The sequence below is a fragment of the Callorhinus ursinus genome, unplaced genomic scaffold, assembly GCF_003265705.2.
Source record: "Callorhinus ursinus isolate GAN/ISIS: 27379988/994484 unplaced genomic scaffold, GSC_fseal_2.0 scaffold10, whole genome shotgun sequence".
Taxonomy (NCBI): domain Eukaryota; kingdom Metazoa; phylum Chordata; class Mammalia; order Carnivora; family Otariidae; genus Callorhinus; species Callorhinus ursinus.
Genome location: NW_027397072.1, coordinates 61,084,473 through 61,156,561, shown reverse-complemented (window position 1 = coordinate 61,156,561; position 72,089 = coordinate 61,084,473). Strand labels below are relative to the sequence as shown.

General features: G+C 39.6%; 1 protein-coding gene across 3 annotated transcripts; it reads left to right on the top strand.

Moving 5' to 3' along the window:
* Positions 1-19,857: 19,857 nt before the first annotated feature.
* On the top strand, positions 19,858-52,279 carry PAPOLG (poly(A) polymerase gamma). 3 transcript variants are annotated; one of them, XM_025868663.2, is made up of 22 exons: positions 19,858-20,102; positions 23,175-23,336; positions 25,019-25,085; positions 28,730-28,811; positions 29,050-29,159; positions 30,415-30,468; positions 32,225-32,336; positions 34,508-34,597; positions 37,006-37,144; positions 37,986-38,058; positions 38,826-38,946; positions 39,277-39,361; positions 39,757-39,810; positions 41,757-41,876; positions 42,257-42,366; positions 44,255-44,376; positions 44,625-44,800; positions 45,167-45,255; positions 45,333-45,547; positions 46,081-46,146; positions 46,538-46,594; positions 48,259-52,279. In XM_025868663.2, exons 1-22 carry the CDS (start codon positions 20,086-20,088, stop codon positions 48,355-48,357), a joined length of 2,220 nt encoding a protein of 739 aa, XP_025724448.1. In that variant the 5' UTR covers positions 19,858-20,085; the 3' UTR covers positions 48,358-52,279. The 3 variants fall into 3 exon arrangements, with proteins under 3 accessions (XP_025724448.1, XP_025724449.1, XP_025724450.1); XM_025868664.2 differs by lacking the exon at positions 39,757-39,810; XM_025868665.2 differs by lacking the exons at positions 44,255-44,376; positions 44,625-44,800; positions 45,167-45,255; ... (2 more) ...; positions 46,538-46,594; positions 48,259-52,279 and adding an exon at positions 43,135-43,298.
* The last annotated feature ends 19,810 nt before the right edge of the window (positions 52,280-72,089 follow it).

The following is a 72,089-nucleotide window of genomic DNA, read 5'->3' as shown; positions in this document are numbered from 1 at the left end:
ACAATCAACCAACAGAATCTAATATACAACACCCAACAACAGCAGAATACACATTTTTGTCAAATACCTACAGAACATTCACCAAGAGAAACCAGATCCCTGGCCATAAAACAAATCTCAACAAACTTAAGAGTTAAAAACATACAGAGCATGTTCTCTTACCATATGAAGTCAAACTAGAAATCAATACCAAGAAAATCTCCAAACATTTTAGAAATTAAACAACACACTTCTAAATAATGTGTGGGTAAAATAGAAGATCTCAAGCCAAAAACACATAATTGAATGAAAATGAAAATATATCAAAATTTGTGGAATTCGGCTAAAGCAATGCTGAAATCAGGAAATTTCATAACATTAAATGCTGCATAGGAAAAAAGAAAAGGTTTCTAATCAAATCAATAATCTAAGTTCCTACACCAAGAAATTAGAAAGAAGGGGCGCCTGGGTAACTCAGTTGTTAAGCGTCTGCCTTCAGCTCAGGTCAAGATCTCAGGGTCCTGGGATTAAGCCCCTCATTGGGCTCCCTGCTCAGCGGGGGGCCTGCTTCTCCCTCTCCCACTCCCCCTGCTTGTGTTCCCTCTCTCACTGTGTCTCTCTCTGTCAAATACATAAATAAAATCTTTAAAAAAAAAATAGAGAAGAGGAAAAAAAACCCCAAAGCATGCAGAAGAAAGAAAATAATAAAGATAAGAGCACAAATTGGCAAATTTGAAACAGAAAAAGAATGGAGAAAATTAATGAACAAAAAAAGCTGGAACTTTGAAAAAAAATCAATAAAGTTGATAAATCTTTAGCAAGACTAACAAGGAAAAGGGAAGAAAAAATGAATTACCAATATTAAGAATGGAACAGGGAATATCACTACAGATTCTGCAACTACTAAATGGGTGATAAATACTATAATTTTACTTTTATAAGATTGAAAACTCAGAAAAAAAGGGGATAAATTGCTTAAACACCACAAACTACCAAAATTCAATCAAGAAAAAACAGACAACTTGAGTAGTCTTGTAGCCATTAAAGAAATTCAATTTGTAATTTAAAAGCTCACCACCCACCCTCACCCCCTCCCCCTCCCCCACCCCCACCACACACACACAAATCTTTGATTCTAGATGGTCCCATTAAAGAATTCAACAGAACATTTAAAGAATTAACACCAATTTGGGGCACCTGGGTGGCTCAGTCGGCTAATCGTCTGCCTTCAGCTCAGATCATGATGATCTCAGGGTCCTGGGATTCAGCCCCACGTTGGGCTTCCTGCTCAGCAGAGAGTCTGCATTTCCCTCTGCCTCTGCCCCTCCCCATCCCTGCTTGTTCTCTCTCTCAAATAAATAAAATCTAAAAAAAAAAGAAACAACCCACCAATTTTACGTAGTCTCTTCCAGAAAATAGAAGAGGAGGGAACATATCTCAACTTATTTATGAGGCAAGTTTACCCTGATACCAAAACCAAAGACAGTACAAAAATAGGAAACTACAGACCAATATCCCACAATATCTCATTTAGATACAAAAATCCCCCACAAAATATTAACAAACCTAATCCAGCAACATGTAAAAAAAATTGTACACCATAGCCAAGTGGGATTTATTCCAGGTATAGAAGGCTGGTTCAACATGCTTAAAAACAGTCAGTGCAGGGGTGCCTGGGTGGCTCAGTTGGTTGAGCGACCAGCTCTTGGATTCAGCTTGGGTCATGGTCTCAGGGTCATGGGGTCGTGGGGTCAAGCCCCACATCAGGCTCCATGCTTAGCGGGGAGTCTGCTCGGGATTCTCTTCTTCTCCCTCTGCCCCTTCCCCTACTCTCTCTCTCACTCTTTCTCTGAAATGAATAAATCTTAAAAAAAAAAAAACAGTGCAATCCACCATATCAACAAACTAAAGTCATATGATCATATCAACTGATAGAACAAAAGCACTTAACACAATCCAACACTCATTAAAAACAAAAACAAAAAAACCTCTCAGCAAACTGGAATAGAATGATGTTCCCCAAATTGAAAAAGCATTTACAAAAAAACCTACAACTGACATCATACTTAATGGTAAAATACTGAATGCCTTCCCTCCAAGACAGGGAGGTTCTCTCATTACTTTCATTCAACATAGTACTGAAAGTTGTAGTCAGTGCAATGAGTCAAAAAAAAAAAAAAAAAAAAGGAAGGAAGGAAGAAGGAAAGAAAGAGACAAAAGGCAGACTAGAAAGTAAAAAAATAAAACTGTCCCAATTTGCAGATGACATTACTATCTAAGTAGAAAATCCCAAAGAAGCTACAAAACACAAACAAAAACAACACACACACAAACAAAACCTCCCAGAAACAGTAAGTTCAGAAAGGTCACAGGATACAAAATCAATACACGAAGATTGATTGAATGTCTATATGCTAGCAACAAACATGTGGAAAATGAAACTTAATACTATTTACAATCACTCCAAAGAAAATGAAATACTGAGATATAAATTTACAAAACATGTACAGGATCTGTATGCTGAAAAGTACAAAATGCTGATGAAAGAAAAAAAAACTAAATAAATGGAGAAACATATCATGTCATGCACTAGAAACTCAATATAGCAAACATGTGAACACTCCCTAAATTTACCCATGCAATTTCTATAAGAATCCTAGCAAAGCTTTTTGAAGACATAGATAAATTTATTCTAAAATTTATCTGGAAAGAGGCCCCAGAACAGTTCAAGCAATCTTAAAAAGTAAGAATCAACTGAGAAGAATCACTGTATCCAATATTAAGGTCTACTATTTAGCCAGTGATCTACAGAGTGAGGTAATGGTGGAGGAATAGTCATGTAGATCAACTGAACAGAATAGAGAACCCCAAAGTAGACCCACACAAGTATGACCAACTGATTTTTGATGAAGGTATAAAAGCTATTCAGTGGAGGATGGATAGCCTTTTCAACAAATAATGCTGGAGCAATTGGACATCCATACGGGGGAAAAAAATTAACCTACCTAAACCTCACACCTTCTACCAAATTTAACACAAAATGGACCCTGGACTTAAATGTAAAATATAAAACTTTTAGAAAAAAAAGAAAGTTTGGGGGATCTCAGGCTAGGGAAAGAGTTCTTAGACTTGAGAGAGACTAGACACCCAAAAGTATGATCTATAAAAAGAAAAATTGATAAATTGGACCTCATCAAAATAATTTTGCTCTAAAAAGACTCTGTTAAGAGGATGAAGAAACAAACTATAGACTGGATGAAAATATCTCCAAGCCTTTAATCTGACAAAGGACTAGTATCTGGAATATGTAAAGCATACTCAAGGCTCAACAGTAAAAATATAAACAATCCAATTAGAATGTGAGACAGGGGGCACCTGGTGGCTCAGTTGGTTAAGCATCTGTCTTTAGCTCAAATCATGATCCTGGGGTCCTAGGATAGAGTCCTGCATTGGGCTCCTCACTCAGTGGGGAGGCTGCTTCTCCCTCTCCCTTTGCCCCCTCCCCCTGCTGTCCTCTCTCTCTCTCTCAAATAAATAAAATCTTAAAAAAAACATGAGACAGGAGTGACATGAGAGAGGCAGGAGTCAAGAATGATACCCAAGTTTCTAGCTTAGGTGAATAGGGGTTACCAGCTGAGACTGAGAATATAAGGTTTCACATCTTAAAGTATATGTTAAATGTGATTTCATAAATGTAATGTGAAAGAGGACTGCATAGATCAGAACGTGGGCACAAGACATGAACAGACATTTCATCAAAGAGAATATTCAGAAGACAAATAAGTACATGAATAGAGGTTCAACATCACTGGCCATTAAAGAAATGCAAACTGAAACCACAATGAGATGTCACTACACACCTATTAGAATAACCAAAATGCAATATAGTGACAGCACCAAATGCTGGCAAGTGTGTGGAGAAACTGGATCACTCGTACATTGATTGTGGGATTATAAAATGATAACAGCCACTCTGGAAAACAGTTTGGCAGTTTCTTATAAAATTAAACATGCAACTACCGTTCAATCCAGCAACTGCGCTCCTAGACTTTTATCCCAGAGAAAGGAAAACTAATGTTCACACAAAAACCTATACATAAATGTTATAGCAGCTTTATTTACAATAGCCAAAACCTAGAAAAATCCAGGTGTCTTTCAACAGGCAAACCAATTATGGCACATGGAATTCTACTCAGGAATGAGAAGGAATCAGCTATGGGTGCACACAACAACTTGAACGCATCTCCAGGGGTGTTATGGGGCGTTAGAGCACCATGTCAGCAATTTACACTCAAATTGTTCAAGAAAAAACCATCTTTGCCCTATTCTTGCAAACCTGAAATTATTTCAAAAGAAAAAAAAAGTAACTGACGGAACTTCAAGCTTAACTGGACATAAGAAAGGCAGGAGTCAAGAAAGACGCCCAGGTTTCTAGCTTAAGCGACGGGGGTTAGTAGCTGAGACTGATTTTGTAAGGTTTCATAGCTTAGTGACAGTATATATTAAATAGCATTTCATAAACTGAACATAAAAGAGGATTGCATAGATTGGAGATTCTCTTTTACTATCGCATATTCATTTATTAAGGTTATCCTGACAAATTCCCATATCCTCAGCTAATTTCTAGGAGTTGTCTGTGGTCAGATGGCTCAGTGCAAGAACAGACCCAGAAAACCTAAGCCTCATTCCTGGCTCTAATTCTACACAGAGCATTAAATTTCTTCAATGCTTGCTTTTTCATTTATGAAGTGGAACTAATAATTCTAGTCTGCAAAGTACTTTCCTCAGGAGGGTCATAATTTGAGTGCAATTAACTGCTTCTAATTTTCAAAAAATAAAATTCTACCTAATAGTGGAGACACAATATCCCAAACTAATTGTTTCTACAAGGGATTATTTTTTTAAAGCCATCAATTCATTTTGTGGTAATTTTATGAAATGGAGATTAAATTTGAACTAACTCATATAAAAATAATATCCTTTAATATTAGCCATAACAACAGCTTGATATTATCTTAATGGGAAAGTTGTGCAACACAAGGAGGGCAGAGGAAGAGATAAAAACAACAAAAAGTCTATTCCTACATAAAACTCCAATTTTAATAATCATTGGTATCCACACCTTCTGTAAGTTTTCTCAGAAAGCAGAGGACAGAATTTCAGGTAGTCCCAGCATGAAACTAATGAACTCAACATGAACAATACCACTAGACGTGATAAGGGATTCTGGCTTGGGGTATTATTGTCAGACTTTAATCCTGAAGACCAAACTCAAGGCCATACCTTAATCTAAAGGGATGGGTCCAAAGAAGATGCTTTTGTTTGCTCAATGTTAAGTCCCTACCCCCACCTCTTCAGAGTGCTTTCAGGTTGTTCTTTAGAAGAAAAGACCAGGAAAGCTGAGAGAGAAAAAACAGTTCATGCATTCATCATTTCTCCTCACAGAGAAGCAATGATTTTTATAGTACTGTACAGTAGTTTTAATAGGAAGGTTCCCCCTTCCTATTTTAATGTGAGTCTTTTGTTTAAATAGACAGATTCATAACATGATAATAGTCATAAAATCATGAAATATGCCTATAATAGCAGAAATAGAAGAAACTAGTGCTTAGAATATGTCTGAATAAGATTCTAGTCACTATGCAGGATTTGAGGGACCATAGGTCAAAGAACCATTAAATTTTTAAAAGTTTTTATTTAAGTATAACAAACATACAGAGAAGTGCATAAATTCTAAGTGTACAGATTGATGAATAATAAAAAGTGACCACATCTATGTAATCAACAATCAGGTCAAGAAATAGCAATATGTGAAAAACTAGTTCTTGGTACAAATAGGTCAGAATAGTGGTTAATGGTGGAAGTTGTCATCTGGGTGAAGGATATGCCTGCTGAGGTATTGGAAATGTTCTATATCTTGATCTGGGTGATAGTTATCATAGTGCTTACTAATGTAAAAATTATCCTCTACATTTAAGATTCGTGCATTTTCTCTAAAGTTATAATTCAGTAAAAAGTAAAAAAAAATGTTAAAGGATTAGTTTTGCCTGTTTTTGAGAAGTATGTAAATAAAATCATACCACACATGTTCTTTTGTATCTTGTGAAACATTATGTTTGTATGGAAATTCATCCATGTGGTTGAATATAGTTGCAGTTCATTCATTTTTGTCAATAGTGTTCAATTGTATGAATATGCCACAGTTGATTTCTCAATTCTACTTTTGGGTTGTGTCCAGTTTGGGGCTAAGATGAATACTATTTCTGTACATGTCTTTTGGTGTGTTTTTGTACACATTCCTGCAGGGCATATATTTAGGAGTAACATTGCTGGATCTTATGGTGTGTGTATATTCAATTGGCTATATTACCAAAGAGTTTTCCAGCGTGGTCATCCAATTTACATCCCCACCATCAACCTATGAGAGTTCCCACTAGACCCACATCCTTGCCAGTAGTTAATATTGTCAGTTTTTGTAATTTTAGTCATTCTGATAGAAGTGTGCAGTGCTTTTTATTGTTTTCATTTTAATTTCATTGATTGCTAATGAGTTTCAGTATTTTCATGTATCAGTAGTCATTTTGTGTAATCTGTTCAAACATTTATCCCTTTTAAAGTAGCTTGTCTGTATTTTGTCTTACTGATGTGAAAAAAAAATTTTTTTTTAACTTTTTTAAGTAAACTCTACCCTCAACTCGGGGCTCAAACTCACGACCCTGAGATCAAGAGTCACATGCTCTATTGACTGAGCCAGCCAGGTGCCTCTGAAAGAGTTCTCTATATATTCTGGATATAAATCCTTTGGCTTGCCTTTTCACCTTCTTAATGGCATCTTTAGTGAATGGATGTTATTAGTATAGTTCGGTCCATCTTATCAATCTTTTCTTTCATGATTAGTGCACTTTTTGTGTCCTATTTAAGAAATCTTTTTCGGGAGAGAGTCCAAGATGGTGGAGGAGTAGGAGACCTTAGTTTTGTCTGGTCCCAGGAATTCAGGTCAATGGCTATCGAATCATTCTGAACACCTGTGTACTCAACCAGAGATCTAAGAGAAGAATTGCTGCAATTCTACAAATAGAAAAGCGACCACTTTCTGCAAGGTAGGTGTGGAGAAGTGAATCCGGGGTGATATATGGGAAGATAAGCCACGGGGGAAGGGAAACTCTGTAAGCCGGCTACTGGAAAGTGATACAGCAGGGGAGTGTAAGATCGGAACTTTCAGAAATCTGCTCGGTGAAGGATGTCCCTGCCTGAAAGGTGCTCAGTGGGTGAAGCAGGGTGGAATCCTAGGTGGAACAGTGTGGTCTTGGGATCCTCGGAGTCACAGAAAGACCAGGGTGCCTGAGAGCAGCAGAGCTCCCAGGCATCAGAGCAGGGAAACCGGCTCCAGGGCTAGGGATTGGGAGGCCGCCGTTTTCATTCTCGTCCTCTAAAGCTGTGCAAGAAAGCCTTCAGGGAACAAAAGCTACCGGGAGCAAACCCGAGCAGATTGCTCAGCCTTGACCTGGCAAGGACGGGGCAATTCCGCCTCCGGCAAAGACACTTGATCTGCCTCACACAAAGACACTTAAGAATCAACACAACAGGCCCCTCCCCCAGAAGATCAGCGAGAACATCCGGCCAAGACCAAGTCTACCAATCATTGAGAACTACAAAACTCTAGCGCTAGGGGAAAATAGTATATAGAATTCATGGGTTTTTTTTCTCATGATTCTTTAGTCTTTTAATTTTAATTTTTTTCTCTTTCCTTTTCAACCAATTTATTTTATCTACTCTTTTTTAAAGTCTTCTTTAATGTTCATTTTTACAGTTACATTCTATCCTTTCAATGTATTTAATTTTATTTTTGTATATATATAAGTTTTTCTTTCTTTACAATTCTGAGGTGTAGTTTCCTCTAACAAACAAACCAAAATACACCCAGGATCCAGTGTATTGCTCTGTTCTGTCCACCTGTCTGATTATATTATTTTTATTTTATTTTATTTTATTTATTTATTTATTTAATTTGGTTTGGGGTCTCTTCTGATTTGTTTAGTGTATATTTCTCTGGGGTCATTGTTGCCATTTTAGTATTTCATTCTCTCATTCATCTATTCCTCTCTGGATAGAATGACAAGATGGAAAAACTCACCTCAAAAAAGAGAACATGGGGGCGCGCCTGGGTGGCTCAGTCGTTAAGTGTCTGCCTTTGGCTCAGGTCATGGTCCTGGGATCGAGCCCTGTGTCGGGCTCCCTGCTCCACGGGAAGCCTGCTTCTCCCTCTCCCACTCCCCCTGCTTATGTTCCCTCTCTCACTTTGTCTCTCTCTGTCAAATAAATAAATAAAGTCTTTAAAAAAAAAAAGGAGAGAACATGGGTCAGTATTGACTGCCAGGGACCTAATGAGTATGGATATAAGTAAGATGTCAGAACTAGAGTTCAGAATAACGATTATAAAGATACTAGCTGGGCTTGAATAAAGCATAGAAGACACTAGAGAATCCCTTTCTGGAGAAATAAAAGAACTAAAATCTAATCAGGTTGAAATGAAAAAACGGTATTACGGAAGATGCAATCAAAACTGGAGGCTCTAACTGCTAGGATAATGAGGCAGGAGAGAATCAGTGATATAGAATATATATCTCCATATAAAATTATGGAGAATAAAGAAACTGAGGAAAAGAGAGATAAACAACTACTGGAGCACAAGGGGAGGATTCAAGAGATTACAAATACCATAAAGTGAAACAATATTAGAATAATTGGGGCCCCAGATGACAAAAGTCGGGGGAGAGGGTATATTTGAGCAAATTATAACCGAGAACTTCCCTAATCTGGGGAAGGAAACAAACATTCAAGTCCAGGAGGCACAGAGAATCCTCCTCAAAAATCAATAAAAATAAGTCAACACCTAGACATATAATAGCAAAGCTTGCAAATTTCAGAGACAAAGAGAAAATCCTGAAAGCAGCTTGGAACAAGAGGTCCTCAACAGAGAACCTCATATTTCTACAGAGGTAGAAATATAAGGCTGGCAACAGACCTATTCACAGAGACCTGGCAGACCAGAAAGGACTGGCATGATATCCTCAGGGTACCAAATGAGAAAAATATACAGCCAAGAATACTTTATCCAGCAAGGCTGTCATTAAGAATAGGAGAGATAGGGGCTCCTGGGTGGCTCAGTTGGTTAAGAGACTGCCTTCGGCTCAGGTCATGATCCTGGAGTCCCAGGATTGAGTCCCGCATTGGGCTCCCTGCTCAGCAGGGAGTCTGCTTCTCCCTCAGACCCTCCCCGCTCTTGTGCTCTCTCTCTCTCACTCTCTTTCTCAAATAAATAAAATCTTTAAAAAAAAAAATTATAGGAGAGATAAAGAGCTTCCAGGACAAACAGAAACTAAAAGAATTTTTGATCACTAAACCAGCCCTGCAAGAAACATTTAAGGGGATCCTTTGAGTGAAGAGAGAGCCCAAAAGTAACAGAGACCAGAAAGGAACAGAGACAATATACAAAAACAGTGACTTTACAGGTAATACAATGGCACTAAATTAATATCTTTCAATAATTACTCTGAATGTAAATGGGCTAAATCCTCCAATCAAAAGACACAGGTTATCAGATTGGATTAAAAAAGCAAGACCCATCAATATGCTGTCTACAAGAGATTCATTTTAGACCCAAAGAAGCCTCCAGATTGAAAGTGAGGGAGTGGGGAACCATTTATCATGCTAATGGTAAGCTGGCGTAGCCATCCTTACATCAGACAAATTAAATTTTAAACCATAGACTCTAATAAGAGATGAAGAGGGACAATGTATCATACTTAAAGGGTCTATCCAAAAAGATCTAACAATTGTAAATATTTATGCCTCTAACATGAGAGCAGCTAATTATATAAACCAATTCATAACAAAATTAAAGAAACACATTGATAATAATACAGTAATAGTAGGGGACTTTAACACCCCACCCACAGCAATGAACAGATCATCTAAGCAGAAGATCAACAAGGAAACAAGGGCTTTGAATGACACACTGGACCAGATGGACTTCACAGATATATTCAGAGCATTCCATCTTAAACCAACAGAATACACATTCTTCTCGAGTGCATATGGACCATTCTCCAGAATAGATCACATACTGGGTCACAAACCAGGTCTCAACTGGTACCAAAAGACTGGAATTATTCCCTGCATATTTTCATACCACAGTGCTTTAAAACTTGAACTGAGTCATAAGAGGAAATTTGGAAGGAAAACAAATGCATGGAGGTTAAAAAAAAATTCCTACTAAAGAATAAATGGATCAACCAGGAAATTAAAGAAGATTGTAAAAAAATTCATGGAAACAAATGCAAACGAAAACACAACTGTTCAAAACCTTTGGGATGCAGCAAAGGCAGTCCTAAGAGGGAAGTATATAGCAATACAAGCCTTTCTCAAGAAACAAGAAAGGTCTCAAATACACAACCTAACCTTACACCTAAAGGAGCTGGAGGAAGAACACAAATAAAGCCTAAGCCAGGCAGGAGAAAGAATTAATAAAGATTAGAGCAGAAATCAATGATATAGAAATAAAAAAACAAAAAACAGGGGAACAAATCAAGGCAACTAGGAACAGTTCTTTGAAAGAATAAGATCGATAAAACCCTGACTAGACTTACCAAAAAGAAAAGAGAAAGGACCCAAATTAATAAAATCATGAATGAAAGAGAGATCACAACACTGAAGAAATACAAACAATTATAAGAACATATTATGAGCAACTATATGCCAACAAATAAGGCAATCTGGAAGAAATGGATGCATTCCGAGAAACGTATAAACTACCAAAACTGAAACAGGAAGAAATAGAAAACCTGAACGGACCCATATCCAGCAAGGAAATTGAAGCAGTAATCAAAAATCTCCCACAAACAAGAGGCCAGGGCTGGGTGGCTTCCCAGGGGAATTCTACCAAACATTTAAAGAAGAATTAATACCTATATATTTCTGAAGCTGTTTCAAAAAATAGAAATGGAAGGAAAACTTCCAAACTCATTTCATGAAGCCAGCATTACCTTGATCCCAAACCCGACAAAGACCCCACCAAAAAGGAGAATTACAGACCTATATCCCTGATGAACATGGATGCAAAAATTCTCACCAAGATACTAGCCAACAGGATCCAACAGTACATTAAAGGGATTATTCACCACGACCGAGTGGGATTTATTCCTGGGTGCAGGGGTGGTTCAACATCTGCATATCAATCAAGGTGATACACTACGTTAATAAAAGAAAGGACAAGAACCATATGAGCCTCTCAATCGATGCAGAAAAAGCATATGACAAAATACAGCATCTTTTCTTGATTAAAATTCTCCACAGTGTAGGGATAGAGGGAACATACCCCTATATCATAAAAGCCATATATGAAAAGCCCACAGCAAATATCATTCTCAATAGAGACAAACTGAGAGCTTTTTTTCCCTAAGCTCAGGAACACGACAGGGATGTCCACTCTCACCACTGTGTTCAACATAGTACTAGTCCTAGCCTCAGCAATCAGACAGCAAAAAGAAATAAAAGGCTCCCAAATAGGCAAAGAAGTCAAAATCTCACTTTTTGCAGATGACATGATACTCTATGTGGAAAAACCAAAAGACTCCACCCCAAAATTGCTAGAACTCATACAGGAATTCAGCAAAGTGGCAGGATATAAATCAATGCACAGAAATCAGTTGCATTTCTATACACTAACAATGAGACAAAAGAAAGAAATTAAGGACTCAATCCCATTTATAATTGCACCAAAACCCAGAAGATACTGAAGAATAAACCTAACCAAAGAGGTAAAGGATCTGTACTTAGAAAACTATAGAACACTCATGAAAGAAATTGAGGAAGACAAAAAGAAATGGCAAAACATTCCATGCTCATGGATTGGAAGAATAAATATCGTTAAAATGTCAGTGTTGCCTAGAGCAATCTATATAGTCAATGCAATTGCTATCAAAATGCCATCAACTTTTTTTCACAGAGCTGGAATAAATAATCCTAAAATTTGTATGGAACCAGAAAAGACCCTGAATAGCCAAAGGAACGTTGAAAAAAAAAGCCAAAGCTGGGGCATCACAATTCCAGACTTTAAGTTATATTACAAAGCTGAAATCATCAAGACAATATGGTACTGGCACAAAAACAGACACATAGATCAGTGGAACAGAATAGAGAGCCCAGAAATGGACCCTCAACTCTATGGTCAACTAATCTTCGACAAAGCAGGAAAGAATATCCAATGGAAAAAAGACAGTCTCTTCAACAAATGGTGTTGGGAAAATTGGACAGCCACATGCAGAAGAATGAAAACGGGCCATTTTCTTACAGCATACACAAAAATAGACTCAAAATGGATAAAAGACCTAAATGTGAGGCAGGAATCCATCAAAATCCTAGAGGAGAACACAGGTAGTAACCTCTTTGACCTCAGCCGCAATAACTTCTGGCTAGACATATTTCCAAAGGCAAGGGAAACAAAGGCAAAAATGAACTCTTGGGACTCCATCAAGATAAAAAGCTTTGCACAGCAAAGGAAACAGTCGACAAAACCAAAAGACATCTGACAGAATGGGAGAAGATATTTGCAAATGTCTTACCAGTTAAAGGGCTAGTATCCAAGATTTATAAAGAACTTATTGAACTCAACTCCCAGAACAAATAATCCAGTCAAGAAATCAGCAGAAGACATGAACAGACATTTCTCCAAAGAAGACATCCAAATGGCCAATAGACACATGAAAAGATGTTCAACATCACTCAGCATCAGGGAAATAAAATCAGAACCACAATGAGATACCACCTCACACCAGTCAGAATGTCCAAAATTAACAAGTCAGGAAATGACAGATGTTGGCAAGGATGTGGAGAAAGGTGAACCCTCTTACAGTGACAGTGGGAATGCAAGCTGATGCAGCCACTCTGGAAAACAGTCTGGAGTTTCCTCAAAAAGTTGAAAATAGAGCCACCCTATGACCCAGCAATTACACTACTAGGTATTTACCCCAAAGATACAAATGTAGTGATCTGAAGGGGTATCTGCACCCCAATGTTTATAGCAGCAATGTCCACAATAGCCAAACTATGAAAAGAGCCCAGATGTCCATTGACAGATGAATGGATAAAAAAGATGTGGTATATATATATACAATGGAATATTATGCAGCCATTGAAACACTGAAATCTTGGGGCGCCTGGGTGGCTCAGTTGGTGAAGCGACTACCTTCAGCTCAGGTCATGATCCTGGAGTCCCAGGATCGAGTCCCACATCGGGCTCCCTGCTCAGCAGGGTGTCTGCTTCTCCCTCTGACCCTCCTCCCTCTCGTGCTCTCTACATCTCATTCTCTCTCAAATAAATAAATAAAATCTTTAAAAAAAACATTTAAAAAAAAGAAACACTGAAATCTTGCCATTTGCAATGACATGGATGGAACTAGAGGGTATTATGCTAAGTGAAATAAGTCAACCAGAGAAAAACAATCATCATATGGTCTCACTCATATATGGAATTTATGAAACAAAACAGAGTATCATAGGGGAAGAGAGGGAAAAATAAAAAAAGATGAAATCAGAGAGGGAGACAAACCAGTAATCATAGGAAACAAACTGAGGGTTGCTGGAGGGGAGGAGAGTGGGGGGATGGGGTAACTGGGTGATGGACATTAAGGAGGGCATGGGATATGATGAGCAGTGGGTGTTATATAAGACTGAGGGATCACTGAACTCTACCTCTGAAACTAATACTACACTATACATTAATTAATTGAATTTAAATAAAAAATAAAATAAAATCTTACCAAAAAAAGCAAGCAAGAAAGATCATTGCTATGTTAAAGCAAAGCTATCCATGGGGCGCCTGGGTGGCTCAGTCGTTAAGCGTCCGCCTTCGGCGCAGGTCATGATCCCAGGGTCCTGGGATGGAGCTGCTCTGGCAGGAAGCCTGCTTCTCCCTCTCCCACTCCCCCTGCTTGTGTTCCCTCTCTTGCTGTCTCTCTGTGTCAAATAAATAAATAAAATCTTTAAAAAAAAAAAAAAGCAAAGCTATCCTTGTCCCTTACTGCCAGGAATGACGCATACCCAATGGCACTGTGTATACAAAACTGCATTACAATGTATTAGACCTGAGGGGGATTTCTTTGATATGAAGCCTCTTTGAGACAGAATCATCAAGGCCCAGCTTGTTTGTGTACATGCCAGAAGCACACTCTGAAGAAAACCTGCAGTGGAATGGATGGAGTCTGTGTTCCTCAGTTCGGAAGACAGAATTAGGAGCTGGGAGTAGCAACAGCCTCATCTAAAGAATTTACTCCAAGATCTGAATTAATTTTCACCATCCCAACAGATAAAGGCTAATTTGGGATTCTGTAGCTATGAAGAATGAGCCTAGCAGCATCCTTTGAAAAAATACTTTGGAAATGTCCCTGATTTATTTAAAATGCCAGGGATGCATTCAGCAACAAAATGCTATGACAAATCATGACAAAGACCCTAAAGAATTTTCACAACAGCCTTTCGTGGCATCCAGAGCAGCACCAGCAGTTCCTGGTAGGACTCTCGTTTGCCACACCATACCCAACACTGGACGAGGAAACGATACACCTGATTAATTCAGGAAATCAAAGTAATAAAACTGCCAGCAACAATGCGGCCAAGTGATTAAAAGAAGGCTGGTTGAAAATTTAAACACCCTTTTTACTCATTAATCTCCAACTGCTAAAGACAAACAAAAAGCAAAATTAACATGATTGTAAACTAAGCACTTGTGTCCTGTGGCTACCGTGTTAGCCTGCTGAGAGGGAATGGGCTGATCAAAGCCGGGGAGTCCACAGAGAACCGTGGGTAAGAGCGGCTTCGGGGAGTGCACAGCCAGGATCCATTACCAGTCCTGGTTCAGAAACAGGTGAGCACCGTAATTAATCTTGCCTTCAATTTGGAGAGAAGCAGGAAACCTACCTGCTCTGTCCACTGAGTTTATATGTTAATCCCCCGAGCTCTGGGAAGAAGATTTAAATTGGTGTAAAGACTTTTCCTGCCCTTCTGAATGTGTAGGGGAGAAACAATTGGGAGGGGTTGCTGAGGTCCCTAACTTCAGGCAGTTAAGCCAGCTCCCAGGAAAGCTGTTGATTGCTACCTTGCTTGGTTTGACGCATCTAAGTCCACAGAGCAAAGTCTCTTCCAATGAAGCTAGCAGGTTTTTTCATGCAAGAAAATACTTGGAGACACATGGGGCCTCACCCCACAAACATAAACCATGAAAATCCAGATACTTGGAATTGGAATTCCTCTTCAGGGTAAACTCATCTATCAATGGACTCTTGAATTGCTTAAAGCATATCTAGGACTTTACATATTATTCTAGATACAGAAAAATGAATAGGCACCTGTTTTGTCCCTTCTCTGCCCTGAATTCATACTATTTTTTTTAAAGATTTTATTTATTTATTTGACAGAGAGAGACACAGCAAGAGAGGGAACACAAGCGGGGGGAGTAGGAGAGGGAGAAGCAGGCCTCCCGCCAAGCAGGGAGCCCGATGTGGGGCTCGATCCCAGGACCCTGAGACTACGACCTGAGCCGAAGACAGACGCTTAACAACTGAGCCACCCAGGAGCCTCTGCACTGAATTCATATTAAAAAAACAAAAACAAAAAACAATAAATTGTACAAACAAGTGGCATGCCTGGGTGGCTCAGTCAGTTAAGCGTCTGCCTCTGGCTCAGGTCAAGATCTCAGGGTCCTGGGATGGAGCCCCGAGTCGGGCTCCCTGGTCTGTTTAGGGAGCCTGCTTCTCCCTCTCCCTCTACCTGCCGCTCCCCCTGCTTGTGCTCTCTCTCTCTTTCTGTTGAATGAATAAAATCTTTTTTAAAAATTGTACAAACAGGGGACGCCTGGGTGGCTCAGTCAGTTAAGTGTCTGCCTCTCTCTCTTTCTGGCAAATGAATGAATAAAATCTTTTTTAAAAAAGTTGTACAAACAGGGACGCCTGGGTGGCTCAGTCGTTAAGCCTCAGCCTTCGGCTCAGGTCATGATCCCAGGGTCCTGGGATCGAGTCCCACATCGGGCTCCCTGCTCAGCAGGAAGCCTGCTTCTCTCTCTCCCACTCCCCCTGCTTGTGTTCCTGCTCTCACTATCTCTCTGTCAAATAAATAAATAAAATCTTAAAAAAAAAAAAGACAGAAGCAAATACTCTCCTGTCTCCTCTTTTAAGGGCGATGGCTCTACTGTCATGATCTAATTGCCTACTGAGGGCTCCATCTCCAGAACTGGAGGGCAGGGTGGGGAATGGAGTCAAACACATACTCTGTAACAGGACCCATATCAATTTCTGACAACTTCCAACTCCTATCTGTTCAAAATCAACTGAGCAGCACTGGACATGAATCCATTGAGAGCAAATTCATCCACATATTTTATTTTTGTTGTTCAGCGTGGGTAGGGAGTCTCTGCGTGGTCACTACCTATCACGCAACAGGGCTTAGGGTGAATTCCACATGGTCATTCAGCTTGAGTTAAGGAACAGGCCTTAATTGGGGGAAATTAGAAGCCAAGAGTCAGAAAGAGAAGATGGCCTAGTCTAGGATCTTCCAGACATCCCAGAGAGAAGGATGCTATGGCTAGGTGCTATGTGTGTTCCAATGGAAGATCATGTCCCCAAGATGGTATCTTCTTAGAGTAAACTTGTGAGAAAGCAGCCTCGTCAGAATGTGGACAAAGAGATTATTCAGAGCCAGGGTGACTGACCTTAGGTGCCAGCTGCCCAACAGCTGGGGATCTCAGGGACCCCTAAGAAGTTGTAGCCCCGGGGCACCTGGGTGGCTCAGTCGTTAAGAGGCTGCCTTCGGCTCAGGTCATGATCCTGGAGTCCTGGGATCGAGCCCCGCATCGGGCTCCCTGCTCAGTGGGAAGCCTGCTTCTCCCTCTCCCACTCCTTCTGCTTATGCTCTCTCACTCTCTCTCTCTTTGTCAAATAAATAAATAAAATCTTAAAAAAAAAGAAGAAGAAGTTGTAGCCCCTTTTGCAATGGGTAGAAAGCCCTCCTGGGAAGCTAAGTGTGAGCACAACTGCTCCTGCTGGTAGAAGGGTAGACCCTAGTTCTTTCTGGCACAATATGTGGGCATCCCCAGCCTCAGTTTCCAAGGTCATTTTTGGATGATCCTACCTGAAATACCATACTCTTCTAGTCATATTTTAAAAGGTGTTAGTCATAACCTGCTAATGACCAGTGTGAGCAATACTCTGCTACAACAATCTGCCAGGTAAAGGAAATGCTTTGAGTTAATAAAGGTGGTTCAGAGATGGAAAGGTTCCAACAGAATACTTACATAACATTCAGACACATCAGAATATTAAGTTAGAGGCAGAAGGCAAAGTGGAAATTGTCTACCAATTAGTGCAAAAAGATGAAGAGATGATGAGATGAGGAAAGACATAAGGGAAAATAATATTGGAAATCAATTCCTTCAACAAATCTTTATTAAACACATGTTAAGTTCTGAGGATGAGCTGGTGAGCAAGACAGATATACCCTACTTGTGCTATAGGCAGCCCAGTAGATATTTAAAAAGCTAAAATAACAATTTAAAAAAATTTTTTCCCTGAATTACTTGCATGAACATTTTAACATTCTCCGAAGTTGCAATTCTGTTTACCTGAACAAACAAACAAAAAAAGAGCTAATTGATGGGTGGAACAGAAGCAATTTTTAAGTAAAAAAAAGGGGGAACTTAATCTGATCTTTTAAAAAGTAGTCAGAAAACATTGTTAATGTTCATTATGTTCCAGACACATTTTAGGAAAAAGACGGCCATACAAAGGCCTATTTGGACAGAATTTTTAGACTTCAAAAATAAGAATTTTACAAGTGTTTAAGACTCACCAGGTAACAATAAAGCACCATCTACCAAGCTTTGAAGGACATGTTTTCAAATATGCCAGAACTAGGAAAATGTACCTCCTTTCTGAATAAGCTATTTCAAGACTCATTCCAGAGCAAGGGATGATCAGAAGGAAAAACTCAAGCAGAGGGAGGTTGCAGCTGAAAGAGACCAGCAGAAAGCCCTGAGAAAATCTCATTTGTAGGGGTGAGTCTGGATCACTGGTATAAAGACAGTTATACTACAAGGAAAATGGACAAAACATTTGAATCCACTGAGTAAGAAATATAAATTGCTAGTGAAATACCACTGATTAGGGATATGTAAAACCACAAAGAAACACCACTTTCCCACCTATCATATTGACTTAAAAAAATTTTTTTAAATACTAGCCAAGGAACCAGCTTGACAGAGGAACCCACTGACCAAAGTTGGGACAATTTTAGCATCAAAAGAACCATGACTGTAATTGATTGAAACATGCTAACTATATTAAAAAATGAGTCCATATGAAACTCAAAATAAGTAAATAAATAAATAAAAGGAATAAAATAATCAAACAAATAAATAAGAACTTCTTTGAAGGTGGCCATTATACCAAGTTCTTAACTCTAGAAGGGAAAGGAATATTTTTCCTTTGCAGTAGGAATCATATTGATATTGCAGAATAACCTAATAGTCCTAGTCAATGAAGAAAAGCTCTTCTTTCCAGAAAAATGCCAGCTATAAATGTAGACAGAATTGGAAAATCACAATTTTCCTCTAAGGAAATAATTAAACCAATACCATCAACAGATGCTGAAACCATTAGGTGAAAGGTTGATGGACAGCTGGATATTCACCTAGTGCCAAAGTTATCACCCCACAGATTACTATTTAGTTCCAAGATGACTGTCAGTACCTAAATCCAGTAGTCAATCTTACTATGACCAATGATGGGACTACCAGAGGTTCATAATGTGACTCCTGGTGTGATGCAGTGTTTAGCCTGAATCTAATCAAGCGTTTAGATCCAACTTCCAATAGGTGGCCCTCTTTAAGCCTCCCTAAATCCCTTGGCCCCCCTGTATTTCAATGATCTCTGTATATATGTTTGTCCTTCTCCACTAGACTGTGAACTCTGAAGGACAGGAATTAAGTATCTCTACTGCCTGACACATAGTAGGTGCTTTTAGTTCTACAATAGAAGAATATCACTTATATTTGATTGTTTCCTCACTAAACTCTGATCTTCATAAGGTTAAAGAATACATCTGGTTTTATGCACCGTTAAGCTGCTAGTGCCTAACAATGCTTGGTTTTCAATAAATATTTTTGAATGAATGAATGAATAATTTTATAAGTAATCACCTCTATTTCCTATGACTCTGAGTCACATTCCGAGAAAAAGCAGCTTCTTGACATCCTTTTCCTTGTAATGATTTAGTTTATTAAATTATTTCTTGTATTTATCCTCCTATTGCAAACTGCTAGCGATTCTCCTTTCAACCCCCCCTCAACTGCCACAATGTCATAAATCAGGGGGAGGTAGAGATGAAGTGAACAGATTAGCCTCCAATTTACAAGTTTGCTTTTCCCTGGGATAATTGTAGTCACACGTTCCTCGGTGTGACCCTATCACGACAAAATCTCGAGTGGATTGATTACGTATGATTATGACTAATTAAAGATGTAGGATAACGGAAGAGTTAAACCAGTATTTGCTAGGCAAGGTTGTGATCTTTTTTAAAAAATATAGTCTTTCATTAGTGAAACAAGGAAAATATGTTCCTAATTACATTCCAAGCGGTTTGCTTGGATTGACAGTCCCACGGACAAAGGAGGGTACAAAACGCTCCTTCCGACCGGCGTTTACAGCCAGAGCCTGTGCCCCCGCCCGTGGGCGGGGCCACCGGAACCTCCCGGGACCAAAAGGAGGAGGGGGCGGGGCCGAGGGCGGGTCCAGGCCTCCAGGGGCGGGGCCGCAGCGGGCGAGGGGCAGGCTGGGAAGCGGCGCCATATTGGCGTCGGCCGCGCTGTATTGTCATAAATAGAGCCGGTTTTGTGGTGTTTTCACTACTCGGTTGGATGCCTCGGCCGTAGTAAGTGAGAAAGTGAGCGAGCAAGCGAGCTACAAGCGACCGGAGGAAAGTCGATAGGAGGAGAAAGGAAGAGCAAGAACTTGACTCCAGAGAGAACGATACTCGCCGGTGAGGGAGACGCAGGAAGCGATGAAAGAGATGTCTGCGTAAGTGGTGGGGGGCGGCGGTTGGGGGCGAAGCGGAGAAGAGTGGGTTTAGGGTGGTCGGCCCGGGACCGGTGTCCGTTCCCTGCCCCTCGCGCCCTGCCTGGAGCTCGCCGGAGTAGTCTCCTTCCCCGTTCCTGGCCGGTCGGCAAGGGCACCTCCCTGCACCCGGAGGCTCACCTGGCCACCCCTGCACAGACTCGGGGACTCCTGGAGCCCCCATCTGCCCTCGCCTGTCCCGCCTCGGAGGACGCCCCCAGACAAGGGAGTGGCGGGAGAGGCGCGGGTGTCCGTGGGGAGAAATTGTCGGTCACTCTCTGCCCCCAGCACTGTCTGAGCTCGTCTCTGCTCCTGTCTGCATTGGCGCAAATACCATCCCCCTACCTCCCCCTCCTCCCTCCCGACCGGCTGTCTCCTGGTCTTCAGGAGTGAATGACCTATCCCAGCCCATGCGTTTCTTTTTAATAAAAGCTATGATCTTTTCGCCCTCCCCCGGCCTCCCCCACCGGCCCACAGTATATCTACCGGTCTATACCTCCTGCTCACACATTGATAAGTCAGAAACGGTTTTCGTGTTTGGCAAGATTTTGTTGTAGCCCCTAACATTTTGGTTTATTAGGAAATAATTTAGACAAAAATGCAGAGAATAACATAAGCATCAATTGTGTAGTCAACATCCATCTCTCCCAAAGCATAACATCCTATATGTGTGTGGGGGTGTGTGTACACATACATATCTCTATTTAAAAGAAATCAAGCATTACAGATATGTCTTAAAGATTCTCTTACCTCCTGTTATTCCATTCACCACCCTCCCCAGAGTTCCTCACAGTCCTGAACTTGATGTTTATTGCTGCGTTCTTAAAAATGCTATTACAACATATGTAAGTGTCCATAATAACGGGCATTGTTTTACTTCTTTTTAAGCTTTTTATAACTAGTATCGGACGTCATTTGGCAACTTCTTTAGGCAACATAGTATCTTTGAACTTTGTCCATGTTAATATTTTCAACTCTTATTAATTCATAATAATTACTGTATTGTATTCCATTGTAGGGATACACCCTATTTTAGTCCTTTTCCTGTTAGTGATTATTTGAGGTTGTTTCTAAGTTTTTAATGTTACAGTGTGGCAGTGAACATCCTTGTACATGTTTCCTTGTACACTTGTACTAGAATTTATCTAGGGTGTTTACTTATAAGTGAAATTGATGAGTTGAAGGGAATGTGGGATTCTTTTGCTTGGCTTCCCCCCCACCCATGAGGGAGGTTCAGAACCATAGATTTGGAATTTTAGTTCTAGTAGGGTAGGAAGCTTTGATAGCCAACTTTTTCAGCATACAGATAAGAAAGGGGGACCCAAGATCATAGTGTCAGAACAAAGGTATTTGTTCAAGGGAGAATGGAGTGGTGGAAAGATCTTGGGATTTGGAGTTCAGATTCTGGCTCTTCCTATCCCTTGGATCTTGGGTACTTACCTATAAAATGGCATTTATTCGGTACCTACCTCTTAGGGTTGTTGTCAAAATTAATTGAATAATCACATATAATCAGTCTGTCCCATCCATTTACCATACATATTTAAACACACACAGACAATACCAAAATAGCTCTCTTAGAGGTAAAAAGCTAAATCTTTAAAAAGAAGTTACTTGAAGTAGCTAATTGAAATTTTGTTCCACAGGAAAATTAATAACAGAAAGAAATTAAAGTTGCTGGTATTGGTGTTTCCCTTTTGTTTCTTTGAATCATTTATGAAGATATATAGGCTATTTTATCTTCGGTTTGATTCTCCCTCCTTACCTAATGAAATCTTTAGCTAAAGAGCATGCCTTCCTCTGAGAACTTAGTGGCAATAAGTCAGTGTTTTGACCAGTTAAAATTCAAAAACAATCACTACTGTATTTTCGTGTTGTTGTTTACAGAGCTAATTTATTCATTTAGAAGACTGTTATTTTTTTTTTAAAGATTTTATTTATTTGAGAGAGAGAGAGAGAATGAGAGATGGAAAGCACGAGAGGGAAGAGGGTCAGAGGGAGAAGCAGACTCCCCACTGAGCAGGAAGCCCGATGCGGGACTCGATCCCGGGACTCCAGGATCATGACCTGAGCCGAAGGCAGTCGCTCAACCAACTGAGCCACCCAGGCGCCCCGACTGTTCTTTTATATTTTGAGATTACATTCTTACTTTTGTTGTTAAGGGTCCTGAACATCGAATGGTGAAGATAGATGGTAGGGTTAGTTGGTTATTGTGTACATTTATTTTTACTTTCTTAGGAAAATAAAAAGTTTTACCGACCCATGTTGGTCCCAAAATTTATTTTGAAATTACTGAAATCCAAACTCAGAAATTCGATTGTACTTTATTCAAGAGTATAATTTCCCGATAGCTAGAATCTTTTGGAGGTTGGCTTGTATTGTGCCGATAAAAGTGTAAAGAATTTGATAGTTATTTAGTGTGAAAATGGTCTGGGTGCCAATCTAAATGTAGAGAACAATTAACTAGAGTCACAAAATGTTAGGACTATAAATTCTGATTTCAGCAAAGGATGTTAATGGAAGTTTCTCAAGGACAAATCTAGTTGTGATTTCTTTTTAAAAGCCAGGATATTTCACAAGGACCTTCTAATGGGATGTTTTTGTTTCTTTCCTGAGGGGGGAAAACATTGTTCTTACTCAGAGCTTTCTTTCAAGTGGCTGACTGCTTTTCAAAGATTGAATATAGATGGTACTTGACTTAAGTCCGCAGGGTGTAGTGGAGGTGGCTCTGGCCCAGCTCCCATTCAGGCTTTTTGCATTTGAGCTAAGTGGTGCTGGCACAGTTGTCCTGATGCCAACACATGCTGCTTTTGGCTTGAAAAGACATCCTAACCATGAAAGCTGGAGGCAGTATGAATAGCCCTTCATCAAAATAAACACAAAATACCCTTCCCCCCCTCCAAAAAGTGCCTGCCCCAACCAAAGTACTAAGTAAACTTTTAAGGTAGCTAAATTAATGAGTGGATTGAGAGATTAAATATATCAGTATGATATGATACTTTAAATTTTTTCTGCTGTTTCATTTTTCTTGAACAGAAACACCATGCTGGACAGCCAGCGTCAACAAAAGCATTATGGAATCACTTCTCCAATTAGTTTGGCATGTCCTAAAGAAATTGATCATATTTACACACAGAAATTAATTGATGCCATGAAACCCTTTGGAGTATTTGAAGATGAGGAAGAACTGAACCACAGGTATGTCATTTAAAAATGCAAAATATTTTACAGTATGTTATTTAATCATTAATTCTGCAAATATAAAGTACCTCCCATGCCCCTGCCTAGGGATACAAAAAATGACAAAATGAAGAGAAATTTTGGCCCTCATGGAGCTTATATTTTAGGTGGAGATTAGGGGAAGAGACTAACAATTAGCCAGATAAATAAAATAAATACAATGTTACAGATGGCAAACGCTGCTGAGAAAAATGAAGCTGGAAGTGGAGGTTATCTGGAAGGCGTTATTGACATTTGAGTGGAATTTTCTTTTTTTTTTTTTTTTTAAGATTTTATTTATTTATTTGACAGAGAACAGCAAGAGAGGGAACACAAGCAGGGAGAGTGGGAGAGGGAGAAGCAGGCTTCCCGCTGAGCAGGGAGCCCGATGCAGGGCTTGATCCCAGTACCCTGGGATCGTGACTTGAGCCAAAGGCAGATGCTCAACGACTGAGCGAAATTTTCAAAGTGAGAGAGGGAACTATGTAGATATTTGCGGGAAGAGCATTCTAGGCAGAAGGTTTGAGGTGGGAGTGTACCTGGTATATTTAAGGAATTACACAGTAAGTAACCTGGGTGTCCAGAGCAGAGTGATTAAGCAGGTGAATATGAGCTTAAAGAACATGAGGTGGGAAGTTGCTTGGAGAGCTAGGTCACTTAGGACCTTTAAGTCACTATAAAAGTTCTGGCTTTTACTCTGAGTCAAATTGGAAGCCATTAGGTTTTTGAGCAGAAGATTGACATGATTTACTCATGTTTTAACACAATCACTCTGGCTGCTATATTGAGAATAGCCTGAAGAGGGATCAAGGGCACAAGTCAGGAGACTGGTTAGGAGGCTATTATAAGGATCCAGGGAGGAAAGGATGGGGGTGTTGAACTAAGGGGGATGTTAGTGGAGGTGATAAGAAGTAGAGTTGTGGATATATTTTAAAGGTAGTGTTGTTTAATGACTGGAATATGTGTGAGAGAGAGAGAGGTTAAGGATGATGCCAAGGTTTTGGGTCTTAGCACCTCAAAGGATGGAATTCCATTACCCAGAGAAGGCTGAGGGAGAAGCAAGTTTGGATATCTCAGGAATTTCATTTTTTATATGTTATCCTTGAGATGTCTAAACTCTACTTTTCTTCTCTCTCTTTTTTTTTAATGTGGATTTACATATGCTATTGGTTGAAAGTTTGGTTTAATATCAAACTGCTGTTATTAAGTGATACTATTTCATAAAAATTAGCCAATATTTAATTTACCCATTTTAATTATCCAAAGATCTATGACTGTAGGTGAGAGAATGCTAACCTCTACCACCACATTGAATTGATTTTATTCCATAGTAAGGCCAAGAAAGTTGATAATTCAGTTGGCCTCTGCAGACTTACTGAAGGTAATTTTGATTTTTTTATTAGGCTTTTTGAACTTTGAGAATAGCTCAAAGACCAAAATACTATCATCACATTTATCATTTCTTTGGAACTCTTAGGGACCTAAGAATGTCAAAGAGATGTGCCATGTATCAATAGATGTGACAGCATTAGCCCATGTATAATGTGCTTTTACTCTTAACACCAACATTAAAGGTTCTGCCTATATGTTTAACTACTTTTTTAAATACTGTTTTTGGGTTTTCTTAGTTTTAATCTAAAGGATTTTTTTTTTTATTATAGACTCGTTGTTCTTGGTAAATTGAACAATTTAGTAAAAGAATGGATTTCTGATGTCAGTGAGAGTAAGGTAAGGCTCTAAACTACATTGAATTCAGTTTCATTATGTCCTCTTCATTAGTCCTGGTAATAGGATGCAGGAGTTGAGAATAATCTGTAATAGGCTTTTGGTATACTTGGTAATGAATTGGTCTAGACAGTTGAGTCTCTAAATAATGATAATGAGATAAATGAGAATTTACCCCAGTATCTAGCTACAATTCTACATAGATTTCCTGCTTGAATTACATGTAGTTTACCAAAATTTAAATATCAAGGGATTTTACTTTAAAAGCCAGATTTCAGACATCTCGTGAAATACCAGATCTGGCAACATTGGGCCTACCTTTGCGCAAGGCAGGAAGAGGCTTGAATGGATTTGGGCTCCTGCCCTCCATTGCCTTGTGGCCCGACCAATGCCTGCTCTCTCTCTGACACAGCACCTGTCATTTATCAGTCAGTTTCTGTGTTTCTTATGTATACCTTACATTTGCATACTTGCCTGACCCCTGAGACATAGCAGTTTGCAAATCCTAATTTATAATTATGCAACTTTTTTCCCCTCCAGTACCTTAACTATTTTTCTTCTAAAAAAAGTTACATTTTTCTTGCTTAGAGTATTTTGAATGTAATTGAATTTTCATATGTCTGAGAATCATCACTGAATATTATTTTACTGGCTGTACTAAATTGAAGTAGGGTGTGTGCAAGTGGGTGACACTGTTTGCCCCTTCCCTGAGTGGCCCAAACTGTTGTATTTTAAGTTTTTGTTTGGTTTTTATAATTTTTATAGTTCTCCTGTCTTTCCCTTAACAATTAGCTGGAAGTTAATATATTACAGCAGTCAGTGTGTCTCTCTGTAAACTCTTTCTGATCTTAATCTGCCTGGATTTAGAAATTAGATAAGCATCTGTTAGAATTCTTTCTATTGTAAATTTTAGTATTTCTTTCTGTACCTATGGTACATGTTTAAAATTGTTTTGTGTTTTTTTTTTCCAACAATGGACTCAGAATAAGGTCATGGGACTCTGCTAAGTCTGCAGTCATTGGGTTTAAATAAATGGTCTTTATGTTGTTTACTTTTGCTGCCAAACAGCTATCTGACTCATTTCTGAACTCTCAGGGTTATCAGTAGTTGAGATTTTCAGATAAGTTGAATTCTGAGCAGGTGAAATGCTAGTCATGAGTAACAAAAAAAAATTCATGTTTGTTTTTCTGCTACTAGGTGATCAGCTCCATAAGAAAAAGACCTATCTTGGTCACCTACATAATCTCAGGACAGAGCTCAGGCATTAAATAAATGTTAAAGGAATCTGTTGTCCCTCTCTGATCAGCCCATAATTATAATGGGTGTGCAAACCAAATACTCAGCTTGCTAGAATTATTTTAAAATCATAGTTACAAGCTTTGACTTACTGTGTGGTGTTTATGTCAAATATTGTGGTTGTGCCAAGTTCTTTGCTTCCATCCCTATTATAGAATGCATTTGAGATAAATCAAGTATTATTATTCACAAAAGAGGCTATATTTGTTGAGAGATGTACCTAATTTTCTTCAAAGTTTCTTCACAGTTAACAGAAAAATCTAATAGTATTCTGTTTCAAGGTCAAAGTTTTTTTTGTTTTTTGCTTTTATTAAATTGTTTTTTCTCCTATTTTACTCACATTAATACTTTAATCTGCAAAAAGCAATCACTGGTTTACATTTAATTTCTAGGCATAAAAATTAAAGACTTTGCCATAATTTGGATTTCTTTTTTTAAGCAAAGTGAATAAAATAGCTCATTATAAAAATTTTTTAATTGGTTTTGACATCTTCCACTGTGTGGATAAAGCGATTTTTTTTTTCATTTTCTGTATCAACTATTCCTTTTATTTATGCATATTTTAGTTCGGAAAATATCAGAAGAATTTGAGTTAGATCAAAGATCATTTGACTATTCCACATACAATTGCGATATTTAAGCTATAAACCATCTAGAACTCAAACAGATCATTTTAGTTAAGTAGTGTGGTTTGTGATGAAAATATTTTACTCTGGTGTATCACTTTCTCATAAATCATGCAAGAATCTAGCTTTTCAAAGTAGGAAAGTAAACTAAAATAGAAAGTAGGAAGGTAAACCAAAAGATCCTATCTTCTCTATCCTTTTGATTCATATTAATAAATTTACAGACTTCTTTCTAGCTCTAAAATCATGTGTGGTAATCTTAAACATTAATATCCATTAAACAGAGGAAGTAACAAACGTAATATCCTGTTGTATAGATAATTTCATTCAAGTTAATCAAGGGATATTATTCTTTGAAACTTGCACTGGGCATTATTAAAAAAATAGAAATAGTAGACACAGTTCTCATTTTCAAGGAATTTAAATATAGTTGAAGAGATAAGACATGTATTCAGGGGAAAAAGTCAGTAATAAATGTAGTATAAAAGAGGTTAAAGATAATAGTGGAGGAGCACAGAGGGGAAAGAGCTTGTTATGCAATGGGGGATCATCAGAGAAGGCTTCATGAAAAAGGTGGAACTTGAACTTTGAAAAAACCGGTGGTATTCAGATACCCAGAGAGGATGGGCAAGCATTTGAGATAGGGAGAATGGCAAGTGCGGTGGAAAGGAGACTGGATTATGTAACATGTTGGCAGTTGGAGCTTCAAAAGGGAAGATGAGGAGACGAGACAAGGCAGGAAAGATCCATGAGAGCATATTGTGGAGATTCTCAGGATCCATGGATCCTTACCTTAGTAGTCAGAGAAGAATAATGCATTAGCAAGTTTTGAGCAGAAGAGTTATATAATAGAGTAAGAACATCAAGTGAATTTTGTACAAAATGGAATAGGAGAAAATAAGGTCAAGAAGGTAGCTTAAGATTCTATTAAAGCGTAGACTTAAGGGCATAGTAGTTGAATAGAAAGGAGGTAACATGTGAGGGATATAAGCTAAGAATTGGTAAGCCAAGAAGAATACAACTACAGGTATAGGTATTAAGGAAAATGAGGAACAGAAAGAAATCAGAAGGGATACCTGGTTTATCATAGGAAGAATATTTTGTTTTAAGCATGAATATTGGAGTGGATCAAAATGTCTGAGTGAAAATACCTGATGGCAAGTTGGAATTGGCTCCAGAGAGAGGTAAAGGGTAGCCTTATAATTCTGGTACAGTCTAAAAAATTTCATTAAAGATGTTAGATTACCTCTCATAAGGAGGTCATGTCAGGATGACCACTTTCTTGGAGAAAGGTTGCAGAAATTCAATCAAGAAATTAAGCATATTTGTCACAAAAAATAATGGGGAAGTGGAATGAGTTAAGTGTATGATACTATAGAGAACTGAAAGTGCATTAGTTTGGTAGTTAAGAGTTCCTTGGTGACTTCAGAATGATGGAGCCAAAGACACGCAATTGGAAGGGGATGAGTAGGGTCAAGAGATAAAAAATGTTTTTCTTAAGAGAGATGTGTCCATGTACAGTAGGCTTGAATTTGTTTTGTCTTCACTCTGGGAATACTCTCATTACTTCAAGGTGCAGCCCAAAGAGCTCTGAAGTATTTCAGAAATCTCAGTTTCCCAAAGTTGACAAATACAGTATATATCAGTAGTATTTAGGCAATTTTTATGCTAAATAATTTCAACAATTGAATGTCATTTGTTTAATTTAATTTAATTTAATTTTAGAATCTCCCACCTTCTGTTGTGGCTACTGTTGGTGGTAAAATTTTCACGTTTGGCTCCTATAGGCTTGGAGTACACACGAAAGGTAACTGCTTTTCTGTGTTCTGATAAGAACTTTCAATAACAAGCTCTTAATTGTTATTCATAATTAGAAGTACAGAAGAAAAAAATACCCATTATCTCACTACTCAGAGCTAATCATTGTTAACATTTTCCTTTATTCATCGTACACATTTTCTTCTGTACATAATGTTTTTATATGTTTTAACAAAAATGTAATACATACTTAATATAGTCTTACTTAGAAATACTTTGATTTGCAGGAGCTGACATTGATGCACTTTGTGTAGCTCCAAGACATGTGGAGAGGTCTGATTTTTTTCAGTCTTTTTTTGAAAAATTGAAACATCAAGATGGCATTAGAAACTTAAGAGTAAGTATCCTCTGGTATGTAATATTTTGAACCCGTTAACAAAAGGTTGGGCTTATGATTGTTGAAATATTTCTTAAGAAGTTGCTATATCTTATTAAAATAACAGATGGTTAAGAACATGGGCTTTATAGTTAATACAGATCTGGGTTTGAATCTAGAATCTACCACATATTAGCTCTTAGATTTTAAGTTACCTATTTTCTTTGAGCCTAGTTTCCTCAAAGCTGTAAGATGGAGATGTAGTGATAACTTTTTATAAGGTTTTTTTGAGGATCAATGAGATAATTGACATAAACATTGACTATAATATTTGATAAGTGGTTGATGCATATCAAATGATAGCTGTTAATATGTCTAAGATTCAGTTAGTCATTCTCTTTGGGCATATCTAGCCATTCATTCAGCAAATGAAATTTCAGCACCAGTGATCTGTCAGATACTGTTCTTAGTTCCACAAATACAATAGTGAACAAGACATAGTTTATGGGAGGGAGGGATTAGGAGAACTAAACAAACATAGCTTTAATGCAATCTGAAGTGCTAGGGTAAGGTGAAGTTGAAAGGATCTGCATTATTTGGGCATCTGGGAATGGAGAAGGAGGTTAAGAATTTGTTAGGTTGGGGGAGTAAGGAAAGCTCAGAAAGATGACATTTCTACTAAGTCCAAATTACATTGATTGTATTTTTTTAATGGATTAATCACAAGTTCTGATTATATTTTAATTTCCAATACTAGAGCTCTTTGTAAATAATCAGTTTTCAATTTAATCTCAACAAATAGTAAGTACCCAGGTAATAGCAGTTCTGCCTGCCAGTTTCTGATATTTTTAGGAGGATAATAAATTAGATAACCACTGTCATGACATTTTCTGTATCTTAACACAATCACAGAGTAGAAGCACTTATTTGGAATGTGAGATCAAGAACATTTTCACTTTTTAGCAAAGGTATTCACATTATTTGCAGTTAGGAAGGATAGAGAAAGGATTATACCTTTAAGGTATTATTTAGGGACGCCTGGGTGGCTCAGTCAGTTAACCGTCTGCATTCAGCTCGGTCATGATCCCCGGGTCCTGGGATGGAGTACCGCATCGGGCTCCTTGCTCAGCAGGAGGTCTGCTTCTCCCTATGCCTGCTCTGCTTGCCGCTCCCCCTGCTTGTGCTCTCTCTCTGACAAATAAATAAATAAAATCTTTTTTAAAAATAAATAAATAAAGGATTATTTATATGTTCTAATTCTTGTCCTCTTTTGTAGGCTGTAGAAGATGCCTTTGTACCTGTTATAAAATTTGAATTTGATGGAATTGAAGTAAGTGTTTAATATTTTTTCTGACTTTGCAACTGAATTAATACATAGGGCTTTTTTCAGTTTTGTTTTTTTTTTTAAATCAGACCTACAAAGACACATATTTTAAAGAATCAAATAGTTTTTAAATAGTTCCTCACCTTTCTTTCTCCTATATCTATTGACTTCTCCCTGTGGAAAATGAACCAACTTCCATCCCTACCCCATGATTTTTATATACACCCTTCTTATTCCTATAATCTAAAATAATTATGTTATCATTTTGATTGGAGCAATATTCAGTGTTTACATTATTATGATCTGATAAAGTTCAAAACTGAGCACAGAGTATACTAAATTATCATTCTTTGTGGCATTTTGTTTCTTGGGAGTTAATAATTGTTTTGCATTTTGTTTGCTTGGTTTTTATACTTAACACTAATTCAAAGTCAGTCTTTGCTAGCTGTCTGAATCTCTTCTAAATAGATTTAGATTTCTCGGGTGTTCTGTCATTATCATCTTAAAAAAATACGTGAGTCTTCTCACATGTTGGATTCCACACCGATTGCTCTCCATGAAGGATAACCAGCTGGCATCCTGGATCTTTCTTTACTATCATCCTGGGATTTCTCTTCTTTTTTGACTTACTGTCACTCATGCACTAGCTTCCTGAGAAAGAGCACATATTTTTGAGATCCTGCATGTTTAAAAATATCTTTATTTGGTTCTCACACCAAAATAATGGTTTGGCTGAGTATAGAGTTCTAGGTGGGAAATGTAGCTCAGAGTTTTGGGCTTTGCTTCATTGTCTTCTACCTTTCATGCTGTGTTGAAAATGTGATGCCATTTTGATTTCTCGTCCTTTGTGATCTGTTTTGTCTCTTTAGACACTTAATATGATCTTTTATTCCTAGGCTTCATAGTTGTAAAATTCATGGTAATGTACTTTGGTATGTGTCTTTTCAACCAAATATGCTAGGCACTCAGTAGTCCTCTTCCACTTTGGAAATTCCTGTCCTTGCATTCGTGGAAATTGTATTGAATTCTATTGGATTTCCTGCCTTTGTTTTCTCTCTTTTTTCTGTATATTGGACCACCACATATTTATATTTTTCTTCTGCTTGTGGGGGTTTTCTCATCTTCCAAGCTTCCTATTGTTTTCCATTTCTGCTGTCATATTTTTAATTTCTAAGAATAACTTTGTTATTTTTCTAAGTGTTCCTTTCTATTTATGTATGTATTTATTTACAGCCTCCTGTCCTTCTTTCCTGTATACAATATTTTTTATCTCTGCTTTCTTAAATCTGCTAAGTCTGTTACCACTTATCCATCTGCTTCCATAGTTTTTGCTGTTGTCTCCTTTTAGTCCCTTCGTCCTAGTGGAATATGCCTTTAAAAACAAAACTAAAACTAAATAAAAAACAGAATGAATTGTTACTGATATTTTAGTGGGGTTTCAAGAGGGAGTGAATGTAAATGTGTGTTGGATCTGCCATCTTTATCTAGAAATTCATTCATAAGATTTTGATGTTCTTTTTAATGCTTGGCATATATGCTAAAAAATTAAAATGTTTTCCCTTAATTTGCAAATTTAATTACCCTCACAAAACTTGGCAATGATTTTCCCATGTGAGATTGTCTACATAAGCTTTTTTAAGTTTTGGTAGAACTTCCCAAACTAATAATTAGAACTATACTTTTGAGGTTGGGGTGGGGGGGTGGAGAATGGACTAGAAGGAGAAAAAGTAATATTTTTCTCTTTTTTTGCATCTTTCCAAAGATTGATCTAGTCTTTGCAAGACTGGCAATTCAAACCATATCAGATAATTTAGATCTAAGAGACGACTCTCGACTGAGAAGCCTTGATATAAGGTGTATTCGCAGCCTAAATGGTAAGCTTCTAAAAAAAAATCTCAGATATCTGCTTGAAAACAATTAGACAAAGAGATCTTTTTTGCAGAACTATTAATGGACTTTTTAAGGGATTGGATTAACTCAGTTAAAAACGATGTGATTTTCTTTATATAGATGATCTGACCACATTTAGGCATTTTAAAAGACATGCATTTATTTGAAACGTTGTTTATGTTTGTAGTAATGGTGCGCGGACTTAATGGTCTCAGGACCCCTTTGCGCTCTAAAAATTTATTGAAGACCCCAAAGATCTTCCATTTATGTGGAATCTATCAATAGATTTTAGATTTTATGTAGAATATCTGTCAATATATACCATATTAGAAATAAAAACAATTTTAAAGTATTTATTTCAAAATAAGAAACCCATTCTAAGTGAATATAAATAGTTTTTGTGTGAGAATGGCATTTTTTTTTTGCATTTTTGCAAATCTCTTTGACTTAATGGGAGATAGCTAGATTCTCCTATCTGTTTTTTCAGTCAATTTCTTAAAATGTTTTGATTGAAGCACAGGAAGAATCTGACCTCTTAAAGATACATAATTGGAAAAGGGAGGAGAATTTTAATAGCTTTTTCAGAAAATTGTGGATATTCTTTGATAATACAGCAAAGCTTGACCAGTGACAATATCCTTTTTCTTTTCAACAGCTTTATTGAGGTATAATTACATGTCAAAATTTGTTTTTAGGTGTACAATTCTGTAGTCTTTACCATATTCAGAGTTGTGCACCACAATCCAATTTTAGAACATGTTCATCATCTTCAAAAGATCCCTCTTACACATTTACAGTCATTCTCCTTTCCAACCCCCAGTCCTAGGCAGCCACTATTCTACCTTGTGTCTATAGATTTGCCTTTTCTGGACATTTCATATAAGTGAGATCATGCAATATGTGGTATTTTGTGTCTGGCTTTTTTCACTTAGCATAGTGTTTGTGAGGTTTGTCCATGTTTGTAGCATATATCAGAAGTTTGTTCCTTTTTATTGGTGAGTAAAAGTTTTTTTTTAAAGGTTAATTTGAATATCAGATCTAAAACCACATCAATTAACTTTTTATATTCTTACATTAAAATCTATGGGTCTGTCTTATTCTTTGAATGGATCTTTTACCTATACATGATTTTGTACTATCAAGGCTTAGTCAGTTGGAAATTACTGGTTCACAAAGTTATTTGGATCTTCAAAATGTTAACACACATTTCATTATAAAATATCCAGGAAAATCACATTCATTAGTATCACCACCAATCTCATCAGAAAAGCCTTTACATATTGGAAAGCTCTCAGGCTTACAGTAGCAGATACTAGTTGTCCAAAATTCTAATTTTTACCAAAAGCTCAAATTTTATTATTGGTAACAAGTTTTGTCATTTGTTTTCCTTGAAATGAGGGACTCACTTTGTTCATTTTTTAGGATTCTTCTAAGTAAAAATGGTGTTCCTTAAAAAAAAACAGGTAGCTCAGCTTTCTTTAAACTTGCTCAAACATTGGATGGGCTCCTTTCCTGTTTTCTAACTTCAAATGTGTGGTGGTGAAGGTAATTGTTTAATAGTACAATTTGTTGTTAAAGCTTTGGTACTAGCAGTTTTTACCCACCACTGCTTTTGCACCATTAGTGCAAATGTTAACACAGTAAAGAGGCAAAGTTTTATTGTTATTATAAAAATAGGTTTGACAAACTTAAAAAAAAAAAATAGGTTAACCTAGCATTCCCAAGGGTCCAAGACTGCACTTTGAGAACAAAACACTGGCTTATAGCATCTTTTGTTTTATCATTTCATTTTTATTGTACTTTCAGAGTACAACAGTAAATCCCAGTATTTGTGAAATAAGGTGTATGTTAAAGCAATAACAGTTTTATAAGTTGGGGACATTTGATTAACAGTAAAGATAAATGGTGAAGAAAGCTAAAGATACTCAGATCCATCTCTTATTTTAATATTGAATCACATTACCCATGCACTTTTTAATTCTTTAAAAGCAAAGTAATTTCTCATCTATGTGCTAAATTTCAAATACATAGAGAAAATGGCCCACATTTTATTATCTTTGATAGTTTTAGCATTTGAGAGTCTGGAAATTAGAAGGGTGTCTGAATTAACTAGATTTTGTTGCATAATGAAAAATGAATGCTTTATCTTTTTCAGGTTGTAGAGTTACTGATGAAATTTTGCATTTAGTGCCAAATAAAGAAACTTTTAGACTCACGCTAAGAGCAGTCAAATTATGGGCAAAACGTAAGTATCCCACATCTTTTAAGCTTGCATTATAAAATTACAATTTTCAGTTGCTAATGATAGGAGCACATATGGAAACTCCTGAGCCTATTAATTCTCTTGGGGATTGAGGTCCAGTAGATTTTGGAGAATCCTGTTTCTTTTTCAGGTACAGTGGTTATGGTGCTCTTACGTGTGACTCTACCTCCTTGTTCCTTGGTTGAAAACTAAAACCTCCTGACTTCCCATCTCAGGTTTTAGCCAAGCAGTCAGAATGAGTTAGAACTGGAAGAATGAAACCCTCCTTGTTCTTTTTTTTTTTTTTTTTAAGATTTTATTTATTTATTTGAGAGAGAGAGAGAATGAGAGATAGCACGAAGGGAAGAGGGTCAGAGGGAGAAGCAGACTCCCTGCCGAGCAGGAAGCCCGATGTGGGACTCGATCCTGGGACTCCAGGATCATGACCTGAGCCGAAGGCAGTCGCTTAACCAACTGAGCCACCCAGGCGCCCGAAACCCTCCTTGTTCTTCACGTTCTCTGTGGGCAGGACCATCTTATTCATCTTTGTCTCCCCATTACCAGCAGCATGTAGTTTGTAGTAGGTATTCGGTAAATTTATTAAATGAAGAACCTACAGTGATAGTTTCAACTTTTTTATTTTTATGTTATGACACTTTTCTAATAAAGCCTGGAACTAATATATATACATAGCATATGGTTCATAAAAGGCCCAATCCTGAGCTGGCACAGCTCATTTTCTATTATTTGTAACTACATTTAAGTAGTGCTATACTCCTGGCACCAGGTTTTACATAGTCTAAAACCATACTCTCCAATAAAACTTTTTGTGATGATGGAAATACTTCATATCTGTGCTATCCAAAAAGTAACCATGTGACTATTGAGCACTTGAAATGTGCAACCAAGGAACTGAATTTTAAAATTAAATTACAATTTAAAATTAAACAGTATCTCAGAGAAGTAAAAGCATATGTCCACACAGAAATTTGTACACAGGGTGCCTGGGTATCTCAGAAAGTTAAGCATCTGACTCTTGATTTGGCTCAGGTCATGATGTCTGGGTCCTGGAATCAAGCCCTGCTTTGGGCTCCACACTCAGGGGAAGTCTGCTTCTCTCCCTCTGCCCCACCCCCACTCTCAGACACTATCTCTCTCAAATAAATACATCTTCAGAAAAAAATTGTGCACAGATACTCATAGCATTCTCATAATCGTCAAAAAGTAGAGACAACCTTATGTTCATAAACTGATGATACATCCATAATATGGAATATTACTTGGCAATAAAAAGGACTGAAGTAAATTCTATTTATATGAAATGTCCAACACAGGCAAATCTATAAAAGATAGAAGACTAGTGCTTGCCTAGGTCTGGGAGGATTGGGAACAAGTAAGAGGGGAGTGACGTTAAAGCTTTCTCTTTGGGGTGATGAAAGTGTTCCAGAATTGATTATGGTGGTGGTTACACAACTCGATGAATATACTAAAAGCCATGAATTTTTAACCTTTTACATGGATGAATCCTATGCTGTATGAATGGTATCTCCATAAAGCTGTTACCAAAGAAAAAGCTACATGTGACTTGTGGCTACCATATTGGAAGTACACATCTAAAAAGATATTAGGCAAGTAGGATTTGTCCTTGGGTTCAGTTACCTTGTATAGTCAGGATAAAGTAATTTGCAAGAAAGGGATATCAATTTTTCTTTCCTTACAGATTGAATTAAATACCATGTCTTGTCAATTCTTAGATGCATATTTTACACATTGAACATATCTGAAATTGACATTTTGTATCTTTTTTTCTTGCTTGCTTAGTGGGACACAAAGTAATGCTGTATTATGTAATTGAGGATCTAATAGGTTTGATGAAATATGGTAATACTTTTTTATAGATTGCTGTAAGAAACAATTTAAGGAAATGAGTATCAATGGTGTATTTTACCTTATGAAGAGGTATCCAAATTCTGCAAAATACTGAAGTTAGTCCAGCTTTACACTTGATTTTAAAATGCCCATGAGTATGATTACTAATGAAATGTTTAGTCTTCCTACTTGTAGACCCTCCAGATACCTTTTCTCTTTCCTTTCATTTCCTTCTCAACCATAGCTATTGAAAAGGGGGAAATTCCAGTTTATATCAGTAGAGCCCAGTTGGGCAGTCAGAACTGAGGCAGGGAACTGAGGTGTCTGTTTTGGCGAAGTTGGGGGATAAGATGCAGTTTATGGTTTACTAATAAAACTGTGGACCTAGCATGAAGGGATGCTTATTGATTGTATAGTGTTATTTCCAGAGGGGAAAAGTTAACTAAGCAACAGTCTTAGGAACTAAGTTATCCTGTTCCTTATAGTTGAATGTCATGGATAGTAGATCCTAACAATAATGAACAAATACATTAATTTTCTAGGACGTGGTATTTATTCCAACATGCTGGGATTCCTTGGTGGTGTCTCCTGGGCAATGCTAGTTGCAAGAACTTGCCAATTATATCCAAATGCAGCAGCTTCTACTTTAGTTCATAAGTTCTTTTTAGTTTTTTCCAAATGGTAAGTATTCATATGCATACTTTAACTATTTACTAACTTCTGCCTTTATGTAAGTTTGTTTAGCAATTTAAGAGATACACACAGACTTTTTCTGTTGTCTTAACATTCCTTTTAAAAGTTTAAGGACATCAAATTTGAGACAATGATGAGACACCAGATGGCGCTTTCTTCTGGGTTTGGGAGGGGTCTGTAAATGTAGGCTTTTAGCTTGAGAGTGGTCGCAGTAGATTTGGCTCTGATTACTAGCTACATATAGATTAATGTCTCATATGTAAAATGGAGGTGATAATCATAGCTACTATATGGATTTATTAGTATTTTCAGTAAAGTTAGCTCTTGCTGCTATTAAATTATCAGAGATAAATCCATGAAAGCAAATAGAAGGGGAAAGCTCAATTTTTTTTTTTAAGATTTATCTATCTATTTTAGAGAGTGGGGGCTAGGCAGAGGGAGAGAGAGAGAAAATCTTAAGCAGGCTCCATGCCCAGTGCAGAGCCCAATGCTGGGCTCAGTCCCATGATCCTGAGATCATGACCTGAGCTGAAAACAAGAGTCAGACATTTAACTGGCTGAGGCACTGAGGTGCCCCTGGAAAATTCAGATTTAAATTAGCTACAGCTTAACAGGCTAAACAGTATTTTCCCTTTCAGAAGACACATTTAAAATAAGCAGCTTTTTCTTTTGTATACTTCCTTCCCTTGTGCATTTGTTTTTTTCAATACCAAATACCCATCCACAATGTTTGCTCTATGAAAATTGAAAAGAGAGTCTGATGATTTTACATTCCATATAGTTTCCGCAGTGAGGTCCTATGTGAATTAATTTGCCTTATTCATGTTAGGGAGTGGCCAAATCCTGTGCTGCTGAAGCAACCAGAAGAAAGCAATTTGAATTTGCCTGTTTGGGATCCTCGGGTATGTGACTTATTATTGAAATTAAACCTTTTAGGAAAAGGACAATTCTCTAAACTGTAATCTAAAAATAATTCTTATTCCTGCTCATCTTCCTTCGTATAGCTATAGTTCTTTCCTTCTACCTGCTGTGTTTTTTGGTGCAGATGATTTGTATCTCAAATTCTGATCCAAATGTTATGTCATTAAAAATCACCCATATAAGAATAGATGAATGGGTATATCAACCAAAATGTCAGAATCCATTGTTAAAAACTGTCTTATAAGTACTTAGTTATTACTAATAAAGTGCTGAAGTATATAAAAGATTTACTTTGCAGAGCAATTTAGAGCAGACTCGTGGTTCTAAGCTAGCATAACTCTCACCTTGCATTTTAATTTGCTTTTAGAGTGAGTGCTTATTCCTCTGAGTTACCTGTGGGAAGTTACCCATTGAGCAGATGCAGAAAGGATTAAGAACCATTGGATTAATGATGCTTTTTGCAGCTATGATACTGTATTTTCCTGGTTCTAAAAGACCATTGTTTATAAGATGCACCATCAGTTTAACAGCTTTTCAGAGGAAAAAGAAACTTCTACAGAGTTGCCTTTGAATATCAGACATATCTGACTTCAGAAATAAGTGTAGCTGGGGAGAGAAAATGTACTTCTTAGAATTGAGGAAATGTAGTATTAAATTTATATTTCATATTCTTCAGACTTTTGGGGAAATGAAGTGAGGACAACTGAAATAGGAGAATAGATCAATTATTCTGCTTCTAATTTCACAGGTAAATCCATCAGATAGGTATCATCTCATGCCCATAATCACCCCTGCCTACCCACAGCAGAATTCTACGTATAATGTGTCCACCTCAACTCGAACAGTAATGGTAGAAGAATTTAAACAAGGTAAACATGTTGGCCCTTTCCCACGAATTTTTGATTTACAACAGTATTCTAAAGTGCAGTTATGCCTATTATTTCTAAAAATTCTTTCAAATATGTATGTATTCTTTCAGTAATTGGTTTTCCAAAATATAATATTAAGTCCAAAATGGAGTCAGCCCAGTCTGTTTGAAATTGATTTTTGTGTTCTTAGAAATAAATTTATTTATTTATTTATTTATTTATTTTTACTCAAGAGTTTGGTAAGGTTAGAGGTTTGGGGGTAGAGTGATACAGGAGCTTTAACAAAATAGCCAGTTTTCAAAATCAGTCTCTCTCTTGTTTTTAATTTAGGTCTTGCAGTCACAGATGAAATCCTTCAAGGGAAATCAGACTGGTCCAAACTACTTGAGCCACCAAATTTTTTTCAAAAGTATAGGTATTTGAAATTTTGCATTTTTTGTGTGTGTGTGTATTTAAAGAAGAATGTTAAACTTACAAAGTTAATATATGATGGGTGACTGTTGTCACTTATATTTCAAGTGAGGTAGAGAATAGGTTAGCAGAAATCCTAAATGATGAGTTTGTGTATTCTAGTAGTATCTAACCCAGTATTAGTGGTTTTTGTTTTTAGTGAATTGTTTTTAATTGTAGGGTCTAGAATTAATTTTGTGAAAAATCAGAGCATGTTCTAATTTTCATAAGCTGTGTGTCTGCATTGGTTCTTTTGTTTAGTAAGAGAAAGAAAGAAAAAGTAATGTTGGAAAAGCAGACCCTAACAGTGTTTCTGGCTTTTTCCCCCCCCCCGCCATTGTTGCTAAAAATTCTTCATAGACATTATATAGTATTGACTGCCAGTGCATCAACAGAAGAAAACCATCTAGAGTGGTAAGACTAATATTCAAGTTGCGTACTTACTTTGTGGTGATAAGATTTTTATGATGCTTTGCCATTTATAAAACATTTTATCCTTAAAATTATTAAATAATATTGGTGACTGTTGTACATGACAGTGCAGCATCAGTGTTTAAGAAATGCTGTCAAATTAATGGTTCAGATTTAGAAGTAACATAAAATAAGGGTATATGTATATTCTTTGCCTTTTGCCACTTCTCAGATTTACACAAAATTGTGAGGCATTTTGAATGATTCTGATACCTAGCCTCTTACAGAATTTTCCATCCTTGCCATCATGTTTCCCCATCAAAACTAGAAGGAAAAGACATTTTTTATATTCTTTTAATTTAGGAGAGTAGTGGCATAAAAGCTTCTGTCAGCAGATAAGAGAGGTCTTTTTGGTCAAGGAGCAGTGCATTCTTTATAGTAAATCCAAATTCATTGCCTCTGCCTCCAGTGTACTGATGTCCCTAACTATCAGGCAGAAGCTGTTAGGCCACCAGAAATGGTTGTGCTTTCCTCAGGTCTGACCTCCAGAAAGGGAAAACACAATACTGTCTTATTTTCACTTCCAAAATTTAGTGCTTATTATTTTATTGATAATTAAAGAGACACTGAAAAAAATCCTGTCACTAAAACAGAATATTTCATTTGTAGGGGCACCTGGGGTGGCTTAGTTGGTTAAGCATCTGACTCTTGGTTTTGGCTCAGGTCATGATCTCAGAGTCCTGGGATCAAGCCCCTCATTGGGGGGGGCTCCATGCTCAGTGTGGAGTCTGCTTATTCCCTCTTCCTCTCTTTCTCCCCCACTGACACATGGGTGCTCTCACTCTCTTTCGCTCTCAATGAATAAAATCTTAAAAAAAGAATATTTCATTTGTCTAGATTGGAAATCGGGAAACTATGGTCTGGGCCAAATCTAAGTTTGCCACATGTTTTTAAAAATAAAGTTTTATTGAGGGGACACCTGGCTGGCTCAGTCCAACAAGCGTGTGACTCTTGATCTTGGGGTTGTGAGTTTGAGCCCCACGTTAGGTATAGAGATTACTAAAAAAAAAACTAAAAAATTTTTAAATAAAAGTTTTCTTGAAATACAGTCATGCTCACTCATTTATATATTGTCTGGCCTCTTTCCTGCTATATGGCGGAGTTGAATAGTTGCAACAGAAACTGGCCCACAAAGCCTAAAATATTTACTGTCTGGCTCTTGATAGAAAAAGTTTGCCAACTTCTCATTTAGATAACACTGAGCAGTAACTCGGTGTTCCATATATGTGCTGTTGAAGCACACACAATTATAATATGTAAGCGTTTTCAAGTGTTTGAATAATGTAAAAATGTCCTTGTAGTTATTCTAATTAATGAAATCATTGTAAGTTAATAAAATAGCTGACAGTAGTCACATTTCTTAGAAAACAGAGTTGCAGAAACCTGATGAAACTTTCATGTTTTAGTCGTATCTGATCTGAATTTACTGAAACTTTTTTAAATGCAATATCTAGTACCAATTTTATGAAAATATGAGCATGTTTATTATGAATTAGGTGCTAGATATTAGTGCTTTTTTTTCCCCACGTTATTTAAACATATCTTAGCCTTAGCGTATAGACATAAGATTTGAAAATGAAAGAACCCAATTAACCAACAGTTTTTGTTCATGCTCAAATCATGACTATTTTATGGTCTTAATAGGCAGGAGAGTTTAGATCAGGAATTCACTAAATAGAGCAGTTCTTTTAAATGAGGGGAAGGAGGAAACAGAAATTGACTTAAGTAACTTGTCATTTACTTAAATGGTATTTTAAACAGTCACTAATATATTGGACTAAATATTTTAAATGAACATGTAAGGCATCATACCTAATATGCCTTTTGGGTTACTTAGATGTAGTTTCCAAATTTAATATGGAAAAATTTTGTTCACTGTTCTATTTCAGGGTTGGATTAGTAGAATCTAAAATTCGTGTGCTTGTTGGAAACTTGGAACGAAATGAATTTATTACTCTTGCCCATGTAAATCCCCAGTCATTCCCAGGAAATAAGGAACATCATAAAGAGTAAGTTAATTATTGATGAATATTATATTTCTTAAATAATGTTATTTGACAGTATGCATTGTTTAAGATTATTTGAGCATGAGCGGTCATGCATTAAAACTAGTACATACTGTGTTGGTAGCCCACAGAGCCCAGCAGAAACTCCATCACAAAATTTGGAGCATCTTTTAAGTAGATTTTTAGTAGGTTGTTCACAAAGCCATTTAATCCTCTTTGTAACAACACATGATAACTGATCAGTGCTCTTGTCAGTTTTAAGAATTTAGCCAAACCATTGCAGTTTGTATTTATGCTTTCATAGAAGCCAAGTTTGAACTACCAAATGATATCTGTAAAATTGTAAAAAAAGTTAATGGAAACTTAAAATTTTTATTTTATAGCAACAATTACGTATCAATGTGGTTCCTTGGAATAATTTTTCGGAGAGTAGAAAATGCAGAAAGTGTTAACATAGACTTGACCTATGACATACAGTCGTTTACTGACACAGGTAAGACTTCGTCATCATGGAGCCAGTGGTTCTCAACCTCGGCTGTAACATGGTATCATCTGCCATGGATCTGGCTGGCTCTATTTTTCAGTTGGTTAAATGAATATGGTACATTCATATTATGAAAACCTATGCTGCTATTTAAAAAAGTAAAGGCATGGTGAAACCATCTCTAAGACATTAAGTGGAGGGAAAGTTGCAGAACAGTATGTATAGTGCACTACCATTTCTATAAATAAGTAAAAAAATACATATATATGTGTGCATGTTTGCTTATAAATACATTCTTTGGAAGGCTATATAGTTTTAAAAAAAGAAGCTGGCAGAACTGGTTGCTCTTAGGTCAAGGAACCAGGTGTGTCTAGGGGATGGGGCGAGGAGACTTCACTCAGTGCCCTTCAACTGTTTTGAGTTTTGTACCAAATGATGATATTATTTTAAAATAGACGAATAAAGAAACCTATACAGGTGATTTTTATTTTCATCGTGCACAGATAGCACAATCATAAAGATGACTTGGCTCTTACATTTTTTTACATGTACTAACAGTACAGCTTGCTGGTTACGTTTCAGAATCAGTGAAAGAGTGTCTTTCACATCTAGCTCCCTAATGACACCTTTCTGGAATATCTTAATGTATCTCTTATAAATTTGGAGTTGTCTTAATCTGGAATAGTGTATATTCATACTATTAATATTTTTGGCTTGGCTCTTCTGAGTTTTCTAAATTCTTCTAAACTAGCTTTCACATTTATCATGAAAATGCAGATTCCTGTACATCACGTCAGCACCAGTGAATCCCCCACTCTGGGAGAGGAGCCAGAGAATCTGCAAGTTGAACAAGTACTCCTGGTGATGCTTCTATAAGCAATCTGGAATGAAAACATAAATTTTTCCATTCTAATTTGGGCTCATTTTTCCAAAAGCAGGAGGTTGGGAAGCTCTATTATAGATTTATAGAATATTCTTCTCTAGATAAAGATACTGAGACCCCCAAGAGATTAGATAATTTACCACATGTCACAGTAGTTACTGGGCAAAAGAAGCTTCTTATCTGTGTCTTCATAAGCTTTTAATCTAATTTGGTATTCACAGTTGAACATTAAATAATTTGTGTGTTAATAAAACTTTCTTACAAGATGTGAAAAGCACTAGTAGGGACTCTAGGGCTGTGTGTATTTCAATCTCAGCAAGTTGTTCGGGGCTGTTGTGCATCATTTCCCCACCTGTACAGTAAGGAAGTATTTCTAGATAGTTCCTAATGGTCTGACATTCTATGATTAGTGTAGTAAAAGAAGCTTCGTGGAGAAGAGCTCAAATTGCATCTTGGATATTTAGTATAAGGATTAGTTTAGACTTGGGTAAGTAATTATGAGAAAGATTGCCTTTTGGGAAAATAACAGAAAACAGGATTTGGAAAAAACTTTTTTCATGCATTTATTTTGTTAATGAGATTGAATTATTAGAAAATCTTAGAAGTTGGATATGAGAAAACTAGTTGGTACTTATTTTTTTAAGATTTTATTTCTCTAGAGAGCGAGCTCGCTCGCATGCATATGCACACTAGCAGGGAGGGGGTAGGGAGAGAGAATCTTAAGCAGGCTCCACACCTGACACGGGCTTGATCTCATGACCCTGAGATCATGACCCGAGCTGAAACCAAGAGTCGGATGCTTAACCAACTGAGCCATCCAGGCACCCCTAAATGTTACTTAAATAGGATTGTGACATGGTGAAAATGTTTGAGAAATAGTTGTTCTATAAGCAGGGTTGGTGTATGTGTTTGTGAGATTTTGGGGAGATACCAAATGTATGCATTTTAGAGAAAGAAAACAGACCTCCCAGTTCAGGAAGAAGTTGCCCATTTAACATATTAACATTGTTACAGTGTACAGACAGGCAAATAATATAAACATGCTAAAGGAAGGAATGAAAATTGAAGCAACTCATGTTAAAAAAAAGCAACTTCATCACTACCTTCCAGCAGAGATTCTTCAGAAGAAGAAAAAGGTGAGTTTATAATCTTAACTCTCCAGTGTATGGTTCCATTCAGACGCAGGATCCTGGGACCAGATTTGCACTTTTAACAGCTCCCAAACCTATTGAGTAAAAAGGAAAGAAAGATACAATTCAATCTAGAACTAAAATCTCCCCTTCATTAATCACAAAAGATAATTTATTTTATGTACTTCAGAATTGAAACCAGTAATTATTTTCATTTGCTTTTTGAAATCCTAACTGCTTTCCCCCTCTTTCAGCAAAGTCTTTCTGATGTTAGTCGAAGTTCAAGTGGACCACAGTCCAAAAGATCATCTCTAGATAGCAATTGTTTGGATAGCTCCAGGGACACTGATAATGGAACACCTTTTAATTCCCCAGTGTCTACAAACAAACCTTCCAAGCCGGACATTCCTCCTTCAGGAGAAATAGAAAGGTCTGTATTTCAGAATTTTCTTTTCATTCTTCAGTTTGGGGATGATGTAAACTTTTCTGTACCTTAGCTTAATTATTAATATATTTTATTTTACCATTTGCTAGTCATTTGAAATACTTGACAATTTGTTATAATCCTGTGGGACATGGGATAGGCTTATGAAGATGTAGGATTAGATCAGTACACAGAAATGCACAGGCTTTCTCTTTTCTCACTTTTTACTCAGTCCTCTACCGTTCTTCCCCTTTTCTCTTCCTTCAATGAAACGTTAAAAGTAGGAGCACTTGAAAGAAATAATCCTGAATGTTAAGAGTGTTTTTAAATAAGTAACACAAATTACTAATGATAATTCAAAACTTTTAATAGGAATAATGCTGAGCCTGCTGCTGTCATTGTAGAAAAGCCACTGAGTGTCCCACCAGCACAAGGACTATCTATCCCAGTCATTGGTGCAAGTAGGTATCTGCACTTTTGTTAGTAATGATTTTACTACGTATACATTTAATTACTAGAATTTTTCTTTCCTTTTCAGAAGTTGATTCTGCAGTAAAAGCTGTATCACCCCCAGCTGTGTGCACCATTCCTACTGTAGTAGGACGAAATGTCATTCCTAGAATCCCAACACCACACAACCCTGCCCAGGGACAACCACATCTTAATGGAATGTCAGCTAAGAATGTTACACACAAGAGATCCCATTCCCCATCCATAGATGGGTCTTCTAAGAGGTTGAAAGACATAGAAAAGGTAAAGCTACAACCTTAGTGGTAATTCTGTAGTTCTTTTTTTTTTTTTTTTAAGTTAAACTAGCACTAAAGAAATTAACAATTCTGCATAGCTGTCTTAGTGCTCCTTTAGGATTTGACTGTTTAAAAAGAAAATTTGCCCAAACCCTGAAGGAATAATACTGATTGTTCATCCTAAATTCAAATCAGTAACAGATCTGAAAACTTGAATGATTGGTCTAAGTTTCTCCTTGACTTACAGAAGTCATTATTGGTAACTAATCATATTTATTATGTGTTATAATGTTGATGTCTTCTGCCTCCAGTAGGTGGTGGTAAGACTACTTTGTTATCATCTGAATTGATTTAACCAAAAAGATCACTCCAATTGTAGAAGTTAATGGTGGCAGCTGAATTTAGTCTAAATTCTTTTCCCTCACCAACCCATGTTTGCAGTAGTTTTGATGAAAGCCTTATCACTAGTTTCTAAGCTTATATAGATTGTATGGTTTTTATAGGTAATAATAACAATTCATTTTAATGTTTATATTCTAGTTTATTCGACTTGAATCAACATTTAAGGAATCACGTGCTCCTGAAGACAGAAAAAGAAAAGCAATGGTAAATATATTAATAGTGTGCCTCAAAATATTGCTTTCAAAGAGCCATGTATCAGGAAAAGTACTATATTTGAAAGTGGATCAGATTAGATAGGTCTGTGAAGTTTGGGTTGTGTGGTTTTTTTTTTTTTTTTTAAAGATTTTATTTATTTGAGAGAGAATGAGAGATAGAGAGCACGAGAGGGAAGAGGGTCAGAGGGAGAAGCAGACTCCCTGCTGAGCAGGGAGCCCGATGCGGGACTCGATCCCGGGCCTCCAGGATCATGACCTGAGCCGAAGGCAGTCGCCCAACCAACTGAGCCACCCAGGCGCCCTGGGTTGTGTTTTATTTTGTGTCGAAATAAGCGTACAAAGGAAAGAAAGTTTTCATTTGTGTATAATTCTGTTTTTAGGATGCCATTGGAGGAGAATGTATGCCTATTCCAACTATTGATACATCACGCAAGAAGGTAACAAAGTCATTCATAGGTGATTTACAGGTACAAAAAGTGTAAGATCCTTGCACTGAGTGAAAGAACAGGATGATAAGATTTTGTCCCTGTCCTCAAAGACCAGCAATACAGTTGGGAGTTGGGGTAGAAATAGCAGTGTCTGGTCATTAAATATATGTACCTCAGAAGGGAGGAAAAGAGGAAGTAGTTTAAGACTTCACTACTTATTCAGATTATGTTCAGCCTTTGTTTATTTTTAAAGAAATTTAGTGCTCAGCACAGTAATTTCTTACCAACACTTGATAGTCTCTTTTTGTTGTACACCACTGCTTACTATCAAAACTTAGGCTTAGTACTTATTAATATTTTGGAAGAGCCAAATGTTTCGGTATTCATAGTAAGACCTTTAAAACATGAGCTAAAGAGCCCCTAAATCTCAATTTAAAAATTTATTTTTCAAAGAATTATCACTGAAACTAATAATATGGTATTATTAAGCATGGGAAGTTAATAAGCAGGTGCTCAAAAATCAGCCTTGTGTATATATATATCAAAGACAGCCCTTCTCTGAGAGTTTACATGGCTTGTTTTAACCCCCTGTTAAAGAATAAAGTACTTGTCACAATCAGCTGTCACACTGCCAGGTTCCTCACAATGTACTGGCCATTTTAAAAACAAATAGAAAGTATCATACTTTCTATTAGTTCTAGAAGTCATAAAATTTCTTTTAACATAAAGAGTGGTTTACAAAAAATATGGGTGTATAAACTATAAATGATAATGGAAGAAAAAAGTTTGATATGGATATTAAGTACAAAAGCATGAAATGACATGCCTGGGTCTGGCTTTAAAATATTTCAAGTATAAAGGACAAGAATATAAACCTAACAAATGTAGCAAAATTTTAATAATGTCTTGGTTGTGGCACTGAAGTCTTCATTGTCCTATTCTCTACTTTTATGTGTCTGAAATTTTTCATGTGTTTTGAATGGCCGTGGGTAGGATACAGGTTTAGCTAAGGTAACACGGGAGGGTAATTAACTCTGCACACTGCTGCCATCACACACCTGTCTGTAGTTTAGAGCTCAGCATTTGCCTTCACTATAGAGTCCTCTTTAGTATCCTCAGAAACCCTCATCTAGACACCCCTGAATTTCACCATCACTGAAAAAAACTGGTCTGGGTACAAAGTCAGTTTTCCTGAAAAAAGTATCTCACAAGTGGGGTTTACAGTGTTCTTCTCCATGAATGTATTACAGAAACTAAATGGACATCCAGTTTTCCTCTGTACCACATCCATTTTTCACTTAGCACTCCAAGAGTTTCCTGCTTAGTGACCCTGCTCTTCCTACTTCTTTTTACCATTGCCTTTGAGGAGGACTATGTTCTTTTGCATTTCTCAATCCAGAAGTGGCAAGTAATTTAACAAAGTCCTTTTTCCTATACATACACTTCTCCCACTTGGACCTTTTCCCTGTACCTCTGCTTCTCACCTCCAACTGTATAAAAAAGTCCCCAAAAGAAGGAAATGTCTGTGAACATTGGAAGAAAATATCTAACACATGTGAGTGTCTAAGAGCTTAAGGGATTTGGAGGAAAACTCAGTTTGTGACTGATTTACTAGTTGGGACTTGATAATATATATTTGCTTTTCCTTCTTTGTTTCTACTCCTTTTTAATAGAGACTACCCAGTAAAGAACTACCAGATTCATCATCTCCAGTTCCAGCAAATAACATCCGAGTCATCAAAAATTCCATTCGACTGACCCTTAATCGGTAAAAGCAGTGCCTCCTTACTTAAGTGAATATGCAATCATTTAGTGGCGTAGATGCAGCCACTCTTTAAAATAGAAGTGGCTGTCGTACATAAGATGAGGTGAAAGTTTCAGTCATCGGACTAACGACCTTGAAGTGGTTTTTGAACTCTCACACTTTGACCTGCAGATGCCGTAGCATTCTCTCATTGATTGCTACGTACACGTCTGTGAGGATCACCTGCTATCAAATTGTCATCTGCAGTATTAACGGCTTTGCGTTGGAGGTTTTACTGCCTTAACTTTCGATGCTTGTTTCTCTGTTGTGGGAACCAGTTCTTGGCTCTTTGGACACGGATAAAACAAGTCCTGAACTTTTTTTTTTTTAAGTCTTATGTTATAATCATTGTATAGAACTGAAAAAGTTGAAAACACACAAAAAAAATTGTCTTGTAATTTTTCAAATGTTAACACATTTACTTTAGCATTGAAGCCACTTTGTGAAACCTGAGATAAATGAATGTGAGGTATCTTTTCTGCTTTCCTCATTTGTGTAGATGTACTTATTGTCTATTCTGTTGTTTTAAATTATTTTTTTCCAGAATGGCACATGGAATATTTAAATTTTTATTTTTTTGTGCCTTTCTGTCCAAATGTTGCATAGTTACCAGGGAGGATTAGTCCAGTGATTACATAAGAGTTGGGCACCATAAATTCTCTATATTTTGCCTCCCATGGAGGCCTTTGAAATGCATCTTTATTAAGAATCAAAATATAACCAAGATACTGAAAGTCAGTATGTGAATGGTGAAATTGTTACATATCCTAGCTCATGCCATTCTTGTTAGTTGACTGGTATTTTTTACTGAGGAGCAATTCATTCCAGCACCAACAATAAGATACCTTGAAGTATGGCAAACTTGTATTTTTGAGGTGTAAAATTAACTTGGCATGGTAATTCTTGGCCATTACTTACCCCACAACTTCAAACAGTTCATGGACTAGGCATGCAGAAATAAGCAGTGGATTTTACTGAAACCTAAAGGCATTTTTGAATGACATTGTTACCAACCATTAATTGGCTCAGGACCTTTGTAACTTTTATTTAACTATATGAGTTGTCTTTTTTTACACTGCTTTTTTCAATGCATTTCTTAATATTTTTTAAGTTTCATGAATGCATGCTCAGTTTATTAAAATCCATAACCATGTAATTCTTGTAATATGTTGATTCAGTGTTTTGTAAATGAAGTCGTATGTATTTTCAGAGTATTTTTGTATGTACTGTAAGATACCATCTTTTCAAAGAGAAAACTTTAAAACCTTTACTGTCTCTCTTTAGTCTAATTTTTTAAATGTGGATTATGCTTGAATTATTCTTAAGATGAAAATGTATAGATTGGACAGCCAGGAGTGCTAGTATTTATTACCTTCTTCAGCTTTTCACTCAGCAATTTAGTAGGTTCTGGTAGGAAAAACACAAAATGGTACATTTGAATAGTGCAGGGAAAATACTTGGTTGTATATTTTATAGGACTCATTGGGACTCATTTAGCCCAAGGAATAACAGTCCATACTCTCTTGCGAGCCCCTTACCACCAAGTTGAAATGCTTGGAATTCTGTCAGAGAGCAGTATCCTTCACCCATGCCTGTTCCCTGATCCCTAGGTTTCCGAAATGGAAATTCTAGCATTTAACTCTTACAAAGGAAAACTTAGAAGAGCAAGGAAAAAGTAATGATTGTCCCATTATTCACTTTTTACATGGCAAAAAACAAGAATGAAATCCTATAAACCCAAGTTGTAGCTCGGTTGGAAAGCTCTTTTGGCTCTTTTCCTTTATTCAGATATTCCAAGACTTGTTCTATAAATACTCTTCAAGCAAAAGTAAATGATTATGAAAGGACTAAATAACTGTCACCTGACTTCAGACTTTGAAAAATTCTTAAGATTTGAGTAAATTTTATATATGTGATATGTTTGCATTTCTGTGTTTAATAACCTATTTTCCCCTTCGATTATCAGTCTTCAGGGTCTCTAAGAATTCTCATGTTTACCCTCCTTTTTAAACAGATTCTTTGGAATGACTAGTGGAGTTTTTAATAAAAGAAAGCTACAGGCTTAACCCTGTCCACCAGTATAGTCATTTTCTCTTGTTTTAAAGGTCCATTCAGCATGGGGTTGAGACATAGCCAAATGGTTCAGTGTTAGACACCTCGAGGATCTCATTCTTCAACCTGTTTGGTAACTGGGGAGTTGATGAGATGCTTTTGAGATGGCAGGTTTGATCAGAAATGAAGTGTTTCCTATCCTAAACAGTAGGTAGAACTTTCAGTACATTTTGTGACTAGTAGGAGAGCTCCATTGTATTGGTTCCAAGTAAGTAAAAGGGGAAGTTATGGTCTGGGATCGTATGTTATGTTCAGAGGCACTAAATGAAATGTTACTTCGAGTTTGAAACTATACCTAGAAATATATTTTATAAAGTCAAATAACCTCCAATATGTAGACATACGTTCATTTTCATAAGGGTATTAAATTTTAATCTCAGTGTTCAGGACTGGCTCTGAAGAATAGTGTATATCAAAGGAAAATAATTGCTAGCTTAAATCTGAGGGGCTTAACTCATTTGAGGGGGTACCTGGCTTAAAACCTTGTAAAATTGGGGCAGCAGAATGGATTTTAAGACCATTGGTGCTTACAATGGGTGTCTTAAGGCAACAATCCTGACTACAACAGTCAGTACTTGACTACAGTAGCAATAAAGTGAAGATGGACAGTGTCCACATGGGCTAACCTTATTCTGTGTTCCTCAGCTTTGAAGTAGGAATTCGTAACTTGGGGATCATGGGCCTTTGGGAGAATCCTTTGCAAGTGTATATAAGAAATTTTTATTTATATGCATTTTTCAGGGGAGGGGGGAATTCACAAATTTCATCAGCTTTTCAAAGTGGTTCATGACCCTTTTTAAAAAAAAGGGGGTGATGGGGCATTGTTAGGAACCACAGTTTTGCAAGACTGAATAATCCCAGACTCCAAGGTTTTTTCCGTAAGATTTTTCTGTGGTACATTTCTAAAAATGTACTATGGCTCTAACTAGTAAAGTGGGCTGTTGGAGGAATCTGGAACACCAAATTTCTCTCTTGAGTTTCTTTATATATTGCAGATGAACCTTAATCAGTATTTAAAAAAAATATTTACTATCGAATTTATGAATGTCCTCATGTTTACTTAGATCCATTAACAGGGTCAGACTTTTAACAAATTTCAACCTAAGATTGATCAGAGTAGAATAGCTTAGAATGATCATTGGAATCATTAAGGGTCCTAATCCTTTGATTTCAGTAGCATTAAAGTTCTCTCTTGTTCCTTCATGTTTGTGGTTCAGAGCAGAACAGACTGAACAGACCAATAAATAGAACTTTAGTTTTAAAAAATAATATGTGTGTGTGTGTTTAAATAACTACCTATTAAATCTCCCAGAGCTTAGAATTTAGGTCATGATGGTAGTGATGAGTAGTGCAGATGATGGAAGAAAACAGGTCTCAATAAATTCCTTTGGATTTTTTGAAAGAACTGTACAAGATCAGATCCTTCCCAAATTCCCCATTTTTTCTGGATTTTTCTGATAAAATTTTATATTTGAAGTTAGTTGAACAGAAGATTATCATTGGACTTGCTACAGTTTTTAAGCTACTGCTGCATTTTAGCAAAGACTTACATAATTACCTTATAAAGTACTTAGGAGATCTTTGAGGTACATGGTGCTACATCACTCCACAGTATTATGTAAAATGAATGCTGCAGCTGCTGTTCCTTTCTAGATAGCTATTTGTGTAGTTCATACTAATATTTCCTGCCTTTTATTTGGATTGTCTTCTTTCTTAGTTGTACACACAAGCCTCGCTTGTCTGGAATAAGTAATCAAATAAACTTGCTTTGCTAAATAGGTGTTGATGATTGATATTATTGGGGAGTAACTCAAGATACCTTAGTTATTTCTCAAACTGACAGCCCATTTGGTCATTTACCACCCAGACTCTTTCTAGCAGATAATGGTATCCAGTATCTGAATATGAAAGCAAAGCTCATAACTCAATTTGTGTCACCAACATTAAACATTAACAAGCAGTAGCACATGGTGGCATCTGCCTTGAGTACTGGGGGCAAAATCTGTCACTCTGGTCAACAAAAGGCAACCAGAATTCTCTACTAATGACTGGAGGGAGGTGCATTTAGCAATCAGGCCTTGGGTACTATCTACAGAAGTACAAGTTACAGAGTATTACATTCTTGTTAATTTAACAGTGATTTGTTTTTAGCCAATCCACATATCTTGAATACTAGTACTGAATTCACAAATAACCTGTGTCTACATCATTTTAGATTATTAGCTAGCCATTCATGGCACCAATGGAAACACATTTGACATTAACAAAGCCTCCTCTGTTTATTGAGCTATGGATGACAGAAGGGCTTCTAGAACTTTAACAGAATTATCACACTGTGCTGAAATATGGGGGGGGGGGGGTTTGTTTTCATGCTGAAATGTTTTAAAGTAAATTAGCAGGTGCTTTATGGATGCCAATGCATGAAGGTATTAAGGCAAAATAGAATTTACTGCTTTTAAAGCATGTGTTCTAAAAACTATCTTTCCAACTATGTGATCCAGCCAAATTTTTACTTACTAGTCCTCAAAATAGCATACTTCTCAACCCTTACTTGCCAGTCTCCAGTTGCTGACTTTTGGGGCCTAATGGCTGCATAAAGCCTTCTGATAACCTGGCCAGAGTAAATCACCCTACCTTCCTAACATGTTACTTTTACCTTTTAATATTTCAGTTATTCTAACTTGCGTACTGTTCAGTTGTTTCCCCCGAAGAGGTTGTAGGTTTGAGAGTAGTAACCTTTACCCAAGAATCTTTATGCAGTGGGTGCTCAGAAGATGCTCAAGAAGAGAACAAAGTCCTGTTTGGTTGGTTGGTTTTTTGTTTTTTTAATTTGATTATGTAGAAGAGACACCTGATGAAGGATCTAAATTGCAGAGGCAAAACTCACTGAAAATCATTAAGACACATTTTACAAACCCTTTTAACTAACGTTTAGTAAGAAATACATTTGATATTGCAAGCTGGCACATGTATACATACATACATGACTGTGTGTGTATATATAATTTATGTATGTATGCACGTATATAATTAAATTTCACACACAAAAAATGCTTTCCTTACTAAGTGTGATAAAGGTTATTTTTAAGTGCTAGTGATTTCACTAAAGATTCATAACCTCTCCTGAGTCAAGACCTACAGTCTGAAATACACTGCATTAGATGTTCTCTCTCCAAAAGTTCATTTCAAACTTGTATCATCTTTCTTTATTCAGTCTGTCTGTACTAGGATGCAAACTGTTCTAGCAAAACAGTACTGAAAGGACAGCATAAGGCATATGGAAGAAGTAGGTGAAGTACAGATACTCATTTCTCCCCAGGAAAAATCTTACAAAAAAAAAAACAAAACCTTTGTATCAATTGATAATAAAAAATGTAGAAGCCAAAAATCAGTAAGAATTGGGACATTTGGTTCGTATTTATTTTAGTATTGGTCAGTTGACCTCACCCGGCCAAGGAATGTCCTCAATCCCTAGAGGGTGGACTGGGGTAAACTGAAGGACAAATATACCTTACTAACCAAGTGTCACTCAAGTGCATAAATACTCGTTTAGAAAATTCTATTCTATGGTACTGGGAAAAGTGGACAGCCACATGCAAAAAAAAAAAAAAAATGAAACAACCACTTTCTTACACCATACACAAAAATAAACTCAAAATGGATTAAAGGCTTAAATGTGAGACCTGAAACCATAAATCTAGAAGAAAACATAGGCAGTAATCTCTTGGACATCAGCCTTAGCAACATTTTTCAAATATGTCTCTTCAGGCAAGAGAAACAAAAAGCAAAAATAAACTATTGGGACTACACCAAACTAAAAAGTCTTTACACAGCAAAGGAAACAATCGACAAAACAAAAAGGCAACCTATGAAATGGGAGAAGTTATTTGCAAATGATATATCTGATAAAGGGTTATCATCCAAAATAAATAACTTACACAACTCAACACCAAAGAGGGAAAAAAAAACAACCAGTAATTCAATTATGGGCAGAGGACCCGAATTGATATTTTTCCAAAGAAGACATTGATGGCCAACAGATACGTGAAAAGATGCTCAACATCACTCATCATCAGGGAATTGCAAATCAAAACCACCATGAGATGTTACCTCACAGCTGTCAGAATGGCTAAACTAAAAAACACAAGAAACAAGTGTTGAGGAGAGTGTGGGGTGGGGAGGGAAGCCTTGTGCACTGTTGGTGGGAATGCAAACTGGTGCAGTCACTGAAAAAAACAGTTTGGAGATTCCTCAAAAAATTAAAATAGAACTATCATATAATCCAGTAATTGCACTACTGGACATTTACCCAAAGAAAATGAAAACACTAGTTCAAAACAATATATGCACCATGTTTATTGTAGCGTTATTTACAATAAACTATGGAAGTAACCCAAGTGTCCACTGATAGATGGATAAAGGTGTGAAATATATATATGTGTGTGTGTGTGTGTGTGTGTGTGTGTATATATATATATATATATATATATATATATATATATAGAGAGAGAGAGAGAGAGAGAGAGAGAGGAATATTACTCAGCCATAAAAAATAATGAAATCTGGCCATTCATGACAACATGGATGGAATCTAGAGGGTATTATGTTAAACAAAGTCAGTCAGGCAGAGAGAGACAAATACTGCATGATTTCAGTTATAAGTGGAATCTAAAAAAATAAAAAAAGCAGAAACAGACCCATAAATATGGAGAACTGGTAGTTGTCAGAGGGGAAGGGGTGGGGAGTGGGCAAAAATGGGTGAAGGGGAGTGAGAGGTCCAGGCTTCCGGTTATGGAATGAAGAAGTCACAGAGATCAAAAGTATAACATAGGGAATACAGGTAACGGTATGGTAATGATGTATGGTGACAGATGGTAGCTACACTTGTGGTGTGTAGTGCAACATACAGACTTGTCCAATTACTATGTTGTACACCTGAAACTAATGTAACGTGTGTCAAACTATACTTCAGTAAAAATAAATACCTCTTTGGCAGAAAAAACATTCTATTGTACACAGCTATCATATAAATATCCCAACATGGACCAGGAACTTAAGGATACAAGAGAACTGGGGTTAAATAGTAAAAGTATTACTACCTCCTGAGAAATTCTAGACCATTGTTATGAAAGTGTTTAACATTTACTAAGCATTTAAGATATGCCTTTTTAAAATATTAATGGTGCTTAATCTTTACTGTGATCCTATGAGGTAGCACTGTTAATTATTTTACAAATGAGGAAATTGAGGCTTAGAGAGATTATGTGACCAGCTCCAAATTGCATAACTATTAATTGGCAGACTCAGGAAGTATGACTCAAAGTCTAGCGTTCAACTCTATCTCCCACTTTTGAAAGAAGTTAGGTGGAGGTGTGGATCAGATCTCTGCCTCCTTGCACTCTTCCGTGGAGTCTGGGACTTTTTTTTTTTTTTTTTTTAAGATTATTTGAGAAAGAGAGAGAGAATGGGGGAGGGGCAGAGGAAGAGAAGCAGACTCCCTGCTGAGCACAGAGCCTGAGCTGGGGCTCCATCATCCCCAGACCCTGAGATCACGACCTGAGCCGAAACCAAGAGTTGGACACTTACCCGACTGAGCCCCCCAGGTGCCCCGAGTCTGGAACTTTTGAGGTTTGCCTGGCCAGCAGTAACAATGGTCATCGGTGCCAGGCTGCAGGGGGCACTGTGGCCTCCTGCAGGGAGCCCCTAAGGCAGGAAAGCCCAGTTCTAGCCCCGCTCAGCCACTTCCATCTGTGTAAGTGGCACTCAACCCTGCTCTCTTTGTTTTCCCCCATCTGAGACGCTTGCCCTTCAAACCTCCAAAGGGAACTGCAACATGAAAGTATTCCAACAGACTGGCAAGGTTCCACAAAAATGGGATGGACGGACAGGTTCTCCCAGAATAACATCTGTGTAGCACTCCTTAGCAGTCAGTCTAGGTTGGAGCAGAAAGAAAATGGACCCAGGAGAGCTATCAGCAAGAAAAGAAAACTGAAAATGAAGGTATATCTTAGGCTCAATCATAGTCAGAGGATACTAATGTTGCCTTCAGAGATTGAGGACAATCAAGTAAACTTTTTAAAATGACACAATTTCAGGGAAATGAGAAAGCTAAATGAAAATGAAATGTAACCAGAGTATATCACATGGCTCAGTTGTGAATATTTACATAGTCGTAATAATATCAGTAGAGAATATTGAACTAGCTCCCAATTGTATCTACACTGAGAAGTGGGGTGAGGGAGGGAAAAGAGCGTCGAAGAGAGTGAAATCCTCATTTTTGGTGGTAATAAGTAGAAAATATCTAAAACTGAAAAGTCTAGAGTACTGTAGGCATATGCTTTAGAAATAACAGGAGAAAAGTCTTAGAAAGTTGAAAATAACTCCCTCTGGGGAGCAGAAACCAGGAACGGGAAAGAAGGAGGAGGAGGGCTTTTTCCTTTTTTAAAAGGAAGACATACAGAACTTCCTGACTTTCTACCCAGCAGGTAGTAAGAGAACGTTGTAGGCTTTGGAACAGACAGACTTCAGCTGTGTCTCCAACTGTTTGTGGGACCTTGGGAAAGTTGCTTAAACTCTCTGGGTTCCAGGTTCCCAATGCGTGAGGTGGGACTACCTACCTACCTGAAGTACCTACTTCATAGGAAGGAAGTAGAGTGAAGTGGTTAAGAGACTCCATGGTCAGACTGCCTCGGCTCAGATTCCTGCTCTCACTGACTTAACTGTAAGAAGTTGTGAAAATTATTTCATTTCTCTGGGCCTGTTTTCTCTTCTGAAAAAGTGGGGATTGTAATAGAACCTACCTCAAAGAGTTGCTAAATGGATTAAGAGAGACAATCCAGAAGCTCCTGGCACATAGTGGATTTCAGTAAAAAACAAAACAAAAACTGTGAGGCATTAGGAGGGTTACACAAAGTAACACATCCTGCCACTATGCGTGGCGCTTGACCCCCAGTGGCCCCCCCGTTCTCCTAAAACACATCAGAAGAGCCCAGGAAGCAAGCCAGTGCTGGTCTCCCCAGGCAACGAAAGGACTAGATCTCTACCTCCCATGCAATGATGTGCAGGTAAGTGGTTCTTACCGGGCCACCAAGCCCGTCTCGGAAAACACTTCTCACAACAGCCGTTTCATTTGGAGAAAGTGTGTAAGACGCCTTCAATTGTGATAGAGCTTTACTGGCGTGGTCTTCAGTCCGCTTACAGGTGAGCACCGGTCAGGCTGAAAGGAGAGCCTATCAAGGCTGTCCCTGCCAGCCCAGGGCACCTAGCAGAGTGGGTGCACCAGCCATGTGCCCTGCTCGCTGTGTGGCCTGAACAGCCTTCCTCTGATGTCAGATCAGACTGCAGCCCTAAACGCAGCCATGGCGGTGCTCCAAAGCCTCACGCAGACCCAGCTGCCCCTAACCCTCATTATTACTCCCACCTCCCCTGGGAGCGAGACCAGCCCGTCTAACCCAGATCCCAAGTCACTTCCTGCCACCAGGGCTGCTCAGCAATTCAAAGAACTTCTAAGTGCAGGTTCTTTCCAAATAGATTGGTTTCTTGAAACTCAAAAGAAGTCAAACACCAGAAAAGAGGGGATTTCTGAAAGCCACCCACTAGGATGGCAACTGGTACTGGGTAGTTTCAAATATTAAGAAAAGAAGAAACAATCGACGTTGATTAGGCCGTATCTAATCTCCCTGAGCACAGGAAGTGAAGGCGAGTGAGTCTGATTTGCAGGAGGCCTTGAGGTTGCACAAAGCTGCCGCTCCTCCAGCAAGGCCCACTCACCGCCTGCCTCCAGCTGAGCACACCAGAGGGAAAGCACCACTAAATTCCCTGTGAGCTCTGAGCCAATTAGCTGCAACAAGGTCACCAGGTGAAGGGGACGGGGAAGGGGGAAGGAGGGAAGGAGGACATCGGTTTGACAAGGCTAATCTGATGGGGCCAGTGGGACACAGGAGCCAGGAGGCCGTTCATTTCTCAGTATTTACTGAGCCCCTAATACCCACTAGGCATCGACTATAGGCATCCCGGACACACACAAGAATTAAACTTGCCCCTACATGGAAGGACCCCGCAGATGAGCAGGGAAGCTGGCCCACATCTGGGTTGCACTGCACGGTGGGAGCACAGATGGTGTCAGGGAGGAATGACCTTGGGGTTGGATGTTGTAGGGCAGTTAGGAGTCGTCCAGGCAGACAGCAAGCTGGGGGAGGTGGGAGGGCAGCAAGAGAAAACCTCAAGTGCAAAGGACGAAGGTTCTGGATATTTTATGTTGTTGTAAGGGCATGTTGAAAGGAGTATTGGGTGCATTTTAGGGAAAAGGTAGAGGCAGCAGCGGGGGGGGGGGGGGGGGGGAATGCAGGCAGAATCCTGCCACCTGGGGGATGGGAGAGGCAGAGGCAAGGAGACGGGTCCTGGGAGGATAGACAGCCAGAAACACTGGCCCGGAGCCCAGGAGGGAGGCCTTGTCTGGATGTCTGGATTTCACGGTGTGGCAGGGTTGTGTTTAGAAATATCTGTGAAGGGGCAGCTAGCCTCATGAGAGGGGTCCTCCTACTACAGACACAGGGAGGGGGCGGCTCATCTGATCAGTCAGCACAGGGAAGGAACTGAGCACAGCCTGGCCCCCCGGGGACTCAAGTCTGGCCACGCGCTGAGTGCCCCCCTGGGACTGCAGCGGCTTGGTCTGGAGAGTTAGCCACTTGGAGCAAACCCAGACCCATGGCCTCCAATCACCTTTATTCATAGTAAAGTGAAAGTTTTGATTTCCATCTGTCTCCTACAGACTCATGAGGGAGTGAGTGCTATTTGTTGAAACCACTGCCAAACTCTCAGCAATATTAATGTAGGTTTTGTTTGCTGCACTTTTCCATCACCTGCATTCCAAACAGGCGGTCAGGCCTGTAGGACTCTCTTTCCTGACATGTTTTTGCAGGCTGGTTGTCTGTGGTTGTCTGTGCTTGGTGGCCTGGGGTGGGGGCTGTGCGAGCTTCATGAGAGAGCAGAGATTGGCCCCTGGGGCTGGGGTTGAGAAGAGGGGACATATCAGGTCCCCGAGGACTGGGGTCTGGACGCTGCTCTGTGTCAGTCTCGAGAGAGGGCAATTGATCAGTGTCATTAGGAAGGCTGGACGCCAGGCCCAGGAGCACTCACTTTGCCAAAGATCCCAAAGCAGCAAGGGCACTGGACCTGAAGGGACCATGTGGTGGGACCAGGGAACATCTCAGCAATGATCGGCCAGAACCAAAGAGCAATGGCTCTGCCTAGAAGGGCCTCATGGGAGGAGCTGATCGTGACTACCCACACCCGCGTGGGGCGGGGGGGGGGGGCGGGCATTCCACAATTATTGAGATTGATTTTCTGCCAGCTCAGTAGAAGGGGGGCTCCGTGCAGACTGAAGCAGAGTTAAACAAGGCCAGGAAGTGTGTTTCCTTCCCCTCAGAGTTGGACGACCAAGATTCACCGCCCAAACCGCAGGCATTGGAACGCAGAGGGGCTGGGAGTGCTTGGTGTGGGAATTCAGGAGCGAAGCCAAGGTGTGTGGGTAAAGCCAGGCAATCTCAGACCGGGCGGTGAGTGCAAAAAGAGGGGGCCTGGGAACGCACAGTCTGCAAGGCCCGAGCCGCCAAACAGGAGAGCTACCAGCATGAAATACTGTGGGGGTCAGCTAAGGAAAGGCTCAAAAGGTAGCCCTGTAACCTGGCATTTACGATGACCTTAGCGGAGAGAGCTGTGGAGGTGGAAGTGAATGCAGGGAAGAAAGGTCACATTCTCAAGAGCAGCAGGGGAAGGAGGAGAGGCCAGGGGTCACAGATCAAGGTGGAGGAAAGGCTTATATTTAACTCAGGAGATTTCTGAACCTGCCCTCTGGTTGAGGGGAAGGAGCTCCTGGAACAACGGTCGAGCTAGATGGAGAGCCCAGGAGCCCTGGTACACAATGACAACCAGCTCAGGCCGGGAGGAGGAATGTGGCAAGAAGTGGGAAAGTCGCGGTAGGCAGTTTCTAGACCGTTTCCCCGTGACCTCGGCCTCAGGGTACGCACGTGTGCCCTCGTGTCATCCCCTCCCCTTAAGTGGGGGCTGGACTTGTTGACTCACTTCTAACACACGGAATGCTGTAGAGGGGATGATTTGCCACTTGTGATATCAGGTTATAAAAAGACTGTGGCCCCTGTCTTGGGCCCCCTTGTCTTGCTCTCCCTCGGACCACATCTCCCAGGGGGGCCCAGCGGCCAGCTTGTCAGGCAGCCCTCTGTAGAGGCCCACGGCAGGGACCTCAGAAGACTCAGAAGAGGATCCTTCAGCCAGGCAAGCCAGTTCCTTGACTGCAATCTTACAAGAAATCCTGACAGAGAGGCAGCCAACTAAACCACAGCCAGAGTCCACAAACCGTAAAGATAATAAATGTTAGGTTAAGCCACGAAGTTTTGAGTGCAGCCACAGGTAACTAACAAAAAGTAGATCAGTCGGTGTGCAGGGAAGACCTTAAATATCTGAGGAGCATGTACCCGAAAGCCTTCCATTTTCTGCGCTGAGAACAAGCTGCCAAGAGGAACAAAGGTTTGGTGTGGCCACAATGGAAGATGGGAAACTTAGCTGGCTAAGGATGTGTGCAAGAATGGACCACTGCTCTTAATAAAAACCCAACTGAGACTGGTGGCAGCAGAGTCAAAGCTACTGGGATGGGCAGTAAGGAACTGCTGTCTGCTACCTCCACGTCCTGAAAGAGTAGAGAGAGAGGTCGTCGAAATGACCAGGATTGGGAGTCTTACAAACTAAAAGCCAAAGAGGTGAATTAGTTGAAGATGCTAGTAAGAGAGGGGCTGCAGTGAAGGAACCACAGGTCGGGGGGGGGGTGGGCAAGAGGTGGTTGGAAGGTCATGGTTAGACACGGGCAGAAAATGGCAGTCTCGATGAAGCTGATGAGCTGATTGATAAGGTAAAGAGTTAGAAAACCAAAGGCCCCGGGCCTGGGTTCACAGGGGAGCAGTTCTAGGTAACCAGATGACTCAGGATGTGCCCAGGGGTGCAGGCCTGTAAAATGGAGTGTCCTGCCAACTCCTCCCATCCAACTCAAGCCAAGCTGAGCCCCCTCTATCCCGTCCCCTGAACGCCATGCTTCTCCCCACAAAGGATGCCTATGGTTCTGCTCTTGCCATGCTGCCTGGATTGCCCTCCATTCCACCCCCAGTTTTCACCCCAACATATCGCTTTTATTTTTCCCCAATGCATTGCTTTTCAGCTCGCAAGCTCCAGCTCATGTTCTGCTTCCTTAGTGAGATCCTCACAAATATCTCCAGTCTGGGTTAACACCTTCCTATCCCCAGCCCAGCGTTGCACCTGTTACAGCCCTCTCGTTTGGCATGTTATCCTTCAGTTGATGGGGTTTTCAGTTTCCTCCACTGGAAAGTGCATCCTTGGAGGGTAGAAAGCATGAGACAGGGTCTTGAAGTCGCTGATGTTCTTAGCAGAGTGGCAGATTCACAGTCTGCGCTCAGCTCTGAGCTGCGTAAAGTAGTTAAATAATAAGGCTGAAGACCCTGAGCAGACAATAAGTCTGCCTGAGGAGCTCTGAGATCAAACAGGCAGTGGGAGGCAGCTACTATCCACTGAGCCCTTTAGCGAACGTGCATCTGCCAACACTCCCAACCACGGTGCAGGGTAGGCCTTCCAAGGTTTGGGAAACTAAGGCTCAAAGGTTCAGACACTTGTCCATGACTTGGGTCTTCACTCCTCCCTCGGCTCTCAACCCGTCTCCAGACTAAGTTCCATGATTATGCTGACAACCCCCAGACTTCAACTCCAGCCCAGACCGTTCCTATGCTGGGCTCTGGACACAACTCCCAACTGCCTATGCACCATCTCTACTGGACTTCTTAATCTTCAACATAGTCAGAAACAAACTCCTGATTCCTCCCCAAATGTGTCACCCCCATGGTTGTCCTCATCCTGGTTAATGGTGACTTCCCTCTACCAGTTGGGACTAAAAAGCTGACTCCTCTCTTTCACACACCCATACCCAGCTATCCCCTTGGCACCTGTCAGCTCCACCACCAAAGGGTGTCTAACTGCGACCACCCACTTCCGCTTCCAGCCCCTGCCAGTGGCCCCAGCACCACCCACCTGGATTATTGCCGAAAGCTCCCTCCTGTCTCCCTGCTTCAGCACCTGTGCCCTTCAGCCTCTTCGCAACACAGGGCAGAGGATGGTTCCAAATGTAAATCACGTCACCCTCCTGCTTAAAACTTCCAGTAGTGCTCCCCATCTGAGGAAAAGCAGCCATCTGCACGTCCCACAGGCCCTGCACGACCCAGCCTCCTGTCAGTCGCTGCTCTGATTGTTAAAATAGCTTTTTCAGATTTAATTCACATATATACGGTTTACGTAATATGTCCAATTGTGTGGCTTGCAGCCATCCTCGCAGTGGATTTTGGAACATTTTCATCATTTCAAAGAGAACTCCTGCTTCCAGTAGCCATACTCCTCAGTCTCCCCCCTCCCTGCCTCGGCACCCTGCTTTCTGTCATAGATTTGCCTACTGTGATATTTCCTATAAACCTGTCTGATTTAATCTCCTACTCCTGCCCCCCTTCCCCAGACACCTCCACCCTCCTCCTCCCCCACCCCGCCCCACCTGAACCCTCCCAGCACACTCTTCTCAGGGCCTTTGCACGGCAGCTCCTGTGCCTAAAAGCCATGCTCCCCTAATCTCTGCCAGCCACACCTTCCCCTCTAAAGGTCTCTGCTCAAGTGCGACCTCCTCAGGGAAGCCTTCCCCTGACCACCACACAAAACAGTCCTCCCACCATTCCCATACGGCCCACAGGCAATTTTTTCCACGTCACTAATCATTATATATAATATATAGCACAATATACATAACTATATATATCACAGATTTGATATATATACTTTTAAATTATGTCCCCCTGACACCCATGGAATAGAAATTCCAGAGGCAGGGATGTTATCACTTTTGTACCCTTCGGGCCTTGAGCAAGATGGGAAATATACTCTATAAATATTGTCCAGTGAATGACAGAAAGAGGATCTGAACAGGAGTCAGCCAGACTTCAAAATTTATACCCTTAAACATTATACTATGCAGATCTTAGAGAATGGGAAGGATCTGAACAGGTAGACAAGGTAGAAAGGTCTCCCGCGCACGTCAGTGCGGAGGATGCTGAGGTACATTGCCCGGCCCTCCTGTCAGGATGTGGTGTGCGGTACCCCAGCTGCTGGGAATGTTGGCAGCCAGCAGCGCATAGCGGCATCTTCAGGGGTCGCCGTGGCCTAAAGAGACTGCCTCACCCAAGACCACTTCTCCTTTCCAGCTCAGCTTGTACCCAGTGGTCAATGTAGGGGTTAGAGCCTGCCCCGAGGGCCATTTTTAAAGGGCCATCCTATATGATCCAGTAATTCCACTGGATCAACTAAAACACGAATTTGAAAAGATATATACACCCTTATATTTATTGCATGATTTATAATGGTCAAGATATGGGAGCAACCCAAGTGTCCATTGACAGATGAACAACAAAGATGTGAGATAGATAGATAGATAGATAGATAATAGAATATTACTCAGACATAAAAAAGTGAGATCTTGCCATTTGTGACAACATGGGTGGACCTAGAGGGTATTATGCTAAGTGAAACAAGTGAAAGACAAATACCATATTATTTCACTCATATGTAGAATCTAAGAAACAAAAGAAAAAAAGAGACAAAAACCAGAGACCTGGTGGTTGCCAAGGTAAGTGGGTTGGGGGAGTGGGTGAAATAAGGGGATTTAAGAGTACACTTATCAGGTACTTGGGTGGCTCAGTTGGTTAAGCCTCTAACTCTTGATTTTGGCTCAGGTCATGATCTCAGGGTTGCGAGATCAAGCCCCTCATGGGGCTCCGCACTGCACGTGGAGCCTGTTTAAGATTCTCTCTTCCCCTCTCTCTCTGCCCCTACCCCCACAAAAAAAGACTATACTATTCATGATGAGCACTCTAATGTATAGAATTGTTGAACCATTATATTGTACATATGAAATACCGTATGTTAAAAACGTTTTTAAATGTGCGCTATACATACACAATGGAATGTTATTCAGCCTTAAAAAGGAATGAAATTTTGATACCTACTACAACACAGATGAACCTTGAAAACCTTTTAAGTGAAATAAACCAGACACAAAAGGAAAAATAATAATAATAAAAAGAAAGGCCATCCTAGCTTCAGAACTTCTTGTGGTATTGGCTGAAGCCTTTGTTGTGACAGCATCAAAGTTCAACTTTCCCCCATGTCCATCCTTCTTCCTTCCCTCCCCCCCACAGGTATGGATCTTGAGAGCCTTCCCTAGTAAGCTTTGTGCACACCAATCTCACAGAGCCTGCTTCCTGGGCAGCTCAACCTGTGATGCTCAGAACAAATCATCCAATGGCTTTTTTGAAAGGTGGAAGGATCTTTGGGAAATTGGACACAGAACAAATAAGCTGGGCCTCTGAAAGCCACACCACAACCAGATGTACCAATCCTACCTGTATCCGCATGAACCCGGCTGTAATCATACCCCTTTTACCAAAATAACATGGAAAGGATGTGGTATGCACAGCCCATGATTCCCTCCCCAGCCCTGGAGCGTCCCTCATGTGGAAAACAGCCCCATCTTGGTCAAGCAGACCTGAGCTTAGGCTGTCTGTGCTGTGACTTCACCCTGTTGAGCCAAGTGTACAATGACTCATAAGTCATCAGGCTTAATCAAAATTTCCTCTGGGCTACGTATCCTGCCCCCACCCCAAGGCCACCCGCCCTCCACCTCCCCCTTCTGGAGCATGGCCGCTGGGTGAGAGAGAAAGGGGAAGGGGGAAACAAGTCAATCAAGAAATGACAACCCCAAGGGGGCAGCAATATCCCTGCCTGAAGTCTAGAGAGGAACAGGCAAAAACTATTAAAATCATACTTGCCTGTCAGCCTTTTAGTTGAATAAGAAATTAGGGGGTGGGGTGCCTGGGTGGGTCAGTTGGTTAAGCGTCTGCCTTGGGCTCAGGTCATGGTCCCAGGGTCCTGGGATCGAGCCCCGCATCGGGCTCCCTGCTCAGGGGGGGGAGCCTGCTTCTCCCTCCCTCCCCCACCCCTTGCTTGTGATCTCTCTTGCTATCTTTCTGTCTCTCTCAAACGAAGAAAGAAAGAACAGAAAAGAAAAAAGAAAAGAGGGGCATCTGGGTGATTCAGATGGTTAGGCATCTGCCTTCTGCTCAGGTCATGATCCCTGGGTCCTCAGATGGAGTCCCATGTTGGGCTCCCTGCTCCGCGGGGAGTCTGCTTCTCCCTCTGCCTCTCTCCCCTGCTCATGCGCTCTCTCTCTCAAATGAATAAAAGATCTCAAATGATAAAAGATTCTAAAATGAGGGCGCCTGGGTGGCTCAGATGGTTAAGCATCTGCCTTCGGCTCAGGTCATGATCCCAGGGTCCTGGGATCAAGTCCCGCATCAGGCTCCCCGCTCGGAAAGGGGCCTGCTTCTTCCTCTCCTTCTGCTGCTCCCTCTGCTTGTGCTCTTTCGCTCTCTCTGTCAAATAAATAAATAAAATCTTTAAAAAAAAAAAGATTCTAAAATGATAAAAATCTGAAAGAAAAGGAAGGAAGAGAAGGGAAAAGAAAAGAAAGAAATGAGAGGATGGGACCCTCCCTAGTGTGAGAGCAGCTTGAGGGCAGGTATCAATTGTCCTAAGTAATAGTAAAGGTCAGGGCTCACACAGGAGAGACTGAGTGCCAAGCTCTGTTTCTGAGCACTTCATGTATACCTCACTAGTTTCACCCACATAACACCACTATGAGGTAGGTACATAACCACCCCCATTCTGCATCTGAGGAGACCCAGGCACAGAAAATTTGAGAAAGGGTATGAAACTGGCTAGGGCCACACAGCCCCTAAGTGGGTTGAGCCAGCATACCACAGGGCGGGTGTGTGTCATTCGTGGCTGCAGGCCGCACCTGGGGCTTCGCAGGTTACACTGCCCTGTAGCCCTTGCTCACAGCTGACCACATACCCATCAGGAGCAAGGGAACCTGGCGACAGAGAACACAGGTTAAGAAGAAGGGCAGAGGCTTCTCTCAAAGCAACCCCCCCCCCGCCGCCGTCCTTCCTGCCCGGTGTCCAGGGGCCACTTGCATCTCCCCCTGGCTCGATTCATGGTGTCTGCTTTCTCTTCAATGCATTCATTCTTTCCAGATTTTTTACTTTCTTTCCATTTGCTCACAAGGGAAGGCCTGCTGGGGCGGAAACATCACGCATGAGTTCCAGGAGCACAATGGGTGCTGGGGTGCTGAGGAAGCCATGAGTGTGGTGGTTGTATTGTGGTTCCTGAGCTTCCTCCAAGCAAGATCTGATCTTACATTACGCCCAGCAGGGCTGATGGAGACATTCATCATTTCCTCCCTCAACAAAAGGTGCTAATAAAAGAAACTTTTCCTCTCATGGGCCACTTGGCCCCTGTATTGATTAGAGCAAGAGCTCTATGGGCTCTGGTTATTAACTTGTCCTTTCAGAGTATGACTGAGTCCTTATACCTACAAGCCCCAGGCCCTCCCAACACACACACAGGCCCTCGGCTATGTTTTCCCTTGGGCATCTCTGAGCAGCGTTCTGACTTATCCTCCTTGACCAAAAAGCCAGGTGATCCCCTGAGGTTCCATATTTGGGAGTTAGGAGACCGTCTAGGTTTAGACCAATGTTGCACAAGCTGTTTTCATTATCACTCCCTAAGGATCCTTGTCAGATGCTTTTCCCCCTAATCACCCTTCTCCCCATCACATTATTATATATCAGTATGTCTCAGCTATTACAATGTTTTGTGTCCCTAAGTCTTTTTTTTTTTTTTCCCCACATACCTCTGCCCTGTCAAGAAACAACTTTCGCCTCCTTGGGGGCAATCCTACCTGTTGAAAATACATGAGCTAGAATGAGCAACTGAGTTCCCCACCCAGGCACTCTCTTCCCTTGACATCCTGCCCCAACACCACATGTCTTGCTCAGGATGGTATATAAACTCCCATCTACCTGTCACAGTCAAACCATAAGTCTAAAGGGATTTCTCTCCCAGGTAATAATTACCCAAGAGAAATGAGCACCTATGTTCATCAAAAGAGCAGTCCAAGAGCATTCGTAGCAGCTTTATTCATAATAGGCAACAACTAGAAACAATCTAAACAATCTTTGATAAAAGAATAAATAAGTAACGATACATTCACACAATGGAACACTACCAGCAATAAAAAGGAACAAACTACTGCTACACATAACACGGATAAATTGCAAAAACATAATGCGAGTGAAAGGAAAACAGACACAAAAGAGCATATACGGTTTGATTCCATTTCTATGAGGCTCAAGAAAGGCAAAACTAGCCACAGAATAGAACAGCAGGCGCCACTGGGAAGCCTCAGAGGGAAATGTTCTATCTTGATCTGATTGTTACATAGGTGTATGTAACAATGCAAATGTGAATACTTCTGTAAAAATTCTAGCTATACAATTAAGATTTGTGCACTTAACTCTGTAGATTGTCTCTTAAAATTTTAAACAGGTCCTTGAAAGCTCCTTAAGAAAGATTCAACTAGGGGTGCCTGGTTAAGATGTAGATTTCAGGGTCCCTTCCGGAAACCTAGCCTATGGGGCAGGGCTGAGAAACAATCTTATCCAGCCCCCCAGGTAGTTCTGGTACTGGTTGTCCTGCGTAAGACACACTGGCCATGAGTTTCCACAGTAGATATTTACTGGCTCCATTAGCTTCTTGGCACACGGTCCCATTCTATAAATCTAAAGAACTTGATGTAAAAGTAACAAATGTAGTGAAATATTCCCTGAAAAGCTGTGAGGAGTACAAGAGAAATAGACCCCAGTGTCCTATAAGCTTGAATTGAATCTATGTACAGACAAACCGGCCCCTAGGAGTGAAGTCTGTGATGTTGGAAGCAAGGAAAAAGGCAAAAATGGAGACACTCAGACTAAACAGTTTTGGGGGTTTTGTTGTTGTTCTTGTTTTAGAGGGGGAGGGAGGGGAGTGGATACAGAGGGAGAGGTGAGAGAGAGAATCCCAAGCAGGCTCCATACTGGTGGGCTCGCTCTCAGGACCCTGAGATCATGACCTGAGCAGAAATCAAGAGTCAGATGCTTAACCAACTACGCCACCCAGGCGCCCCTAAACATTTTTTAATTGCTACAATTGAGTACTCTGGTTCCAGCCCACCCTACATCGCTGTGTCATGGAAGACAGAGATACTAGCTCCCCCTGTTGTGAGCTGTGTGACTTTGGGTAAATTACTTAATAACTCTGATCTTCAGTTCCTGCTCTGTAAGATGGGAATGAAAGAATTTACTTCATGAGGTTGTTGTAAGGATCAAAAGAGAGAGAAAAATGTAAGGAACTGTACCATATGTAGGGGAGGAAAATAATCTTTCACCCTCAGTCCTCTTCTATTTTCTGCCTGGGGTCCTGCAAATTAGACTGACAAAGAACAAAGTAACAAGAGAAAAAGAAACAAGTCTATTAACAAGTGCATCACAAACACAAGAGTACTTAGTGATGAGTGACTCATAGGGGTGATCAGAACTTGGGCTTATATAGCATCTTCACAAGAACGAAAAAAGAAAAGAGAAAGAAACTTTCAGGGAATTGACAGGAAAGGGGAAGCGGACTGTGAATTTCTAGGGCAGCAAACTGTGCAAAGGCAAATACAGGAGGGAAACTAATGGGAGACAGAAGCCGGTACTGTTTGTGATGACGGTCCCTCTTTGGGGGCCACCTTCAGGCTGATAAGGATCTACAGTTGTCTCCAGTGATTAACATCTCTCCCTTCCAGTAAAGAGGGGAGGGGGACACATTTACAAATTTTTGTCTTGCTTTCAGGCAAATAGGGGAAGGGCAGAGAACTTTTCTTGTATCTGTTTCTTCTCAATTGTCTTTAGCTCGAAATAATTTTATGCCAAAGCGGCATATTTGGGGGTGGCATAGTCCACTACCATTTAGATATCTGGCATGCAGAGGAAGATTTCTATCTTTCCTGAAATTTAAGTTCCTGCTTGCACTAGCTCCAGCCCCTCATTCACATATTAAATATTTATTAGGCATCTATTTTGTGCCCAGCACGGGGCCAGGGACCGGGGCCGAAGGGATGAACGAGATGTGGATGCTCACCGTGGGTGGGGTGGGTAGAACAACCAGGGAGGACAAGCACTGGGGATACTGTGTGTACTGCAGGTGTACCCCTAGTCTCTGGGCACTAGGGAGGCTTCTCAGAGCTCCCCCAAGCTGAGCTTAGCAGGATAGATAGAATTTGCCAGAAAGACAAGCCAAAAAAAAAAGAAAAAAAGGACAAAGGTCTGGGGTGAGGAGGAGTTCTAGCTGTGTCAACTTTCTGGGTTCTCTTTCATGGGGTACACTAATTTGAAAGCCAGCATCCAGTGAGAGGTTGTGTGCCAGGCAACAGGTGAGATACTGTGAGAAACTTGAGGATGACTAAGACAGTCCATGCTCTCAGGAGGCTCATCAACTGAATCAAGCCCTCCCCAAACCACTCAGGTGGTTGAAATAAGAATTACACATAATTTCTATTTGTCCTATGCTACTAACCAATGACTAGTCCGCAGAAGGGAGGGAAGACGTCCTGGGTGCCTTTACGATTTGCTCCCAAGTTCTGGGGACAGTCTGTGACCATGGAGGGAGTCAGCCAGCAGGGCTGACCAGCCACTTCCTACCACCTCCATCACCCTCAGATTACAGCATTTAGGAAGTCCTGCTTCTTTGAAAATCAGTTTCCAGGAAACATTCATGAATAACTGAAATCACACTCCATCTCAGGTGGGTCAGCAGCATCTTTTCCCAGCTATCTCAGGATCCAAAAGCCACCATATCACTTGGTCACAAATCCAACCTTTTCAAGAAAACTTGGGGTGCTCTGTGAAATTGGGTAACTTCTCAAGGGCTATGAGAGGTCATTCATGCTCCATGACATGCTAGTAAATGTTCAACATCAGCTCTCCAGGAGAAAAAAAATAAAGCCCTGGTTTGCTCACCAATTTTTCTAATGTAAATACTCCCAAAATACTGATTTCAACCTACCAATGTGAGGCCACTGAACATAGAGCTGGGAGAGGCATGTATCATCAGCTGGCAAGCAGAGAGCTGACTCTGGCATGCCACCACGTCACGCTCTACCTTGACCCTGACCCTGAGAGCTTACTTACCAGAATATCTGCAGATGTTACCCCAGTGGTGAATAACAGCATATTTTTTTAACTTTTTTTTTTTTTTTAGTAAGCTCTACCGGCAACGTGGGGCTCAAACTCACAACCCCAACATCAAGAGTTGCACGCTCCACTGACTGAGTCAGCCAGGTGCCCCAGTAACAGCATATTCTTACAAGCCCAAAAGCATTGTTTGAAACACCTTTGGGCACCACAGTGACTTGCACTCAGAGCTGGGCCCAGGTCTTCAGGTCCCATCCTTTCTCTGCCAGGTCACCTCCTACTCAGCCTTCCATTCTTGGCTTGAGTTACTTTCTCAAGAAAGTCTTTCCAACACCCCACCCAAACCTAGGTCAAATCCTCCTACCATGAGCTCTCAAAGCCCCGTCTACCTCTCCTTCCTAGACTCATCACAGTTGGATGGTAAATCTTGTTGGTGTGATTATTTGATTTGTATCTCTTTCCCTCTAGACTAATCTCCCAACAGATAGAGGCTGGTCACCAGTAATCCCTCCCTAGCACGTGACAGAAACTCAGCATATACTTGTGAGACAGTGAAGACGTGATGTGAAGAAGTGACTAAACCAAAGAGCATGGACACTGAGCAGAGTCAGAACTACCTTTCAGGGTTACTCCATGGCATTCCCTCTCCTTCACTTTCAGTCAGTTTCAAGGTTTTGGGCTCTGGGGTCAATTCAGCCACAGGGTCATCATTCAGTAAAGGAGATAATTTTCCATGGGCCACCACTAGCCAGCCTTATATAGCTGTGTTCAAAGGAAACCAAGATCTCCCCGCTAGCCAGATGCAACCCTAAGGACTCTTGGATTTGCTACAGAATGCTCTTTAGTGACAAGAAATGCACCTCTTCTCAGACCACACAGCTTGGTGGGCAGCACTGTGACTGAATTTCAACCCGTAGTCTGGCATCTAAGGTAGAGTGCATAGTGTTCATAGTAGCTCCACGGGCTTGGCCTCCCTGGGAGCCAGCCTTGCCAAGATCTAGGGGCAGAGAGTTCCAGACAGAATGGCAGTGCAAAGTCCCTGAGGCAGGACTGAGCTCAGGCATTGAAAAAGAGAGGCCAGAGTGGCTGGAACTCAATGAAGACAGGAAGGGATTGCGGGGGTGGGGGGGAGCTGGGGGAGTGTGGAGGGGGAGAAGGGAGTCAGAGAGGGCAGCAGGGCCCAGAGGATGAAGGGCTTTAAGTGAAGAGCTTCTATTTTAAGTGTTTGTTGACTTGAATAGAAGTCATAAGATTGGATAAAACAAAGTTTTTCATTCTTATTGTCATTTTCTATTGAGAGTGAGTGGAGAATAGGCCCTGAGGGAATGTATCAAGGTCATCCCCTTACTACATATAAGAGTTA

Coding starts and splice junctions, on each gene's coding strand:
- PAPOLG (XM_025868663.2), top strand. Junction 38,059..38,825: donor TGCCTGTTTGGGATCCTCGG/GTATGTGACTTA, acceptor CTAATTTCACAG/GTAAATCCATCAGATAGGTA. Junction 44,377..44,624: donor TTCTTCAGAAGAAGAAAAAG/GTGAGTTTATAA, acceptor CCCCTCTTTCAG/CAAAGTCTTTCTGATGTTAG.